Consider the following 53,893-nt stretch of genomic DNA (forward strand, 5'->3'; position numbering starts at 1 on the left):
CTGACGTGACATGTTAGGTATTACGTAACCACCAGCTCGCCAGAGGGCGTATTAACTGGGATGGTACAAAATGGCTGTGCCTGTTATATATAATATCCGTCACATTTAACCGTTTTATTAATTAACTATACGATTATACTTGTTGATATTAAGCAATAATGTGCATTATGTATCGTTGAATATGCATACCAGTCCAAAAGCCTTGCTTTAGCATTCCTTTAAAGCAGTCCTAAGAATTATAACCATAAATCCATTTCAGCGACTGAGCACCGTCTTGGACAGAATTATACAGCAAACGTCAACAAAAGAATTATGATGACAAAACATTATTTAAAAAATAATTTTAATACATTTATATAAATATATACATAAGAAATGTATTTCCTGAGTTCGTTATCGACTTATGCTTCTAGTTTATATATAGAAATACTACATGACTGGCCGCTAGATACTATTTATTTTACAACGAGTTGTTTAAAAATGTATCTGACGAGTGAAAGTGAATTCAATACTTTTTAATCAACGAGATAAATGGTATCTAATGGCCACTCATTAAATTACCTAGTAGTGCTCCCCGGATTAAAAGCAAAAGACACTATTTGCATATGACCTAAACATACAACAGTACAAAATAAATAATATTATATGAAAAAGTTAAAGTTTGTTTTGTTTAACAACACCACTAGAGCACACTGATTCTTTAATCATCGGCTATTGGATGTCAAACATTTGGTAAGTTTCACATATAGTCCTAGAGTGGAAACCCGCTAAATTTTTCCATTAGTAACAAGGTATCTTTTATATATATATATATATACAGGATAGCATATACCACGACCTTTGATGTACTTGTCCTGGTATACTGGCTGGAACGAGAAACAGCCCAATGGGCCCACCGTCGAGGATCGATCCTAGACCGACCGCGCATCAAGCGAGCGCGTTACCACTGGGCTATGTCACACACACACACACACACACACACACACACACACACACACACACACACACCATTATTTATTGTAGGCTAATACTTACAAATTAAATTACTCTCTTACACATTAACGACAAAACTGCGTGACATATTTTTGCTGTGTCCATTTTCTTAACTGCCAGAGTTGCTTATATGTTTTTATTATTAAAACAGTTTAACTGTTCCCTATACCGCGAGCTCTAAAACTGTCCACTTTGTAGTGCAACGAAAGGGTCATGTGACAGTTCCACGGCAGTGGGTCGATCGCTGTACTGTTTCTGAAAGGTTTTCTCCAGGAAAGACCTAACAGCAGCTAGTTCCCCTGCGTCTCCAGGTAACTGGTATTCTAGTGGTTCACCTCGACCTACTTTAAGTATAGCCTGCTGAGGTGTGTATTGGTGCAAGGGTGGTTTTTCGGTCAGCATCTCTACCACGGTACAACCGAGACTCCTGGAAAGAAATATTAAAAATAACAGAATAATATTAAAAATAAGGAAAATATCACAAAAAAAAGTTGAAAATTATGGTCAATTCCATGTGGGTTGCATAAAATAGTTTTGCGTCACTTGTTCAATGATTTGAATACTTAGTGTGTATAACTAGCCGCACTTTATGCCTGAGAATAAATGGGAGATAACTCGAAATATTTTCGTGCTTATATCCAATTAAGATTCAAGCACACTGTGCTGGGCACGCGGTTATCTGGGCTGTCTATCCATAACAATGGGTTAGTTGTTGGTTATTAGTAGTTAGTGAGAGAGAGAAGAGGGTGTAGTGGCCTTGCACCTGCCCATTGAGTCGTTAACACTCGCTCTGGGTGGAAGCCAGTACTGGGCTGCGAACCCAGTACCCATCAGCCTTATGACTGATGACTTAACCACGATACCACTGAGGCCGGTGATATAATAGTAATAAATAAAAATATTTATACAAATAATTAATTCCGTATATTACTACCAATATTTTTTCTGTTTCCTTTATTCTTTCTTCTTTCTCTATTTCAGTGATATTTATTTCTGTTCATATGTAAATTGCAAAAATATATTACTGTCGTAAAATGCAAGCATTATGGAGAAGGCCTAGTAAGTTGTGTAACTTATGCCTAATCCATTTGTTCTTTAAAAAGCAATAAAATATGTTTCAATCAGTCAATACTACCAATCAGAGCAGTAGATGCTTTTCATTAGTAGCAAGGGACTTTTCCATATGCACTATCCCACAGACAGGATAACACATACCATGGCCTTTGATATACCAGTCGTGGTGCACTGGATGGAGCGAGAAATAGCTCAATGGGTTCGCCGACTGGGATCGACTCTAAACACAAGCCCAAGATCTATTTTTATGAAGTATGAACTATAACTCACCAAATATCCACCTTCCTGCCATATTCCTCCGCCCTAATGACTTCCGGGGCCATCCAGTAATAGGTCCCGGCCTCAGTTCGAAGGTCAGACCGTAGCTCCTGCAACTCTTTGGAGATCCCGAAATCTGCCAACTTCACGTTCCCGTCACCATCCAGTAAAACATTGCCAGCTGAAGAACAAATTACTGGCGAAATAGTTATAACAAAATAGTTTTGTTTTTTTACATCATTTCTTTTAGCCTCAAACCGACCTAAGAAACATATGACTAAGTATTAAGTTTTAAACGTGCATCAAGTCGCACAACAATTGGTTTTTAGTCATTTGAAAAGTTTCTACCAAACCCTTTAGATTAAATATCCGTTTTGATACAGGAAGGAAGGAAATGTTTTATTTAACGACGCACTCAACACATTTAATTTACGGTTATATGATGTCGGACATATGGTGAAGGACTACACAGATATTGAGAGAGGAAACCTGATGTTGCCACTTCATGGGCTACTCTTCTCGATTTTCAGCAAGGGGTCTATTATATGCACCATCCCACAGACAGGATAGCACATACCATAATCTTTGATATACCAGTCGTGGTGCACTGGCTGGAACGAGAAATAGCCCAATGGGCCCACCGACGGGGATCGATTCGTTTTGACATGGGGTGAAGGCAACTACTAGAACAGCCAAGGCAAGCAACTATATGTGCAGCTTTGCCTTTGCATGTGTTCCCTATTGATTACTAGTAATAATTAATACAGGTGTATTTGTCACCTTGGCGCTCCATACATCTATTAACCAGTTTTGCACAATTAGTATGTTAGAGACTGTGATATGTGCTGTCCTGTCTACAAATAAGAAAGTGCTGGAGCCGGTACCGGGCTGCGAACCCTGTACCTACCAGCCTTTAGTCCGATTGCTTAACCACTGCGCCACCGAGGCCTGTTGTCGCAGTCACCGTGTGACGGGACATGCTCTTAAATTTGTTTTCGCCTGTGGCGATTTTAATTGTGTTAGAGGGCCGTGTGCAGTTTAATTGCACTGGGCAACTTGTTACGTAATGCTTCGCGCGATCGGGCATTCCAATATGCACTTAGTCCAGCTGTGGAGGCCATGTGGCGAGTAGTTACGTAATACCTCTGCGAGTGCGGTTTTTACAACCGTGATTTGGCGACGATGGCGTCAGTAAGTCTGACGATCAGAGAGAAATATACTGACGCTAGTAGAGGTGAAATATCAGATGATAGGGGGAGGTACCGCCTTGTACCCACAGGCCAATTCTGATTTTATAATAAATAGCTAGTTTTTAGAGATATCTAGGAGAACGGAAAAGGAAGCTTCCTGGGAACGTTAGTCCGTTTGGACTTTGGTAAATATCATTTCTGCTCTGTGTATAATCTTGATGTGATTGATGTGACTTTAAATATTTTAATACTGTATTATACCAATATTCTTTAGACAGTGTCTTCGGTCATCTGACGAAGTAAATCGTAGACTTTTTGTTCTAACATTATATGAGTATTTGGTAATATAAAGCTTAGCCAGTCATCCTAGCGGACCTAGGTAAACTGTAGGTTATTGTCTTTATTGTGATAGGTACCAGTATTAATTCTGTGTTACAAGGTTACTGAATGAGTAGTTAGGGTTAATTAAAAATTAACCCGTTAGGAATAGAGCTGTAATTCCTTTATTAATTAAGTTCCCCTGGAAGCGTTCCTAAATTATCACACATTACTGAACGAGTAGTAAGGGTTAATTAAAAATTAACCAGTTAGGAATAGAGTGGTAATTCCTTTATTAATTAACTTCCCCTAGAAGCGTTTCTCAATTATCACACGCGTGGGTGTGGTGTAACGGTGATTCGCATATTGTGTAACTAGACACCTAGAGATTAACTAATTAAGTGATCAGTTCTGGGTTGTTATTATTGCTGTTATTAATTAACTACTACGGCTGTACATTTGTCAGCGTAGGATAATACAGATTCCAAAGTGTATTGTGTTTTGTTGTGTTTCTAGTGAGCTAAACGTGCTATAATAATATATACTTTATATAAGATCGTATCTCTGATCATACCTAGAGACGAGCCATACTAGGGTTTAACAGCCTGTTACAGAGAGATCTAATAGATATACCGTTAGGAGAGATATTTTGATAATCGTGTTTTATTCAGTTACGGGAATTATAGAATCCCCGTGACACACCGTATGTTAGATACACAATTTCAGCTGATTACACAACAACATTTCTGTTCTTTCCATACCTTTTATATCTCTGTGAACAATGTGAATGTCATCCCCATGTAGGTAGGTGAGTCCGTCCAGCATCTGCCTGGTGTAGACAGAACAAGTAACGACATCCAGGGGACCAGTTGCTTCAATTCGTTCTTTGACTGAACCCTAATTAAAAAGGAAGATACGTGTTAAAGATACAGATACTAGTATTTCATTTTCATTTCATGTCAACTTATTTTCGTGCTTATATCCAATTGAGGTTCAGGCACGCTGTCATGGGCACACACCTCAGCTATCTGGGCTGTTTGTCCAGGACAGTGGATTGATTGTTAGTGAGAGAGAAGAGGGTGTAGTGGTCTTGCAGCTACCCATTAAGTTCATAAAACTCGCTCTGGGTGGGAGTCGGTACCGGGCTGCGAACCCTGTACCTACCAGCCTTATGTCTGATGGCTTAACCACGACGCCACCGAGGCCGGTGGTATTAGTATAATTTCTGCACCTAGACCCCTACTATTAATGATGTTTGTCCTGTTTAACGACACCTTTAGAGCATATTGATTTATTAGTCATCGGCTATTGGATGTCAAAGATTTGGTAATTTTTACATATATTCTTAGAGGGGAAACCCGATACATTTAAAAATTATAACAAGGGATCTTTTATATGTATTATCCCATAGACAGTATAGCACATACCACAGCCTTTCATATACCAGAAACGAGAAATAGCCCAATGGGCCCACCAATGGGGATCGATCTTAAACCGACCGCGCATCAGGCGAGCGCTTTACCACTGGGCTATGTCCACACCACATCCCCCTACTAGTATACATACATACATACATGCATACATACATACATACATTTTGTGTATGTGTATGTGTATGTGTCTCTGTATGTGTCTGTGTATGTTTATGTGTATGTATACAAACACAACATCAAGGATAAAATTCCCATCATTGTTAATATACGATTTAATCTACCCACAGATAAATACACCTTGATAATATTGTGAAAAGTATAATATTATACCGCAGAAATCAAATTAATGATACGATTACATTGAAGAACACAATTTATATTAGCAAATACTATTATAGACATACAACACCAAAAATCTTATGGAATTACATCCGCAGTTATAACTGCATATACAAAATAGGTAAACAAAAATTAATGTAGATAGTACTTTAATTAAATACCAGTACACCTTAAATAAACGAGTGAAATAATGAACAGAAGAGCTCACCCTTTCCATGTACTCCAAGAATATATGAAGTCGATTGTCGGTCACTATATGGCGGGTGTAGGACACAATCCGCTCGTGTGACAACTTGGACAATAAATCGACTTCTCGTATTACCTTGTCAAACTCCTGAAACGACGACAATATCATACAGTTAAAGTGGCAACTTCGCTTTTAATCATGAAATGTAAATAAAGTGTTATTGGCTGTTGTAAAATTAACTGGAAGGAACTCTGATATGATGTTTCTTGATTTTTATATTAAAGCTAATAATAAACTATGCTATGCTATGCTGTGCTATGCTGTGCTATGCTGTGCTATGCTGTGCTATGCTGTGCTATGCTGTGCTATGCTGTGCTATGCTAGGAGGACGCTAAACCTAATCTGCAGATCCCTCCTCCCCATAAAAAAAATTAATAACAATAAAATAAAAATTAAGATTATTAATATTAATTTATTAAAGCCGCACGCCCTAGTTCCATCCAGCGAAAATAAATTATAATTTTGGTTAATCTACAAACCTGTAACACACTTAGATCACGTTTTTATAAAATGGAGTGAAAAAGCAGGTTTTATATCGATAAATACCATGGGAATCCCCATGACCCAATTGCATTAAATAATTTTGAAAGTTAGTATTCTGATGTCACCGGTAGATGTCGCTCGAAGCACAACAATGCCTATGTCACGACAAATTTCACAGAGTGGCAGAGACTTGGGGTGCGTTCCTTTCACCTCTCCTGGACATGTTCCAAAGGTTGTATCCTCTCTCCAGATATCGTAAGACGTAGCAAAATTATTGGTTTTAAGGGTTTGTAACGTTTTGTATTGAGATACTTACTTGTATGAACTTTATTGTTAATGAAAATGTTCACGAACTGTGAAGAAAAACCTCACAAATGAACGATAAGCAAACGACAACAAATCGGATGTTGATTGCGCGAACCGTGCACGAGAAAACAAACCGAACCAAAATGATAACGGTCACGTGGTATACCAACGTCTGTGACATTGAAATGGGAATATCCCCTCTAAAAATAGATTAGACCTTGTCTGCTCAATGTTTTTTTCTCAGAGGCACGTGGCTTTTTAAGAAATACGAAAAATGCATTTTGTGGTATTACAAACACCAGGATTACCAGGATTACCAAAAAACACTTCAGGTGAATGGAAATGTATATTCTAAATAATAAACGGTAAGTAAAGTGCAATTTTATTTGTGAAAAAATGGGTTTAATAGCGAAAAACAACGGCGTAATGGTTAACAACTAGGGCGAGTCCCTTTAATTATTAATATTAATTAATAAATAAAATAAATAACCAAATAAATAAATACATAAATATTTACATACAATAATAAATAAATAAATAAATAAATAACGATTTTATTATTTACAACGACAATATTCGTACAATATATAACTCAGTTTGAGCAAACCCAAGGTATTTCTGATCGTCCTGATATTAAATTGTTTGTAACAGCTCCCAAATCATTTTATGCGAAACAAAGGTACGTACCTCAGGAATTATCTAGACAGACTGTAATAGAAGAAGCTTAATACATTTGTTTGATATTGTGCTTTTAAACATATATTCCTTTCCTTTTTACCTCAACGCTGGCTATGGGGGTAAAGAGCACTGTCTTAATGGCGTGTTTCTTCCCGTTCTGCTCTTCATACAGAAAAACAGACGCGAAACTTCCTCTTCCAAGTTGTTTAACTATTGTGAGTCCTTGTCGGCTAAGCACATCTGTGTTCAGAAGAAAAAAAAACATAATGACATTAAAGGAATATTCATACGGCATTTGACCTACTAAATGGTCCGACAAAATACTTGTATTGCCTAAAAATATATACTAGTATACTGACATCCAAAAGAAACTTTACAAGGCTTGACATTGTATTATAGATATCCATCCATCGGTTTGGTGGGATATGAATTCAACATTTAAACGTCACAATGTACTTAGTGATACATGTAAAGCCTTTGAAAGGTGGTTTCTAAATTGGTTATTTTTTATTAGCAACAGTATTTATCAAATTATTCACATTTTATGTATGTAAAGTTTCTTTTGGACGTCAGTATATTACATTTAATTTGCCTCGACAATTACTTTATTCATGTAGCCGCATACTCATCACATCCTACTTACCGATAGTTTGGTATGTAATTGAATATTTAAAGTTTACAGTTTGTTTTGTTTAACGACACCACTACAGCACAATGATTTATTAATCATCGCCTATTGAAGTCTTAAAAGAAACTTGCTTCGTTTTTGCATTAGCAGTGAAATATCTATTATGTATATGCACTTTCCCACAAACGGGATAGCACATACTACGGCCTTTGGTATACCAGTCGTGATGCAATGGTTAGGACGGGAAATAGCCAGTGGATACCTTGACGATCCTTCGATCCTCGCATCCCAGACGAGTGCTCTACCGACTGGGCTAGCTATCCCGTCGTCCCCCCCCCCCCCCCCCCCCCCCACCCCCCACCCCCCACCCCCCAATAGTTGAATTACTGCTTCGTAAGCATATTAAAGTGACATACCCTAGTTTTTAAACACTAACGCATATTTTTTACTATTATAACCGTTTTTGATAACTTAAATCATACTTTACTTAGATTTTATGGTTTAGATTATTAATTTCCGTACCTTCGAAGTGTTTTTGGTCATCTTGGTGTTTTTAATATCACAAAATGCATTTCTCGTATTTTTTAAAACGCACGTGCATCTGAGAAGTAACATTTATGGAGTCGAGGTTTAGTCTACTTTTAGAGGGTATTTCATCATTTCAAATTCACAGACTCATGTTTCACTCAACTGTAACTTTATCCATACGTGTTACAGGTTTGTAGATTAACTAAACTTAGTGTTAATTTTCACGGGTTAAAATTAGGGTGTGTCCCTTTAAATTAGCACAGCAATTGGTTTCTGATAAAAAAAAGATTCAGTATGGTGACTTGTAAATCAAGGGAGGGGTTTCTCCTTTTTTTGTTCTGGGTTGTTGTTTTTTTATGTGGGGTGGGTGGGTGGGGGGGGGGGGGGGGGGGGGTTTCAGTTTGTTTCCTTTTTAACAACCATTAACACTTACCGTTGCTGGCCATATGAACTTTCTATCTGAAAAACTTCAGGTAAATCCTTCAGTGGTTTCTTTCCGCTGTAAAATTTGAAAGTTAATGTTATATAAAATAAATACAGGTGAAAAAAAAGAAAGAAATGTTTTTATTTAACGACGCACTCAACACATTTTATTTACGGTTATATGGTGTCAGACATATGGTTACGGACCACACAGATTTTGAGAGGAAACCCGCTGTCACCACTACATGGGCTACTCTTTCCGATTAGCAGCAAGGGATCTTTTATTTGCGCTTCCCACAGACAGGATAGCACAAACCATGGCCTTTGTTGAACCAGTTATAGATCACTGGTCGGTGCAAGTGGTTTACACCTACCCATTGAGCCTTGCGGAGCACTCACTCAGGGTTTGGAGTCGGTATCTGGATTAAGAATCCCATGCCTCGACTGGGATCCGAACCCAGTACCTACCAGCCTGTAGACCGATGGCCTACCACGACGCCACCGAGGCCGGTCAAATACAGGTGAAATTACTTAAATATGTGCATGTACGTCAATAGTCATATTTTAGAGTTAAAGTTTGTTTTGTTTAACGACACCACTATAGCATATTGATTTATTAATCATTGGCTATTGGATGTCAAACATTTGATAATTTTGAACTATAGTCTTAAAAAGGAAACCCGCTACATTTTTCCATTAGTAGCAAGGGATCTTTTATATGCACCATCCCACAGACAGGATAGCACATACCACGGCATTTGATATACCAGTCTTTGTACACTGGCTGGAATGAGAAAATATAATATCCCCTAGAAAGAGATAATTTACAGAGGGAATGCATATTAATTATACCCGGCGGAAAGTATACATTATATGTGAAACGGGTTTATTCGGGTGCAGTGAACCTCGAATATCGATTATCAATTTTGTCTTTTCGGAACATTTCGGCCGATTACGAATTATACCGGAAACCGAAATGTCCCGAACACCTAGCTACGGTGTTAGCGGTCACAAAATAGGAACTAAACAAAATATGAGATATTGATTAACGTAACTAGCAAGGGCGAAATTAAAGTTACATTTTGCTGCCCCGTAAAGCAATTGCACACCCCATCCCTACCTCACCCTCTCCTATGGTTAATGAGAACTATCAGCTGATCACCACCCTCGTAAGTTTTTAAATCGGTAATCGAAACCGAAACGAATCCAGTATTAACAGACTAGCATTTTATTTACTTGTCTGTTAGTACTAATTAATTAAGATATTAAATTTTGACACTTAAATCTTACCTAAAGTTTGGGAAATGGCTGAAGTCATTTACTACAGTGTCACATCAGGCAGTGACTGATACCCATGTACTATATTACGCTTTACACACACGGGCATACAGTTATATATATAAAGGCACATAATCGATCGATAAACACGTGGGTTTTTGCTTAGTCATTTTTTCCGGGATTGATGTCTATGAATAAGGTAACTATTTCGTGGGTGTTTGTTCTGACAACCGTTATGCTTACGTCTAGTCAAATTCGTAATATTCTTGTGGGAAGGTAACGGCGAACATATCAAAAAAATAAATAATTAAAATACGGGAGTAAACGTTTTGTTTTGTTTAACGACACCACTAGAGCACATTGATTTATTAACCAACGGCTATTGGATGTCTGACATATGGTCATTTTGACAGTCATAGAGAGGAAAGCCGCTACATTTTTCCATTAGAAACAAGTGGCGATCTTTCATATGCACCATCTCACAGACAGGATAGCACATACCACGGTCTTTGATATATCAGTCGTGGTGCACTGGCTGGAACGAAAAATAGCCCAGTGGGCCCCACCGACGGGGATCGATCCCAATTCTTGTGGGAGGGCAATGACGAACATATAAATAAAATTATAAACTATGGGAGTAATGTAACAGACAAATCTTGGAATTGTTGAAGGGTATTTTTAGTTTTAAAAGGAAAGGAATATTTCTTTAATGAAACCTCAGCGCATTTTAAATAAAGGGCTGTTTGGTGACCCGAGGTCATTCAAAATGTTTTATGGTCGACACTGTCACGAGTACTCTGTCGTCGAGAGCTAGACGGACACTTGGATGGTTATGGTCGCTGTCTTAGCCAGAGATGATTCTATAGCAAAAACACGGAATTGCTGCCTGCCACCGGACAAAACGCTGGCAGGTACAGGGTTCGCAGTCCGGTACCGGCTCCCACCCAGAGCGAGTTTTAACGACTCAATGGGTAGGTATAAAACCCTCTTCTCTCTCAATAACCACTAACTAACCCACTGTCCTGGACAGACAGCCCAGATAGCCGAGGAGTGTGCCCAGGACAGCGTCCTTGAACCTTAATTGGATATAAGCACGAAAATAAATTGAAATAAATAACATACAACAATAACCCTATGTTTGACGTTAAATATCATTTCATTGGTTATTTTCGAGTTCGCCGATAACAAATATTCCATATAGTAACCACTAATGCACACACAACAGGAAGAAATCCGACAGCACACCCGTTCATTAATGTTCCGGTTAAATACGTAGGTGCCGACGGGTTTCTTCCTGTAGTGAGTGTATTAGTTACTAATATGTCAAATATTTGTTATCAGTGAGTTCGAAAATGATCAATGTAAAGTTATTTAACGTCAAATATAGGGTTATTGTTGTATTAGAGCGGGGAGGCGTGCTCTAATGTGCACGTAAAGCCCTATGACCTGAACAGAGCGGGGATTTTGGTGGTAGGCAGTATTTCCGTGTTTTCGCTAAAGAGTTATATTTGGAGGTTATACCCCGACCATTATAATGACTGATGCTATTCCATATTTTGAACTTGTGTATACCTCTTGCACATTTATTTTTTCATGGTTTTAGATGACGTGACGGATTTGACAGCTTTGGTGGCAGTACTTATAACGGGTGCCACCGGTGAGGCAGGATATGCTCAAATTTCGCGAACACTCGATATCATCACCGTTTTTGGCAGTGATTCATGAGCGCATGCCATTACAGCTGCACGTATTCCAATGAGCTCTGTCCTGTGCTAGGATTGATTTAGAAAACTAGTCTGGGAGTGGCAGCCCTCGTTTTGGTTGAGCAAGAGAGCTGCAATTTACAGCAAAAGAGAGAGAGATTTCAGTAATGACGATAACAGATATTTCATCACATAACTAAGTAAGATATGACAAATCTGGTGGTGGTGGTAGTGGTTGTGGTGCCTCCACCAGGTGTTCACCTTCACATCAAACTAAAACCACCACCACCACCGCCACACCACCACCACCACCATCACCACCAGATTTGTCATATCTTACTTAGTTATGTGATAAAACATCTGTGTTGTTATCGTCATTAAATGTACCTGTATTTAGAAATAGTATAATAGCATCATTGTGAATAAAAAGGATAGCGTCATCGAGTTGTTATCACAGAGAGCCAGACATTCAAAGAACCAGCATCGCTATGGTTAAGATGAAACACGACTCGTCACCAGACGGTTTTGCTTCTGATTTTCGTATCCGATTGAATCGATCTAGGTACATCAGTAAGGTTAACCATAAACACACCAAGAAGACGAAATTGAAAACAGAAAGGAATATAAGCAAGCAGGTGTCAAAATTAAAGACGAAATTGAAACCAACAATGAGTGACGAAAGAAACATTCAACGTATACCGTTTCCAAACATAAAAGCGACGTCGTCAGCCCAAGGTGTATTAGAACGTGCTATCGCTGAACAAAGAACACATATCATTAATCAGAATGCAGAAATCTAGTTTATTACCTACGAGGTACAGCATAACGAGGGTCATATTTATCGTACGATTTCCCTCGTATGTCATAACTAAATCGTATGTCCTCCTGACATTGTCGTTTAACGATTGGCTGTTGTAAGAGTACATTTCTTTCTGATTGGCTGACACGACATTCCACAGATACTACTATTCTTAAAACGGAAACGTACCCAATTTATAGTTATTGTAAGGAGATGCAAAGTGACGTCATTGGAATACTGACGTCATTCAAATTCAAAACTAATTATTTCAATTACTGTGTATTTGTTTGCTTTTTGGTATACACATGCTTTACAATTTACAGCTGTTGATGCATGTGTACTCTTTACTTATGGGCGTATAAATATCACGTAACTTTAGAACAGGTTGTGATTTGGTTTTCAAGACATCAATGAACAAACATTAATCCGCTGTTAAGGAAGGTTAGTTTGTAAACAATGACTGGGATGTTCATTTAGCAAGACAGTTCTACTGTAATAAACAGAATATTACATTCGTGTCCATGACAGACGATGTTTACAACACTCGTGCCTAAATTATCGCAATATGATGGTTTAGGCACTCGTGTCGTAAACATCGTCTGTCATGGACACTCATATAATATCCTCTATATAATACCACCTCAAAAATCGTACGCATGTAGTATGATGTGTGAACGGTCTGCTGACGCCTCCTGTATCCATGCATCATTTACTAAAACAGTGGGCGACTAGGATATAGACTGCTTTTTGTAAGGGTTTAATTCATGATTGATGGGGAATAATAAATATATTCTATACACATTTTTGTCTTAAGTTATATATTATTTTTACGTTTCTAGTACAAAAATACAGCAGCAAGTTATGAATATGTAAATGAATATAATATTTTGAGTATCTATTTGTTTGGCTGTAACTTGCCATGACTAGCAACATAAAATACATCACGTCTGTGAATAAGCCTGGCCATTGTATACATCACATCTTCATATGGTAGGCTATTGTTGCCGCTTGCATCACTGTTCGGTGATACCGTGTGTTTACTCAAATCAAGCAATTAATAGAAACAAAATTTAACTACTAGAGCACATTGATTTATTAATCATCGGCTATTGGATGTCAAACATTTGGTTCATTGTGACACATTCATCAATTGTTTTGCATTTACCATAGTTTGACACCCAATAGCCGATGTATTTTTCGTGCTGGGGTGTCGTTAAACATTCATTCATTCATTCATTCATTGTGACACATAGTCAGAGAAAACCTGCTACAGTTTTGCATTAATAGCAAATGATTTTTAATATGCACCCCCACCCCCACCCCACCCCCCATAAACAGGACAGTACTTACCACACAACCTTTGTTATACCAGTCGTGGGGTACTGGATAGAACGGGAAAAAATCCAATCAGAGACGTGGTCTACCGTGCGGATTCAATAATTCGACCGAAGAACCTCATTTGTCTTAAGTTATATATTGCGTTTATATTTCTAGTACAAAAATACTGCAGCTAGTTATGAATATAATATTTTGATTATTTATTTGTTTGACTGTACCTTGCCACGACTAGCAGCACAAAGTACATATCGTATGTGGAGCACGCCTGGTCATTGTATACTTCATAAGGTAGGCTATTTTTACCGCTCAAACCATAGCCAATAGACTGACCTAAATCAAAAGACAGCCGTGGTATAAATATATCGCGCATTATCCCAGGCGCAGACGGATGCGTCTCGTGTGCGCCTACCTGCGATGCGTTCCTGCGATTCACTGACGATTTCTTTTATTAAATAATTTATTTATACTTTACTCTAGGAAAAATAACAACGATTAAATGTAATTCATTAATACATTTTAAAACATAATAAACTTTATTTAAAACATTATGTACAATATACTATTACGATATAAATATTTCTTATTTCACAATTGTTTGTTTTAATTATTATTATTAGGTGACGCGCGATCTATTTATAGCGCGATTGGAACTGCCAGTATTGCGCCACACCCATGCAATATTCAGGCTAGAAGGACACGCGATGCAGTAAACAATAGAATATCTCGGGAACAATAGAATCACTCGGGGAACGATCCAAAACCGACCGTGCATCAAGCGAGCGCTTTATCACTGGGCTACGTCCCGAACACTTGCAGGGTGTCATATTTTACTTTATTAATAGTGTAAAATTAGTCATGTCTTAAATAATATCTCAATGTTTGGCTTTGGGGAAAACCCACACTGCACACGTTCTCAGAGAAATAACACGGTTACTTTGAGGACGAGTTCAGCTGATTAATAAGGAAATCGAAACAACTATTTTTATTTCCCCCAACACTATGTTGAGACTTTACTTTTGAACGTTAACGTTCAACGTTCGTGTACACACAAAATGGCTGAGGGAGGGTAAGTTTACTACCATAAGTGTACGAGGCGGAATTTAACAATAATTGCTTACTATAGCAACATTTTCAGTCTACCGAGTCTGTGTGAAAGGTTGTAAGGGAAGGATTTTTCTTTGGCACTGTCATTAACCCTAACCCTAATCTTAACTCTATTTATTATAAGTATTTATAATGGTCTTTATACGTGCCAAAGGAACGTCCTACCGTTGTAAGTCATTGTGTTAGATAGCAATGCCTTCTTTTCAGCTTAATCTTAGATATAGCAATTTGGTGTATTCAACGACGTGCGATTTCTCCAAATATCCGCCATCTTGCCTTTTTGTTCAACTGTAACAATGGCTATAACGTTAAACTAGGAATTAACCCATTATTTAGTTTTTTGTGGTAGTTCCAGTAATTTTGCTGTATTTGGTCAAACTTCACTGGCGTAGGAAACGGGGGGGGGGGGGGGGGGCAAGCGGGGCATGTGCCCCCCCCCCACACACACACACACCACTTTTCAAATAAAAGTGTGTAAATAATAATTCGACCGAAGAACCTAATTTGTCTTAAGTTATATATTGCGTTAAATGTTTCTAGTGCAAAAATATTGCACTTTTTGGCACCTTCCTACGCTCGTGAACTTATAATTAAATATAATAACCACAACTTGACCTTTGTTCAAAATGACAAAAGTCAGACTGCTTCCCCTAAAACCAAAACCACCCCACCCACGGTCAAAGTAAACAAAAACATAGCAAGAACTAGAAATATAACTGTCAGTGGTAACACCACCGGGGGCGACAATTTATTAATGACCTGGTGTTCAGACTATGACCCACAGGTAGATAAATACCCCCCCCCCCCAAAGTAACCCCTCCCCCCAGAAAACTGATAAACCCGTGGGGCTAAGTACTCACGACAAACTGTCAAGAAAATTAGAAAAAAGAACGATGCCATAGTAGACTCATTTGCTCATAATCTTTCTGAAGAGGCGGATGACGAAAATCTGTCTAGTAACTCCCTTGCATCCCTACTCCCCCCCCCCCCCCCCCCAAGTGGGGTCGAGATGGGGATAGGGTAAAATTAAACGATACCGGCAAAGAACCTACACCTGAATTGTCAAATTTCTCGGACAATTCAGAGTTGACGTGATTTTTATTGAAGACGAAGACATGACCCAAGAAGAAAATTCCTCCTCCCCCAAGTCAAATAAAGATTCACCCCCGGGCTTTGTTATTATTTTAAATGAGTCCGTACGTGCCCCAATTGATTTGGCTTAGACTACTGAAGCGGTGTCTCAGTGGTTGCCAGCTCCTCCACCAGATCTTCCACTACAGAACGTGATAGGCAAGACACAGAAGAGGAAAGCACCCCCCACTCACCCCCACCCCTGTTCCATCACCCACAGATGAATCTAGGGCTAGCATAGCTAATCGGTTTACTGCTTTAGAAATAATAGTTTCTCTGTCCCACAAGGTTCAGCAAAAACTAGCAAGATGTCAGTCACACACACACACACACACACACACACACACACACACACACACCTCCCACCCCCACCCCCCCCCCCCCCCCCCCCCCCCACACACACACTTTTCCACTAAACCCCCTCATCCCCGAGCTGAGACGGGCATTGTTTGCTGGGAAAAAACCTACCGTCTACGAAGCTGTTGTTCTAGCAGTCAGTATCTAGACTACTAGCCGACAACTTTGGCGAGCTAGTCTTTACCACTTTTTACCACACCCGTATGTCAGACGGTGCCACCTACATTAGGCCTGAGAATGGAATGGAATGAATTAATATTTAACGACACCCCAGCAAGACACCCACGCCCCTCCTCAAACTTGGTACTTATCTTGAACTTATGCCCGACCCCACTCACAACACAAAGGTGTATGTCCTACTAGAGGGCTATACGCCTGAACCTGTTGAAAAAGAGAGAAAAGAAACCACTCCCTCCATCCCTACCAACCCCTTCACCCCAACTCAACTAGGAGAGATACATTTTAACATGCCCCTATACCACTAAGGTGTCGGGCATATAAAAACTTTGACTGATACCACTAAGGTTTCGAACACGCCTGTCCCGGGCTTAACCTCTAACTTCGCCAGTGACTACGTCCAGGCCAGGAGTGGGGATGTAAGTTTGAGGTGGGCGGAATTTGGAATAAGAATTTAGTAGTTAGGTCGGAGACCTATGGCCAAAATGAGAGAGCTGATTCGATCCACCATGTCGAAAATTAAAATTAGAGTGCTCGACTGAAAAGGTTTTAAGGTGATTTGAGCAATTTAGACGGGTTGTTTACAAAAGAAGTAAATATAAAATTTTAACCATGGCCAAAAGATTTAAAGTCCGACTAAGCCCTAAATTACTTGGAGGTGGAGGTTCTAGGAGAGGTTACGCTGCGGAACTCATGGTGAGGTGAGGGGGTGATCGACTCGGAGCTTTCGGAGAGTCCTGGTCAGGTCGATGTAGCAGTCCAGAAGAATTGCTGGTTAATCCTCTGGAAGTATCATCTTCATAATACGGTGGATCGTTGTATTATCCATGTCATGACGCAGCAATCCTTGTCGATACACCCCGTTCCGCTCTCATGTTAAGTAGTACGTGTAACTGGATCCGTATAGCTGCAACTGGTACCGCCGCCCCTGACCTGATGGTAATGGTTGCAGCTTGTCTCCTTCTAGGGTCCAAGCTGAGAGAGGTGGGTATACTCCTCCCTCGCAGCTGGGCGGAACTTGTTAGCAGCTTGTCGGAGGCGGGTCCTTCTCCGACAATTTCCTCTTCTTGGTTTCAAGTGCTACGACAGCTCATGGAGTCACCGGTAATGGTGCTGCTTTAGAAGGGACCGCCACTGTCAGATGAGCTGATAGCTTTGCCCTCCCCTCCCCCATAGCCGCTCCTGGCGTGGGCTGCATCCGAGTGGGCGGGGGGGGGGGGCGACGAAGCAGAAGGGACCGCACCCGGCAGTTGAGCCGCCGGTTTTTGCCACTCCCCACCCCCACCCCCCCCCCTGAGTCGCCCCTGCCGGTTTTGTCTTCTTCCCCGAAGCAGAAGTTTGAGCCGCCGGGTTTGCTCCCCCCCCCCCCCCCCCCCCCCCCCCCCCCCCCGTGCTGCCTTGGGTCATCGTCTCCGCCTACTGTTGGATTGACGCGGACCTTTGTCACTGTTATATGGGTCATTCTACAGAAAGTGTCACTTTTATGTCCCTGCACAATTTCTTTTTTATTTATATATAGAAAACACACATGAGGATTCTCATTAGTATGCACGATAATTCATTAATATGCAAATGTATGCACGATGTAACAGATCAGCCGCTTAGAGGAAAGGTCGGCGGACTTTGTGCACTAATGCAATTGTTGACGAGTTCATTCATTAATCTAGAACAATGGATAGTAATCAATACCATATACGGCAAATGGCGCGAGTCACGTGGTCGTTGTACGAATGACACGAGCCAGGTGTTCGGGAAAATCAATACGACCACAACCGAGTGAATGCGAAGTCACGTAGTAACGCACTGTGTATACCCGACCACGGTTCGGTATTGAAGCAATATATTTCTTATATTTACCAAAAGTCAGCGCAACTTTCTTTTGTTCAATTCCTTTGTACCAATTCCAATGGAACGGCGAACACTTGGGTAGACCACTGTTGAAATATTGCATAGCCAGACAACCGCTTTAAAAGTAATAATCAATAATCAGTCTCTGTTCGAAAAGCATAGCCACGACGTGTTTGTTCAAGTTGAGAAAGTGTAATTCAGTTTTATAATTATAATCAATTACAGTGAAGCTTCCATCACTGTGAAATAAAATCTATATTAAATAAAAAAAACCCACTATAAATGACTAGTTTAAAACCAAATAATTCACGTTTCTTTTGGACAAAACGGTATAGCAAACACAATTTATTAATTTTAATGCATCTATCTGTAATGAATAGTCATTAACGAATGCAGAACAAATCCCATCTTTTAAAACCTTAAAATTTAAAATAAAATATGACTCTTTGATCTGACAAAAAAAAATCAATATGAACAGTTGTGAATAGTTTTCTTTAAATGTAGGTTTATTCACTGTCATTGGTGTTACGATCGTATTTATGTAATGGTTAGTAATTTTAAAAAACTTTTTGTATGTTATTATAGACATCGTATGTCTGCTACAACATGCACTTTTCAGTTTTCTCAACTGTTTCTTTAGAAAGCATGAATTAATTATGCACTTATTTGTCATTGGTGTTACCAGGTACTGAGCAACACCAATGACCATTAGTAACACCAATGACAATGCGTTTGTATAAGATGTCGTTTTCCTCGCTTTGCATATTTTTGAAGATGATTTGAAAATTAAAGGGACTTGTGCAGCATCATAGTTGCATAATGGCACTTTGAGTAAAATAAATGTTTTGCTGGACTAGTATATCCTCAACGTCCCTAACCGCGTTATGCTTGGTTCGCGCAATTAACATCCGATTTGTTGTCGTCTGCTTGTCATTCATTTGTGAGGTTTTTCTTCACAGTTAGTGAAGATTTCCATTCACAATAAAGTTCAGACAAGTAACTATCTAGCTACAAAACTTTACAAACCCCTAAAACCATTAAAGTTACAGTCTCTGGTTACCATATTATAACATCATGTACAAATATGAAATACATAAAATCTACAAATTCAAACAAATATTCTTTCGTTTGGAAAGGGTAAAGTTAGTTGGGGTTTTCTTTTTGTTTAACGACATCAATTGGATGTCAAACATTTGGTAATTTTGACATATAATCTTAGAGAGGAATCGGGTGCATGTGCAGGGGGAGGGTATTGGAGGTCGAAACCCTTACCTGCCCAAGCTTAAAAAAATTGAAATATATTTTCTGGGGGAGCATGACCCAATATAAACTTCGCTCAACAGTCTATAACCCCAACCCCGCTGAAATCCCCACACACGTGCCTTGGAAACTCGCTACATTATATATATATATATATATATATATATATATATATATATATATATATATATATATATATATATATATATATATATATATATTTAGCAAGGGATCGTTTATATGTACCATCCCACAGACAGGATATTATATACCATGGCCTTTTATATACCCGCCGATGGGGATCGATCCTAGACTGACCGCGCATTAAAACCCCCCACCTTTTTACGTCTAAGTAATGAATTGAAATAACATATAATCTTGAAAAATGTTACGTAAATCGAACACAACACCCTCTTCCTGTACTCCTAGAGCGTTACGTAATTATTAACACCCCCTTACATGTAACGCGTATGCTAACCGCTGGCCACTGTCAAAATCTCAAGGCAAATCCCCCACCGATCCCTGGAAAGGTGTTGTACCATACCTCTATGAATATAAATATGTTTTGGAGATATGAGACGACCCATCGATCAAGATAGTTAAATTTGTTCAAAATCACGTGAGAAGCTCAGCGCCTGCGCAAATCACGTAAAGTCCCAGTTTTACTGGCGTCCCGCTAAATGAAGAAAAACAAAGCTGGTCAATGCGTTTGTAGTTGACCTAGATAATGTAGATAAGCGAGCATTGCGAAACTATAGCGATGTGGTGGACCTTGTATGTACCAAACAGAACTGAATCATGTATTCTATATGCTTAAATAATAAAAAATATTCCAGGGACTGCAGCTTTAAGTTTACTATAGACCGTCCCATCCTTCTACAATTTAAGTGGGGTTTTTTCTTTCTTCTTTTTTTTCATTTTTTTTGTTTGTTTGTTAATAATTCCAGTTTGGTTTGACGTAAGAAGACAAGTAAAAGTGTTTTGAAATAAAAAATAAATACTATTTTTGTATCCGATTAATAAAACAATCGGCTCAGAAATAAATAGCATGTAGGAAACTTCATAGTATGAAAAAAGGCGTTCCCTGTGGAACCGTTGGTAAAACGCGGACCGGACCAGAACGCTGGACAAACTGATTTTTTCCTTTAAAACAAATAATTAAACAAAGTGTTCGTCCAAATGTGCATAGTTCAGAAATATATATTTTATCATCAGGGCCGTAGCTAGGATTTTTTGTTGGGGGGGGGGGGGGGCAACTGAGTAGTTAATAGTCTAAAACTCCTTTTCCTTAAGTTTCTATGCTTTCTGAATTATTTCGGGGGGGGGGGGGGGCAAATGCCCCCCTTGCCCCCCTGCTAGCTATGGCCCTGATCATGTAGTTGTTTTTTAAAATAGAAAATGTCGAACGGCGCATGCGCGAACATTTTATTTTTCTAAATGCTAAACGCAGTTGGAAACTACTAACCTTTCCTGTTTAAGAGGTTAATTTTATTATAAAGAAAAGTTAAAATCATACCGAAAATGTATTAACAAGTTGTAGTCAAATATTGGAAAATTACATTACGTATGTTTTCATTTCCAATAAACGCTATTTAAATTTTATTTTAGGAAATAGTTAACTCTTTTGAAGAATGACGCAGTTCTTATTATTTATTTCTTGAATAGTAACATAATTTGTTTGATTTGCTGTATAGTGTATGTACTGAAAACATTAGAATGACATGACGTATTTATACGGCGTCCTCGTTTTCTAAAAATATTTGGAACATTTAACGTAGAGTTTTGCAGCGCTTGCGTAAAAGCAAAAGTAGGATTACAACTTTTTACTCGTTATTGGGAATACAAGTATACAGTAAAATAGATTTTGAGTCTAAATATAAACAAGAAAATAACTACATAAATTAATGAATTAATAAATCTTTGATTTAATATTTAAACAAAATTAAAATTCTGTATCTTAATTTAGTATATTTTTTAAACTGTCTGACCCGGCCGTATCTTATCAATACAGAAACACACAATTATTCTAATAGGCCTTTAATAGTTGTAGGCTGAAGAAGAAAAAAAAAAGAGGAAAAAAAACATTTAACGAAATATGAATTACATAATTTTGCTAACAAGTAATGTATTGGTAGTCTCAAGAATAATAGTATTTCTAGGATACAGTCTTGAATGTCAATGGTGTTATACATTGTCATTGGTGTTACTTGTTTTGTCATTAGTGTTACGCAAGAATATTTTAGCTGTCATTTCTCAAGAAACTTTATTTTTGAAATTTAAATTGTTTATTTAGGAAAGCATACCTCTACCTTTATGACTTTGATGAAATTTATTTTGAAGGACTCCATATTTTTAAATAATTAAAACTGCCACAGTGTATAATTTAAGTCACATACAGAATATCCGTGTGGAAATGCACAATTACACCCTTGGATAGTTTTTAATTCTAAAGTTATTCCATATATGTTATTAGGGACACCCAAATAACACATCCATGTGCTCTTGATCACTATAAACCAATTGGATCACACTGCTGAACTACCGCACTTGTCCGGTAACACCAATGACATAATGAACTTGTTCATAGAGTAACATGGGTCTGCACGGGCAGGCCGATTACAGTTCTGCGTGGCCAGATATAATTTTATGTTCCTTTGTTCATTTAATTTCCAAAAGTTAACAATAAATATTTATATCTTTTAATTGTTTTATCCGGGCCAGGAGAGGGGAGGTAAGTTTGAGATGGGCGGAATTTGAAATAAGAATTTAGTAGTTAGGTCAGAGACCTAAGGTCAAAATGAGAGAGCTGATTCGATCTACCATGTCTGGCAAAAGTCCAAAAATAAAATTAAAGTGCTCGGCCGAAAATGTTTTAAGGTGATTTGAGCAATTTAGATGGGCTACCAAAATTAAGTGCGTCTGACTGTAAACATAAACATAAAATTTTGAACTATGGCCAAAACATTTGAAGTCCGACTAAGGCCGAAAAAGAGGTTACTTAGAGGCAAGGTTGACTACGGCGAGCCGATGAGTGGAGAACCGGCAAAGGCGGGGATGTAGTGCTTCCATTTCTGGTCTGTAGGAATGGTGATGACACTTCTGTAGTCAGCGCCGAGAAGGGCCTTGACGATCCTGAGGATGGTATGGCTATCCATATCTCGAACAAGGACCACTTGTCTGTAGACACCTTCTCTGCGCTGAATAAGTACTAGCCCCGTCCTGCCGGTTGCAGACTTAACGGTGTTGAGCTCGTAGGCCCTTCAATTTGGCAATTGTTTAATCTCCTTATCCAGGAATCCCCCTATCAGCTTTGCCGGGTGTCCCCCTGTACGCATTTCTAGAAGCTGGACCTGACCTTGCTGGTCTGTAGTTTCCAAACAGCTTCCGATTCGTCGTCGATGGGGAAGTTGCTGAATTTGGTGGAGGCGTTGCTGGTGTTGGTAGAGGCCTTGCCTTGTCGGGCTGGTCGCTCGGCTGATCGACGGCCTTCCGCTTCTCAACGGCTTCAATCCGGACCGATGCCAACTGCTGAACTGGCTGGACTGGTGACATCGGCCCGTTACGAACAGGCGGCAGAGATGTAGGTGATGGTGGGCCATCGCAGGGTGTCTCACACATCGCTGCATTGAGATCAGCCTTCAGAGCCACTCCGGCTGTGCTGGTTCGGTCGACTTAGGTCGGGTCGGGGGCGGCGACGCAGAAGGGACCGCCGCCAGTTTTGGTTCCCCCTGAGCCGCCTCTGGCGCGCTTTTCCCCTTCCTCCACCTCTACTTCTTCTGTACTACCGCGTCGCCTTACACCAAAGTCACGGTTGCCCATGACCCGGGGTAACCGACGCGGTATTCTAATAACGCTCCATAGCTTGTTATAACTCGAGAGCACATGAACAGACTTCTTGTCTCATCATTGCAAAATCGGAGAGTGGATCAAACTGGACGTTCTCGCAAACCAACTTCATCGTTCAGAAGCTTGTAGTTCCTGTCCCAAGTCAGACTCCTGATCTTATCGGAGGCAGGACTTGGGATGAGCTTGTTTGAAACACCAGTGGTATACGAGCACGTTAAACTAGTTACCTACCTATCAGAAGCTTGAGTAGGACTGACTGACTGAAATCTTTTTACGTGTCCATATACCATTAAGGTTTCGAACACGCCTGTTTCGGGCTTAACCTCTGACTTCGCCAGTGATTAAGTCCGGGCCAGGATTGGGGGAGGTAAATTTAAGGTGAGCGGAATTTGGAATAAGAATTTAGTTGTTAGGTCAAGGACCTAAGGCCAAAAGGAGCTGATTCAAACTACCATATCTAGCAAAAAAGTCCAAAAATAAAATCGAATCAGCTCTCTCATTTTGGCCTTAGATCTTTGACCTAACTACTAAATTATTATTCCAAATTCTGCCCACCTCCCCCCCCCCCCCCCCCCCACACACACACACTCCTGGCCTGGACTTAGTCACTGGTGAAGTCAGAGGTTAAGCCCGGGAAAGGCGTGTTCGAAACCTTAGTAGTATATCAACACGTTAAAAGATTTCAGTCAGTCAGTCAGTCAGCCTAAACTCGATCCTCGACGACCCCCGACTGTGACTAAGGCTGACAACAGCACGGAGATCGCCGAAGCGAAGTCGAACAACGATCGGAGTATATCGAACACTCCTGAGTCGGTTGACAATAGGACTCAAAAGGTCAAGATGATGATAACTAGTTTAACGTGCCCATATACCACTAGGGTTTCGAACACGCCCATCCTGAGTTCGACCTCCGATAAGATCGGTGACCTGACTTGGGATGGGGTGGGGTGGGTGGGGGTAGTGTTGAAAATGGGCAGAATTTTGAAAATAGCAATTAGTAAAAAAGTTAATAGAATAAATAAAAAAGTTTAAAAAGTTACAAGCCAAAAATAAAAAGAATTAACTGCTCGGTTGAATATTTATATAATTTGGAGTATTTTAGGTGGACAGTCCAAAAATAAATAAGAGAAAGAAGAGTGGATCAGACTGTTTAATAATATTTTTAAAAATGAAGTAATTTCGACATAAAATTTTAAACGAAGGTCTAAATGTTTAAAGTCCCATTAGGGTCGGCGAAGATGGTGATGACACTCCGGTAGTCGTTGCCGAAAAGGGCCTTGACGATCACGTGGATGGTGTGGCTATCCATCTCTCTAACCAGGACCGCTTGTCGGTAGACTCCTTCTCGGCGCTGAGTTAGTACCAGCCCCGTCTTGCCGGCTGTAGACTTAATGGTGTGTAGCTCGTAAGCGCTTCCATCAGCCAGTTCCACATCTGGTTCCACTAGTCCGCCCATCATGTCGGATCTGAGGTGTCCCTCTGCACGAACTTCAGGAAGCCGGACCTGATTTTCCCGATCTGAACTTTTCAGACGGTTTCCGAGTCGGAAGGGGATGGTGCTGGCGAAGACAAAATTTCGGGACAGCTGCATATTTTGGCCGTTCTAGCATTTTGTTCAGCCAGCAAACGTTTCAATAACGTTCTCTATTTTATTGGTTCCCGACTTGGCCCTTTGGTTTATCACGAAGCGCATAAACCAGTCTATCGGACGTTTTTCTGATCGGTCTGGCTGAACACAGCCCTGAAGTTCGGTGGTGTCGTGGTTACGCTATTGGACACTGGCTGGTAGGTACTTGGTTCGCATCCCCGTATCGGCTCCCACCCAGAGCGAGTTTTAACGACTCGATAGGTCCACTACACACACTTCTCTCTCGCTAACCATTAACAGCTAACAACTAGCGCACTGTCCTGGACAGATAGCTAAGGTGTGTGCCCAGGACAACGTGTTTGAACCTTAACTGAATATAAGCACGAAAATTGCTTGAAAAAAAGCACAAAGTAATTGATAATGCAGTACGCAAAGACTTTTGAACTGCGTGTACTTTACCATCACACCTGTATCAAAACAAAAATTTAATTGAATTGTTTTGGAATTTTGTTTTCATTATTTCAGTTGATATGGGTTGAAATTTTATATGTTTTTATATGCATTTCAACTTCATTCATTATAGAGTTATGTTACCAGGCGAGTTCGAATCCCCAAGTAGTCACTCTACACTAACTTGTATGTAAAAAGGAGCAGTGACGTGCGCGGTTGGTCTAGGGTCGATCCCCGTTGGTGGACCCATTGGGCTATTTCTTGTTCCAGCCAAGGCACCATGACTGGTATATCAAAAACCGTGGTAATAATGTGCTATCCTGTCTGTGGGATGGTGCATATAAAAGATTCCTTGCTACTAATGGAATAAAATGTAGCGGGTTTCTTCTCTAAGATTATATGTCAATATTACTAAATGTCTGACATCCAATAGCCTCTATTAGAAACATACTTATCTGCCCTTGATTTGCATGTGCGCTACGCTGTCCAAACATGCACTAAATTACTTCCGGCGCGTTCACGCTCCAGTCTCTTGTAACAAAGACTCTTTGTCACTACTGAATCGTGCAGTAGTCGTCGACTTGGGTTTTTGTTGTTGTTGTTGTTGTTGTTGTTGTTGTTGTTTTTTACGTTAATAAAGTTTCCTATTTCTATTATTGTTTGTCCAATATTTTTTGTGCTCAACAGAAATACCTACGACCACGTCTTGGGAAGACACCTCCCCCCCCCCCAAAAAAAAAAAGGGGGGGGGGGCTCATTGATCAACGATCGACTCATTAAAACGGCATTTAGTCCATTCTATTAAGGATTCAAAATGTCCAGTTTACAAATATTAACTCTAAATTCCCAGGGTTTGGGAGTATCTGAAACAAAGAAGAGATGTATTAAACTATTTCAAACAAGTATATATTGTCTGCAGGATACGCATTTTACAAGACAACTAGAGCCCTATATTCAAACTCAGTGGGGATATGAGTGTATATTCAATTCTTTTCTAGGAAATTCAAGAGGTGTAGCAATGCTGTGAATATAAATTACACAAAATGAAAATGGATATCTCTGATAGTAATATAGCATTAGATATAGCTATGGAAGGGGAGAGGATCACCATTGTCATTTTATATGGTCCTAATGAAAGCAATCCAAGTTTTATGAGAATATTTTTCAACTAGCTGAAGTATTTGAGAATGAAAAATATATTATATGTGGTGACTTAAATTTAGTACTCAAGACATTTTTATAGTAAATTAATTTCTAGAATAGAGCTTAACAGTGGCAAGATAATAGTCGATCAAAACTTTTTTTAGAAGAAACAAGAATTTAAAAAAAAAAAAATATATATTCCAAACCGGATAATAATAAATCAAAGATGGATGAATATTTTAGACATCTGAGAACTATCAATATATAATTAAACTGTCAGAGGAAGAAGCAGATGAATTAGAAGAAATAAGTATTCTGACGCATTAGCATTTCTTAAAAGTATGAAAAATGAGCTCAGGCTCAGATGGCTTATCTCCAGAATTTACTTCTTTTTTTTTCTGGCTAGACTTAGGACACTTTATTGTTAGATCCATTAATCACAGTTTGATATAAAAGAAATGTCAAATACCCAAAAAGCCAAATAAGCCAAAACAGTTCCTTAAATATTCCTTAAATTAAAACAATATTGGATAAATTAATTGCTAAAGACCAAACTGGCTTCATTAAAGGTAGATACATAGGCGAAAATATTAGACTCATATATGATATAATGCAATATACTGAAGTATATAAAATCTCTGGCCTCTTGATCCTAGTAGACTTTAAAAAAGCTTTCGATTCAACTTCTTGGGACTTTATTGTACAAGTTTTAGATCTTTTTAATTTCAAATCATCTATAAAACAATGGATACAATTATTTTATAACAACTCTGAATCTAGAATAATACAAAATGGATTCCTATCTGAAAGATTAAACTGCAAAGGGGCTGTAGACAATGTGACCCTCTCTCACCATATATCTTAATAGTAATAGTAATAGTTTCAAAAATTACTCATCTACTTATTTCATTACCAAATACCCCTGATACAATAACAAAACAAATTAATAAAATGTTTAAAAAATTTGTATGGCAGAATAAACTAGACAAAATTAAGAGAGGTATTGGTACAGGACTATAAAAATGGAGGTGTCAAAATGTTACATTTATTAAATTTTATGATGGCATTAAAATCAGTTTGGATAAGAAGACTTTTTCTTTCCAATTCGAAGTGGACGAATCTATTTGAAGCAGTAACAGGAATAAAGACAGGAAATATTTTTTAAATATGGAGATTATATTATTCAGGTTAAAACGAAAAATAAATAACAATCCATTTTTGGAAACATGTATTACAAAGTTGGCTAAATATTCAACAAAAACAAATCTAAAAATATATAGAAGAAATAATGAGTACAAATATCTGCTACAACAGTGATATAACTAAATATCATAAACCAATGTTTTACCAAAAATATATTGAAAGGGGAATTATCTTTGTACAATATCTACTAAATGACAGTGGGCAGTATATGAGTTACGAGGAGTGTAAAGCCAAATATAATGTAAAATCTATTTTTAGAATATGTTACTTTAATAAAAGCTATTTAAACTTTTACTGGTAAAGAAAAATGGAAAAACAATTATTAATACCGACTAATAACCCTATTCTATCTTTCAATCTAAGAATATTTTTAAAAGATCAAGGGGGAAGTAAAGAAATGTATAAACTATTAAATTATAGTACAGCTTTCCCTACTTCACAAAGAAAATATACAGAACTAGGTTATACTCTATCTTCACAAGAATGGAGACAGTATTATAGTTTACCATTTAAAATACTGAAAGATACATCTCTATTGTGGTTTCAGTTCAAAATTCTACATAGAATAATAGCAACAAATACTTTCTTACATAAAATAAAATACACTGATTTAAGTAGTTGCAATTTCTGCAAATCCCAGCCAGAACATTAGAAGATATATTTTATGAATGTTCAAAAGTTAATGAAATTTGGAAAATAATAGAACAATGGATACTAAAGAAAGGAGAACAAATTCAATTAGACAAAACTACAATTGCATTTGTGACCATGAAAAAAACTAAATTTTTAATGGTTCTGTAAACTGGTTAATTTTTAACATAAATATTACATATATAATATAATATATATATATATATATATATATATATATATATATATATATATATATATATATATAATATATATATATATATATATATATAATGAATGAAATGCAAAAGACTAATTTGAGTAAAGATGCAATTAAAAATTTCTTAAAGAATAAAATACAAACTGAAAAGTATATATTTTATAAACATTGTAATTTTAAAGTTTGTTTTTAATGTTTGAAAAACCCCAAACAACAATAACAACTAGTTTGGAAACCTCCCTTCCTTCCTCTCTCTCTCTCTCTCTCTCTCTCTCTCTCTCTCTCTCTCTCTCTCTCTCTCTCTCTCTCTCTCTCTCTCTCTCTCTCTCTCTCTCTCTCTATAAGCATGTGTTTGTGTATATATCAATGTATACGAACGGAAGTGTACATTAATTTGACACACAACACATACACACACGTGTGTGTGTGTGTGTGTGTGTGTGTGTGTGTATCAACTATCAGTATTAGAAAGCAATCAACATAAATACACATCACAAAGTCCAGTGTCATTGTCAGGCAATGTGTAATGGACACAATTTTACACGTGCATATATGATGCACTAATCGTTTTGTTCACATAGTTGCCAGGATGGATCCTTGAAATAGTCTGCGATGTAGGAACATGCTAATGATTTGAGAAATGTCAATTTTCATAGAACGATGAATATGCATAAAGGCTAGTCCGGCCAGTCTGTCGTCTCACATGGTGTATCGTAAATAGGTTTTCACACGCCGTAGTCAAAAGAAAGCTCTCAAAATTAATACAAATGTGATTAATGTTTGTCATTGTTACGGCACTGTATATTACTTTTCTTGATCCAGTAGCAGCAATGATGATTGATATACACACGCACACACACACATATATATATAGTTGTGCGTCTGTGCTCTCTCCCCCCCCCCCCCCCCTCCCCCTACCTCTCCCGTTTACCACCTTCCTACGCCACTGGAATATGTACATAGATAAAACGTTTTTTAACGTGCGTGTTCGTTTGGGTTGTATTTTTGGTTGTGCGTGTGGTGTGCGGGGGCTTGTTTTGTAGGCTATTGTTTATTTGGGGGGCAGATTTGTTTTTGTTACTGGGTTTTCTTGGGGGGGGGGTGGGGCGTAAAATTATTTTAATTTTAAAAATATTAGGGTTTTTTGTTTTGCCTGCCACTTATGCTTATAATCATCTACCTTAAATAATCAGCATGCAAGACTAACATAAATATGTTTATACAAATATTTTAATGTAAATAAAACAAGTACTGTTACTAAAGTACTAATCAAAATTATACCATGTGATTTTCCAGTCTGATATATTAGTTATTAAAATCTCTGGAATGAAAACCATAAAAATGTGTCAGTATTATCGTGACCTGTTATGGTATTCAGACAACCGGTAGAAAAAATTACAATAAATGACCTATTATAGATAGAAATATGAGATTTATTTACAATTTTACTGCAAAACATATGTATTTGGAACACACACTAAACACCCAGATGATTACACTTGACAGGTGACAAGTACTAAGCCTAGGCAGAGAGATGGTTAGGCGTGTTTATCAAAATTGGTGTTATGCATAACACATGTTTTGTAAAATTGTAAATAGATAACATACAACTACCCAGGTCATTTATTTTATAACCGGTTTGATACCGTAACAGTCATGCTAATTTGGACAGGTGAATTATCTTTAGGTCGTTAAAATAATTTGCGTTTTAAGAGGCTAAGGGATAAGCCTATTTTTTCTCGCTAATTTCTAATAAGAGGCTATAGCCGATTATTAATAAATCATTGTTCTCAAATAAGTGGTGTCATTAAACAAAACAAACTTTAACTTTAACATGTTAACATAAACATTCTTAAATATCAATGCATTTGTTAATACAACTTTCATTAAATTTCAATCAAATACAAGGACGTTCTTGATATTATCCATGTCCATCGTATATTACTCAGCCTGGTAGACATATTTCCTTTAATAAGTTTTGGGTGGTCGGATTGTTTTTGGGTTGGGGTTGTTGGGTTGTTGTTGTTTGTTTTTGTTGTGGGTTTTTTTTTTGTTTTTTTTGGGGGGGGGTTGGGGGGGGTTTATTTTGGGGGTTGTTGCTTTATTTTGGTTGGGTGGGGGGGGGGGTTGGGGGTTCGTTTTTTGATGTGTGTGTTGGGATTTGGGTGGGGGTATTTAGTTTAGGTTTAGGTTTTGTTGTTGGTTTGGTTTTTGTGTGTATATTTGTATTGAGTTAATGTTTTATTTGGGGGAGGGGTTTAGGTTTCTTGGTTGTTGTTGTTGTGTTGTTGTTGTTGTTGTTGTTGTTTTCAACATTGATTTAAATGACACTTTGGAAACTTCTTCATATTTTGTTTTACCACCTTGGTGTCTTACACCACCTAAAATTGTGTTTGATCTGGCGCATCTGAAGAAAGATCGTACAGATGCTGTTGTTTATAAACAGTTTTTCATGGAAATGCAAGACAAGTACCGTGATTACATTCCTGTGTATACAGATGGATCACGGGATGGAAATTCTGTGGCTTGTGCTACAGTTTTTCCATCAGACACAATACTTTTCATGAGACTGCCTGACTCGGCATCTATCTTTAGTGCTGAAGTTTGGGCAGTCATTAAAGCCTTAGAAGAAATTAAAGATTCAATAGCATCCAAATTTATTATTTTTACTGACTCACGTTCGTGTCTCCAAGCTATACGTAATATGAAGCTGGACCATCCCTTAATTGGGATGGTGATACGAAAGTGTGTCTTTTTATCTATTGCCAATAAAGACATTGTATTTTGTTGGGTACCCAGCCATGTTGGCATCAGGGGTAATGAAAAGGCAGATTTTGTTGCCAAGTCTGCTTTGGATTTGCCTCATGCCAGGGTTGGTGTACCTTATACTGATTTTAAATATTGTATCAACCAATTTATCTTTTTGACTTGGCAACGTGATTGGGACGGTGAGGTTGCGAACAAGCTTCATGCTATTAAGCCAGTCTTGGGAGAGTGGCAGTCCTCCTATAGACAGTGCAGGAAGGATGAAATAGTCTTGTGTCGTGCCCGCATCGGTCATACTCACTTGACCCATTCATTTATCTTAAAGAAAGATCCTCCACCTCAGAGTGACACTGCCAGTGTACTCTGATGTGCGCCACGTTTTGATGGAGTGTATCCATTTGAAAGAAATTCGAAAAGATATATTTGGACCACGAACTGTGATGGAATCCTTTCGATTCCATCCAGAACTTTTATTGCAATTTTTACGTGATACTGAGTTTTATTCTAAATTTTAATTATATCTATCTGTGATATTTTTATTTTTACACAGTCCTTTATACTGTGTTTTTATTTACCTGTTGAATTTTTATATTGATGTTGATCATCACTGTTTGCATTTACCATAGTTTGAAACCCAATAGCCGGTGTATTTTTCGTGCTGGGGTGTCGTTAAACATTCATTCATTCATTCATTCATTCATTCATTCATTCATTCATTCATTCATTCATTCATTCATTCATTGTTGTTGTTGTTGTTGTTATTTTTGTTTTGGGTTGTTTGTTTGTTTTATTTGTTTTCTTTATATTTTTTTTAGAAAAAAAGAAGGACTTGACGCAATTGTTGACTCTGTTAAAGCACTTCTTGATGATTTTGGTATGAGCTACATAAAAGACATCGCGAAGCTCTGTGAAAGTGAAGAGGCTTTGAATAACACTGGTAAATACATAATTTAATTTTTTTATTACATTTAACCTACAATCTCGACTACCCCATCGTATATTATCACTTACTAAATATACGTCACAGTGAAAAACCAACTTTTACAATACATGTTTTATTGAATAAACAAGCCGAAAACGAAATTAAGGTGACGTATCGCTGCTGACGTGGCTCCTAATTGAAATATACAAACACATATATTATATCCTATATATATATAATATATATAACATATATATATATATATATATATATATATATATACTAGTATTCAATTCAATTCAATTCAATTTTTTTATTGTATGTAAGGCCATAAGCCCATATATACCAGAACTGAATATATTGATATATTTTGGGACCAGTTGTTCAAATGATTAGCCACCTGTTTTAGAAAAACAAAATGGAAACATTTATTTTTATACATGTTTAAAAACAAAAAAACCCACACAACCCACCAACATATCTTGCAACATATCATTGATTATCTTACTACGACATTCCATGAACGCCAACCAAACAAGATGAGTGATACAAATTGAGATCAATTATGAGTAATGAATATGATATTAAACTCGCCATCACCTCGCACCATGTCTATGTCCCTCGTGAAACAATTCTCATTGTCACTCCCTAAAGCCCGAAACTACTGAGGACTATTTCATTCGGGACACAAACACCATACAAAATGGAAGTTCGTCCAATATCCCATAAATATTGCATTTCACAAAAATTATAAAAACCTATATTTATAAATGCCCGTGGTCAGCAAAACCATTCTTTGAACAATTGGCCCCTGGTGCAGGTAACAGCATTGTCAAGTATATTGCACATAGTGGATTATACATACATGATATATGTCGTTATACATCAAGTATAGTAGCACACACTGGATTATGCATACATGATACACGTCGTTATACATCAAGCATAGTAGCACACACTGGATTATACATACATGATACATGTCGTTATATATCAAGTATCTACCTAAACACATGATGGTTCAGTTTAAGGTAATGCAATTTCATCTTCTCTACACTTTAATGCTTTTATAATATAGATTCCTAAATTTTTAAAAACATATTTATTCCTTGTTGCCATTAAGTTAGTAAACATAATATAAAAGGATCTCGTAATGTAATACTTTCTAAGAATATACATATAGTTCTTAAAGGCGCTCAATAACGGATGGTTGACCTAATTATTGACCCAACAAAGTATTATATGACAATATATACATTTGATTTGTACCTAAAAGTACTTCATTGAACCATCTACATAACTAGCATATTCCACTTATTATTGATATTTTATTTTAAAAATAATTGAATTGTGTCGACGGTCCATAATTCAGAGAAAAATAACGGCTATTTGTAGAGCAGAGGTGTGACGTATTATTTTGAGTCACGTGACGGGTATCCCCCCAAATAACCGCAGTGTCAAAATGATTTACCAAGCTCGTGTAACGAGAACATTTGACCGTCCTCTGCGACGTAGGGTAAATAGAATTTTTTTTAAAAATAAGTTATTAAAATTAATAAAAACATGTACTGAATGATAATAAGCTAATACATTAATTTATTTTAGTAAAAGAAGCATGTTAAACGTCGACAATTTCGACTAGTTAGGCCTTTGCATCTATAGGTAAATTTATCGTTAGTCGTACGCAAAAAAACCCTCTAAACATCTGGATCACAAACACCTTCATTTTCCACCTTGTCAAATTCAGTTTATGCAAAATATGCCCTGACAGCTGACTTGGGATTGGAATTGTTACATTTTAAAAGAATACTCTAACTAGACGGTGTTTATATACGATGTGACTATATATACGACGGCCGTGTATATAGCCTCCGGTAACGAGAGCTGGCTATATTCACAGTCAAAATGTATATAGGCGATAAACAAGTATTTGACTGATCCATATTACCGAACCATCTGGATCAGGAGGAATACATAGAAAGTACTGTACGAACAGTGCATTTTCTGAACAGGGGAGACGGGGGAGGGGGTGGGGTGAGTATATGAATCTAGCGGACCTTTTGTGTACGTTTTCCATAGACATATAAATGGCGTAATATTGCCCTTACAGTATTAACAAAAAATTAATAATAATAAATAAATAAATAAATAAAAATTACAAATTATAAGCTGCTGAGGTAGTTTATCTGAAAGAGAAACTAACTTCGGAGAGTACACAAACTAACAACAGGGCTTGAACTTGATAATTTTTCACCGATTACAATTTTGAGGCTGCTTACGTAAAAAAAATTAAAAGTTAATTTTACCGCAAATAAATATGATTAAAAGGTTATTTTGCTGTGTTTAGTCATATTTCAAATGCTCAAAATTGCAAGGGGCAATAAAATTCAAAATACATATTTTTTATACCAGTAACGCTGAGACCACTCCCGGGCCCCCCTCTAAATTTATGTAATGTTTCTGTAACAACCGCCCATACCCACTCCACCGCGACGTGATTTTGCCAACATTATAATACATATAATAGTATATTATTATTATAATTATTATTAGCCTACTACTAACTTTTTGGGGTGGAGGGGGCGGTGTGTTATCGGGGGCGGGGGGGCGGGGGTGGTGGCTTGCAAGATTAACGTGCCTGCACATACGCACAAACGGCAGGCTGAACTTGTCCCTGCGCGTAGAACTGGATTCAACTCGGTTAAGTAATAATTAAGCCAACCTTTGGACGGCAAAACATGCAACAGTAGGCGCCTATACTGTTTGTTGTTGTTGTTTTGTTTTTTGGGGGTTTTTTGTTTTTTTTTTGTTTTTGTTTTTTTTGTTTTTGTTTTTTGGGGGGGGTCTTTTAGACGCTGTACATTAAACCGAATGACCACTTTGTGAATCAGTCAAAATAATTTGCAAACGTTTAACGAAAAACGACTGGCTGGTCGTATGCCACATTTGTGACGCTGGAAAACATGTTATCCGTTTTCGAACCAAGCACTATAACGTTGTAACCGTCTAGTCTCTCTTCCCTACTAAATTTCATGCATACGCGCCTGATAATAATAATAATAATAATAATAATAATAATAATAATAATAATAATAAAGGGTGAGTTCGTGTTCCGACTGTTTATTATTTTATTTCAGCGTATTCGCAGTTATTTTCGTCATATTTGTTTTTTTTATTATTATTATTTTATTATATAAACGGCCCTCATTTTTCAAGTCTCTATACACGGCGGTCGTTTATATAAAATTCTAAAATACATTATACGGTTGTAGTATATACAGCCTCATCACTACGAGCCTGTTTTGCCATATTTTTATGACTTTTCACAAGAAGATTTCCAAATTTGAAAAATGAAGGGTGTCATGGAATTCCCTCCATCGTAGTTCAATTAAAATGTTTAAGATCATACATAACTAGGTTTGGTATTCCAGATGAATGTAATTTCTATTTATAATCCATATTTAGAGAAATAAGGCCCACTAAATCCGTAATTGAGCGCCTTTAATGTCTCATTGTACAGTGAACAATTTATAATAAAATAAAATTCATTTTCTATTTCTTTTCTATTACATAATGAACAAATTCCTACCGTTTTAGTTAAACCAATATATCTCCCTGCATCCAGTGCTAAACCAGCTCCACCCATTCTGATACGTGCTATAACTCTCTTATACAAATCAAGTTCAGGACATGTAAGATATAATTCTGGCTCTAAAGTTACTTTATATTTACAATATATTTCATATCTGCTACTAGTTTTAATTTTTGCAATCCACTCTTGATTTTGTATATCTTTAATTCTTTGTTTAAATTACGATAAAAATAATGGCACATCTCCCACACCCTGAGCAATCCACACATATCCAAATCCTAGAGAAAATAAAGTTTTCTTAATAGCAGTAGCCCGTGTATATCTTCCTGCACTATCTAAAGAATATAGCATATTGTATGCTTTATGTGGATATCTAAAGTTGGGCATTTGTACCAATTTTATCCAATATTGAATACATTTAATTTGAGAATTGCGATATGTCAAATATCTTCCAAATTCCCCTAATACCATGGCATTAGGGGCACATTTACTTACATTTAAGAAACGTTTACAAGCCATGTATTGTATTCTTTCTATACATTCAAACTGTTAAAAACCCCATAGATCAGACCCATACAACAAAATAGGCAAAATCTGTGTATCAAATATTTTAAAGAAAATATGAAATGGAAATTTTCTGTAATATAACATGGTTTTCAATACTTCTATTAATGCCCTTTTACCTTTGATTGCTTAGTGTCTAGTTATTTGTGCTAAACTGGCTTGACTGTCGAAACATATACCGAGATAAATATACTGTGGAACTACATTTAATTTTTCATTACCATAAAACCATTTTTCATTAGAACCTATTTTTCCACCTCTTCTAAATACTACCACCTTAGTTTTTTGCAGGTTTACAATAAGCTTCAATTTTTGACAATAATTATATAAAATATTAGTTGCTTTTGCAGGTCTATTATTGTGTCTGAAAGCAAAACAATGTCATCTGCAAATAACTACATCATAATTTCAGTAAGATCAGGTGTTATCTGTATTCCTCTATTGTATATATATAAAATATTTTTTTTATGAAATGAGTTTCATAAACATGTAAGACAGGTAAGCTAGTTTAGTATTTTATTTATTACAAACCACTGCAAACAAACAGCAACGCAGAAGTAAGCAGATGTCGAGACCTACTACACGTTATTTTTCGACGAATTGGGTCAGCAAGTGATCTACGTCACGCTCACTCAAAGACTATGAAAACGCACCACTTAGAAAATGTTTCCTAATTTCTTGTCAAGGAAATTAAAATCGCTGAATATTTCAAATTTTATTTTATTTAATAATAATTAAATTTTCTTTGCGTCTATGCACTCTACGGCAATCTGATTGGTCCAGAGGTGCTTACTTTTTTCGTTCATATCTCGATGAACTGAAAAAATTTACCAAATGGCGTCATTTACCAAAATCACCTGATTCAATAATAGTGAATGAACGTTTGCATTCTTACGCGACATAAGTATCAATGAAGTTTACACAAACAATACTACAGGCGTAATTAAAGGTAAACAAAATAAATTCAGTTATGTATTGTTAAAGTATGCATATAAATTTAATTATAAGATTTGACCGCAATTATTTTTTTGGTTCATGCAAGTATTAACCGAAAAAACGATGTGCACACTTTTGTATGACCCTCTACGCGGGATCATACAGTGTACACATCGTTTTTTCGGTTCATACTTGCATGAACCAAGAAATAAATGCGGTCAATTCTTAAATATTTCAAATTTGTGGTATGAACAAAATAAATCATGTGATCGTTCTCACACCAGTTTGCGGATGATGTTTTTTGTTCATACCCAAATGAACGTAAAACAAATAACTGACAATACTTATAATTAAATTCCAAACATACTTACAAATAGTAACACTAAACATTCATAATTTACTTTGAATTATTTTTTGGTTAAAAACAATAACGCTCAATAAGACAAATTACCAATGTAAAATGACGTCATCATTTTACGTTCCCTGACGACGTAATTTTTACATTCATCGAGAATTGATCAAACTCCTGTTGCTACGTCTGGACCAATGGGGTGACGTTATTTAAGAATTGAACGTTATATTTTTGACGTTCATGCGATGATAAACACCAAAACCGTTTTACACAATGTGTGAATGGCAATTAGTTTTTGGTTCATGCAAGTATGAACAGAAAAACCCCGGTGTGCACACTGTATGACTCCGCATAATATGCATTCTTTAACAATACATAACTGAATTTATTTTGTTTAGCTTTAAATACGTAGTATTGTTTGTGTAAACTTCATTGATACTTATGTCGCGTAAGAATGCAAACGTTCATTCACTATTCTTTGAATCAGGTGGTTTTTGAAGTGACGTTATTTGGTAAATGGCGTAATTTTGTTCCATTTCCTCTAGCTGCTCGGTGCATTTTTTCGGATAATTTAGTTATATTGGAAGGAATTGTCCCATTCGTGCTTAGTTTATATTTTATGAAACTTAATGAAGGGAACGCGTCTAACTTGTATGCTGTCGGGGGAACAGTTTCATGTTTGGGGGTGGGACGTAGCCCAGTGTTAAAGCGCTCGCTCGATGTGCGGTCGGTCTGAACTCGACCCCCGTCGGTTGGCTCATTGGGCTATTTCTTGTTTCAGCCAGTGCACCACGACTGGTATATCAAAGGCTGTGGTATGTACTACCCTGCCTGTAGGATGGTGCATATAAAATATCCATTGCAGCTAATCGAAAAGAGTAGCCCATGAAGTGGTCACAGCGGGTTTCCTCTTTCAATATCTGTGTGGTCCTTAACCATATGTCTGACGCCATATAACCGTAAATAAAATGTGTTGAGTGCGTCGTTAAATAAAACATTTCCTTCCTTCCTTCAGTTTAATTTTCGCCAACAGCTGTAGATCAACGCTTACAAGTACAAGTAAGTTACAGGCTTGACGTTTCCTACATTTCTTTGGCCAACTGACCGAGTCTCATGTCATGATTAGCTATTTTTTTTTTTTTTTAATTTCAATCAATGCTATACATGTCTACTCTGCTATAGCATTTACCATTAATTTATCGTATACATTTTTAAAATTATTATTATTGCTTTTGTATCTTTCACGTGTGTTTTCTTCAAAAGATCTAACTATGCTTGCCTGAATAATCCGGCACAAAAGTAGTGCGAGTAAGTGTGTGTGTGTGGGGGGGGGGGGGGGGGGTGTGTAGTAGGCGTGACTTAATGTATTTCGGTTCATCTATATATGAACGAAAAGAAGTAAGCGTCTCTGGACCAATCAGATTGCCGTAAAGTGCATAGACGCAAAGACAATTTAATTTTATATACATTATTTATAGTATTACTGTATATAAAAATACATATAGACAGATAGATAGATAGATAGATAGATATAGACAGACGGACGGACGGACGGACGGACGGACGGACAGACAGAGAGACAAGATAGATATTGAGGTATTAAACAAACTTCCCCTTCCTTTTCTGTCCTTTCAGTTATTTATTTATTTAATGTTTATAATAGGATATTGGTCTCGTAAGTTGATAAGTTGTGCCTAATACTTTTATTATATATATATATATATATATATATATATATATATATATATATATATATATATATATATATATATATATATGTTTTCAATCAATCAACCCCCTCATTTCCCTTCCTGATTCAGGTAAGCAGGTTGCGCGGATTGCTCGCAACTGCGATATGGATAGCCTTAAACTGACTGAGTTGGAGAACAATTTTCAGGACTTAAACTGATTCTCGAAATCTTCAAACTGGGATGGACTCAAAACAAAACATTCCAGTATGGCGTGAAACAGCTAATAAAAATCGGTAAGAATGTTTCTCAAAATAAAATATGTACAAACTATTATGGTTTATCATCCCATTCGCGACAAATCATTGACGGGGTATAATGTTTTTCTCGTACTCACGACTTCTCATCCGATTTTCATAAAAACGTATGCTAGTATCAAACTACCAACTGCCAACAAAGTTTGCCAACTTGATACTGTCACGACTTCTACGACTCTCCAGTTGCTAGTCTGATCGCTCTTAAAACTTGATTCTCGTCGTGTAACCCATTAGTTGTTAATCTGAGTGCACTCGTCGTAAGTCAGGAATCGGGGAAATTACAACACAACCCGTCTAGTTGGCCAACTTCGTCGTGACAGTTGACATTTTAATTCTAGTATTATATGAATAGAACCATGACATCTTGAGTGGGTTTGCATTTCACCTTTACGCGTAAAAGGTCATGGTCACTTTAAAAAATAAAGATATGATATGATATAGTATTTATAATAAAAAGGACGAGACGTAGCCCAGTGAGATTGCGCTCGTTTAATGCGCGGTCGGTCTAGGATCGATCCCCGTCTGTGGGACCATTGGGTTATTTCTCGTTCAAGCCAGTACACCACAACTAGTATATTAAAGGCTGTGGTATGTGCTTTCTTGTCTGTGGGATGGTGCATATAAAAGATCCCTTACTACTAATGTAAACACTATAGCGGGTTTCCTCTCTAAGAATATTTGTCAAAACTACCAAATGTTTGACACCCAATAGCCAATGATTAATAAATCAATCTGCTCCAGTGATCATAAACGGCTCTAATAGTGAAAAATATGCTGTAGTGTTTAAAAACTTGCGTTTGTCCATTTAAGTAATATGCGGACTGGTGCAGTAAGTTTGATACCTATCAGCAGGCACTGTGCTTTTATTTTGTAGTCAGACAGACTGTATCTACATGTGATGTGACAAATCACTTTTAATATAATTAGACATAGGTGTCAGTTATATATTAATTTCAACTAAAGTGTATTACATTATATATCTTCGCAGTTACGTGGCTAATTTCCCTTGTGCCGCGCCTCCCCTTACAGATTTCAACCCCAACGTTATAGTACAGAAAAAAAAACTATTTTGGTTCCTGATGCACGACTTAATAAGGTGTTTTAAAAAGGTTATTATAGTCATGTTCAGTTGTTTAGACCTTAAGGTTTTTTTTGCAAATGTTACGTTTAATTCCTATTCAATCCTTCTTTTCTTTACATTTGCATGAAAACAAACAAAACCTCGACAGGTTTTACATACAATTCATCATCTAAAATGCACGAAGTTGACTTATTTTCATTGTACAAAAATGTATATATAGTAATTCGGTGAATTGGACCAAGACATCTGTTTCAGTTAAGCAAATAAAATAATTGTGAAAAAAGAAGACTTTTTAAAGAAATGTATGTACATATAATTGATTTACGAATGAGCTTTTTGTCAATTTAATAATGAAATATACTCGTGAAATTCAACTACAAATTGGCATTTTGCGATTCTGCTTAAATCTCGCCGAATTGCGTCATTATCTTATTCCAAAGTCTTTATTTCTTCCAATATACTCTAGGTTGTAATAACTTTGGCAACCCGACTGACGAAAAAACTTTGGGTCGAGGAAGTTACGGAGTTGTCTACCTTCGTAAAAACAAGACAACAGGAGACACGTATGCAGTTAAAGAATTTACTTGCTTACCGGGCGACACTGAGGTACAATTATACATAAAATTATACCAACGTATTTTAAAGATCAAAATACATTTGCATATTTTCAATGGGATCTGACTAAAATTAAATCACCAGTTGACAAATAGTACATCTCAAAACATTTGCATGAATTTTTGTCCACGTGATTTTTCATCTGTAAATAGTAGTTATGACACTTCACCTTTCATAACGCAATTCGGATCCATACAGATTATATCTAAAATATTGATCTATGCTATACTAGTTTTTGATTTAGTAATCAGTCCGGTACTGGCAGTCCTCTTTGTGGCTGTGCAAGAGGAATGGAATATCTAGTGAAGGATTTCTTTGGGAATGGCTGTCCTCTAGCAGACGAGATACTAGATAGAGCTTCATGGAATCAACCAGTGTTTTGCCAAATGCTCATTCGACTCTTTATTGGGCACAGATATGGCCCTGACCATGTATTACGGTTTTGATGTTCAGATTCTATCACTTTGTTTTTGGATAATCTCCGTTATCGGTTTTCAATTCCAGATTAGGAGAAGCTTCGATAAAGAAATTCAGATTCTGCAACGAGCAAATCACAAACGGGTTGTACGATACCGTGGGTATCACGAAGATCACAACAAGCTCTTCATCTTCATGGACTACATGTCAGGGGTAGGAAAATTAAAGCGACGGACACTAATTTTTAAACACTACGAAGTACTGCTCACTATTAAAGCTGGATTTTTTAATTTAAATTAGAAGTACTTATATTTTATTATTCAGAATATTCATTTTCGTACATCTGAAGTGGTTCTGGTCATCCAGGTTTTTGTAATATCCATAAATGCATTTTTTATAATTCTACAAACGCACGTTCGTCTGAGAAGACAAGCTCTAATTATGTTTATACAGTATTTGCAAACATCACTGATTTTAATTTCTCTGTTATCATCTTATGTTGGTGTGTTGTAGGTTTGTAGATTAACAAAACTTACGTCGTAGTGTCCATTTTCACATGCTGAAACTAGGACCGGCCCCTTTAAAGGATTGTCTGTTTACGGCGAGAAAACAAGGCATTCAAAATGTCTGTAGCCCAGACATAGTTAACATACTTGAACCATGTGAAACATGTCATCAGCTTTATGTTTTTTTAGAGGTATCCAATTTAGAGAGGTTAATTTCTTTACTGCTTTTTTAAAAAGAATTGTGTAAAATGTCTGCTTTTGGGGGAATTTCGGTTTACAGAGGGTCCGACTCTGAGAGGTTTCACTGTATTTTAATAATTATGTTTTTAACGCAGGGATCTCTAGATGTCCACCTGAAGATGAATGATTTCCGACTTAGAGGATATAAAATCCGTCTTTACACGAGACAGATTCTCGAGGGGTTGGCTTATCTACACGATATGGATCCAAGAATTCTACACAGAGATGTGAAATGTAAGACACTTTAATATAAGGGAGAAAACATTTAGATCGAGAGTGATACCGACAATGAATAATAATATACAGAGATGTGAAATGTAGGACACTTTAATATAAGGAAGAAAACATTTAGATTGAGAGTAATACCGACAATGAATAATAATATGTAGAGAATATTTCATGTTTTTTTGTCAAATATGATTAATAACTCATCGAGTGAAGTTTGCAATCATATTTCACGAGTCACGCTTGTGCGACGAGTGTCTTATGATTGCAAACTTCACGAAATGAGATATAAATCATATTTGACAAAAAACATGAAATTTCTACTTATTATATAAATTTTTGGCAATTTACCTTTATTTTTAAAATGCCAGTAGCAAAATAGTTCCGGCTTTCTTACAGTGAAAATAAGACTTTCTACAGTGACGATAACACATTTTAGAGAGAAATAGTGAAATGTTCACTCTAAAATGTGTTATCATCACTGATATTTTAAGATATTTCACTAAATGTTATATAATAAACAGAGATATGAAATGTAGAACACTTTAGTATAAGGGAGAAAACATTTAGATTGAATGTGACACCGACAATGAATGATAATATACAGAGATATGAAATGTAGAACACTTTTAGTATAAGGGAGAAAACATTTAGATTGAAAGTGACACCGACAATGAATAATAATATACAGAGATATGAAATGTAGGACACTTTAAAGGGACACGCCCTAGTTGTTAACCATTACGCCGTTGTTTTTCGCTATTAAACCCATTTTTTCACAAATAAAATTGCACTTTACTTACCGTTTATTATTTAGAATATACATTTCCATTCACCTGAAGTGTTTTTTGGTAATCCTGGTAATCCTGGTGTTTGTAATACCACAAAATGCATTTTTCGTATTTCTTAAAAAGCCACGTGCCTCTGAGAAAAAACCGTTGAGCAGACAAGGTCTAATCTATTTTTAGAGGGGATATTCCCATTTCAATGTCACAGACGTTGGTATACCACGTGACCGTTATCATTTTGGTTCGGTTTGTTTTCTCGTGCACGGTTCGCGCAATCAACATCCGATTTGTTATAATTTGCAGAGATGTCATTTGTGAGGTTTTTCTTCACAGTTCGTGAACATTTCAATTGACAATGAAAGTTCAGACAAATAAGTATTTCAATGTGAAACGTACAACACTTTTAAAAACCAATAATTTTGCTAAGTCTTACGATATCTGGAGAGGGGATAATAATATGGAGATGTGGTAGAACACTTTAATAAAAGGAAGAAAACATGTAGATTGAGAGTGATTCTTACATTTTCGTCCTGGGGAGGGGAAGTGCCTCTCCACCCCTGACGACGGAAGAAAACATTTCTACTACTAGTGATATGACAATGAATAATAAAAACAGAAATGTGAAACAAAACCCACACAAAAATACCAAAGGACCAAAACCACTACCACTGAGACCCATACCCACACCACCACCATAATAAACGGTGCATCTGAAATGCTAATACACAATAGGTTAGGCACTAGTACCCATTTCGAATTGAGAGTGATACCGACATTGAATAATAATATACAGAAATGTGAAAAATTTATTATTTTAAAAAAGGTAGTATAGTCAACATGGAGAGTGTCGTCTTATTGAATTCAAGTATCATGATTGCTGCAGCAGAACACTTCCTAAAACAGAAGCACCCATTTCGTGAAAGTAATTCCTGTTCAATAACTCATTCCGTTAATGTCAGAGACAGAACAGTTGGAACATGTCCAGGAAGGTGAAGGAAACGCACCCCAAGTCTGTGCGTGATACCGACATTGTCGTGACGTAATATTTTTGTGATTCGAGAAATCTAACGGGACACTTTAATACTAAGGAAGAAAATTATTTCAAGCAATTGGGACATGGATACCGACATTGTATTTATCGATATACAAAGATGTGCTTTTTCACTCCATTTTAATAAACGTGAAGAAAACATTACAGGTTGAGAGTGTTAACCGAAATTGAATAATAATATACGCTGGATGTGAACTATGTAGGACGACTTTAATATAAGGAAGAAAACATTTAGATCGAGAGTGTTACCGACATTGAATAATAATATACAATGTTTCTTGTCCATATCTATTGTAAAATAAGTATTACCATAACAACCGCATAATGACGATTGTCTTAAAGGGGTTTGGATATAATTATGACGTCAAGCGTCGCCTATGGGAATGCATCTCGATAGCATGTTCGAATTCGAGTCACTGAATGGGAGGTTTATGTTTAGACAGGTGGCTGATTATTTGTACAATATTAGACGGTATCACAGAATACAGCTTTTAACAATAGGTGGCCCATTTGAGCATGTCCGACTGTATTTACAACAGCACTGAATAGTACAACATCCTATTTGGATCAATTGCAGCCAGTTTGCCAAATCACCAAGATACGAAGTTATCTCATTGTTAGTTCGCCAAAATAGGTTAATTTGATTTTTAAATATATAATTTCAGTCTTACTTTTGTTAACTTTGATTTGACTGGCTGAAACATGAATTTGGCTAAAAATGTTTTGACCAAATTCGCCAAATTGCTAGTTATAGGGGTACATTTGCTTTTTATATCATATTGTAAACGACGTACCAGTTAATTGTGTATTCAAAAATCTATCTTAATTCAAATTTAATACTTTTTTTCTTTCTTTTTTCCCTTCTAATTACAGCAGCAAATATCTTGTTAGACGATCGTGGCGACGTTAAGCTTGCAGACTTCGGTATATCGAGAGAAATGAAAGACAAGACTTCGTCTATGCCAAGTATCACCAAAGGATGTGGAACGTGGCACTACATGGCACCCGAGGTGTCCAAAGGAGAAAGATATGGTCGCTCGAGCGATATGTGGTAAAATATTAACAATCAAGAGTTTAATTATTTAATGTCATAGTCAGAAGCATAATGGTATAGTTAATTGTTATATATTGTTTGCCTATTTTATGAAGCAGTAAAACAACGATGTAACTTAACTATAAAATAATGGAATACTTTTTAAAAACCCCAGCTGCTTTTAAAATATTGAGTGCCCAATTTACAACGCCTGTTTATGTAACTACATACATTTACAATGCCTGTTTATGTAACTACATACATTTACAACGCCTGTTTATGTAACTACCTACATTTACAACGCCTGTTTATGTAACTACATACATTTACAAAGCCTGTTTATGTAACTACATACATTTACAAAGCCTGTTTATGTAACTACCTACATTTACAAAGCCTGTTTATGTAACTACCTACATTTACAAAGCCTGTTTATGTAACTACCTACATTTACAATGCCTGTTTATGTAACTACCTACATTTACAATGCATGTTTATGTAACTACCTACATTTACAATGCCTGTTTATGTAACTACATACATTTACAATGCTTATACACCTGCTTTTAAGGAAAACAGGATTCGTAAATTTGGCCCTGAATGATGTTAGAGAGGTACTGGTTAAACTTAATTTAACATTTTATAATTCGGTAGCGTACAGCTGTCAGGTTGCCTTGTACGAACACAAGTTCACTTCTGCCGGTGTATGAGATGGCTCCCCACATCATGACACTCCCTCCACCAAATATGTCAACTTGGGCGACGCAGTTGTCAAAATGTTCATTGCGGCGTCTGAAAACACGTTGTCGTCCATCGCGTCGCTTTAAAAGGAAACGTGACTCGTCGCTGAACCATATTTGCCGCCAGTTTCCCAAGTTCCACTCCTGTACATTCTCCAAACCAGGTATGCGTCCAGCAGTGTTCGTTGCTGTGGCAGTTCGGTGACGCAAGTACAGAACCCGGATGTAGCGATCTTGTGCTGCAGTTGTTATGCAAGGTATTCCACTTCTGGGCCGGTCTTCAGCTGATTGAAACTGCTGGTACCTGTCACAGAGACGTGAAATGGTGCTCTGATGGACGTTCATGTGGCGTGCGACTGCTGACTGCCATTCACCTAACTGGAGACGGCCTATTGCAATGTTTCGATTTGGCAGGCTTAGTCTTGGCATCTTGTAACTCGTCTACGTCAAAATGGAAATGAGGCATCATTGCGAGGATTGCAGCTTTAAATACCCATCACTACCCCAATCTTTTCCCCGAGTTTCACGTGCATTCGCCAAAATCTGACCATTTCACACCGATTTTCTGCAATTGTCGCACAACATGCCACAACGTGCGTTAAATTTGTTTTAGGGTGCATTTGAGCATGCTGTCCCATTCCAGGAACATTAACAGACATGGTCATTCAGCAACATTGTACAAAAAAACAACCCACAATATTTTGTAAAATCAAACACTTTTCTTCTTTGCCTATCACCTATGCGTTTCTTTCTTGACAGAGTATATTTACTATATCTAATTCATACACATTTATTAAATTTACCCCTTAATACACATACTGATGGAAAGAAAGAAAGGAACACGTGGTGTTTCAGACCAAATTTAATTCATTACTAGAATAGTTATGTCTGTATAAAATTCAAAGATGTGACGTGGAACTGAATGTCAGTACTGTGGTATTGACTGTCAGTAACAGTCCTGATACTGAGGATGAGGGTTCTGGTTACAGTTCTGATACTGTGGATGAGGGTTTTGGTTACAGTTCTGATACTGAGGATGAGGGTTCTGGTTACAGTTCTGATACTGTGGATGAGGGTTTTGTTACAGTTCTGATACTGTGAATGAGGGTTTTGGTTGCAGTTCTGATACTGTGTATGAGGGTTTTGTTACAGTTCCGATACTGTGGATGAGGGTTCTAGTTACAGTTCTGATACTGTGGATGAGGGTTTTGTTACAGTTCTGATACTGTGGATGAGGGTTTTGGTTACAGTTCTAATACTGTGGATGAGGGTTTTGTTACAGTTCTGATACTGTGGATGAGGGTTTTGTTACAGTTCTGATACTGTGGATGAGGGTTTTGGGTGATACAGTTCTCACACTGTGGATGGATGAGGGTTTTGGATACAGTTCTGATACTGTGGATGAGGGTTTTGGTTACAGGTCTGATACTGTGGATGAGGGTTACTAGTGTACAGTTCTGATACTGTGGATGAGTTTCGGGTTTGGTGGAGCTGTCGAGTTATTGATACTGTGGAGTTTCGGCTGGGTTGTGGTGGATCGACGGGTCACCCTTCTTATTCATTATCTATGCAGGATGAGGCTGTGTTTGTATACACCTCCTCCTTATTATTCATTATCTCTATATTTGTAGCAGATTCGGGTTTGGTGGAGCTGTCGACGGGATATCCTCCTCCTTAATATTCATTATCTCTGTTTTACAGGAGTTTCGGCTGTGTTGTGGTGGCTGTCGAATATTTGCTGTTGACTGTGTTGTGGTGTCGACGCGACACCCTCCTTATTATTCATTTCCCTATTTTCAGGAGTTTTGGCCATGGAGCTGTCGACGCGACACCCTCCTTATTATTCATTATCTCTATATTTGCAGGAGTTTTGGCTGTGTTGTGGTGGAGCTGTCGACGCGACACCCTCCTTATTATTCATTATCTCTATATTTGCAGGAGTTTCGGCTGTGTTGTGGTGGAGCTGTCGACGGGATAACCTCCTCCTTATTATTCATTATCTCTATATTTGTAGCAGTTTCGGCTGTTGTGGTGGAGCTGTCGACGGGATATCCTCCTCCTTAATATTCATTATCTCTAGTTTTACAGGAGTTTCGGCTGTGTTGTGGTGGAACTGTCGACGGGTCACCCTCCTCCTTATTATTCATTATCTCTATTTTACAGGAGTTTTGGCTGTGTTGTGGTGGAGCTGTCGACGCGACACCCTCCTTATTATTCATTATCTCTATATTTGCAGGAGTTTTGGCTGTGTTGTGGTGGAGCTGTCGACGCGACACCCTCCTTATTATTCATTATCTCTATATTTGCAGGAGTTTCGGCTGTGTTGTGGTGGAGCTGTCGACGGGACATCCCCCTTACCATGATATGGAGGGTCCTCAGGCCACGTTCAAGGTGGCTGAAGAGAAAGCGATCCACCAGGGCTACTCTCTAAGTGAGCGAGCTCCTGAAGATCTCCAAATGCTTCTCCTCAAGATCTTCCAGTACGACAGAAAGCAGAGGCCGACAGCTCGACAACTGCTGGAAGAAGACTCGTATGTCAACGATCTGGCGAAATATCACTAGTTGTGGGTCTATCTGCAGAGTATATTTCAAAATACTCGTTTGGTGTCAGTTAGAATATTATTACTTGTACATCATGTGTTTCTGGTATTCCTATTGTTTATAGTACTGTTACAACTATATTCAAATGTGCTTTATATATATGCTAGCAATCAGACCAATTATTGTGAAACTAAATTTTAGCATCAAGAAAACTACGGATGTTGTAATGGTGGCCCGCAGCTGATACCCGGTCTGCCAACAAGCATAGCTATTAATTATGTCAGTAGTTAGCGATCACAATTTATCATGTGACATTGAGATAAATTCCCAAGGAACATGAAGACGTAATCATTGGAGCCGGATCCTATAAAAAGAGAGACCCAGAGATGGACCGAGGAGGTGAGAGCTAGGGGCAGACCCTTGGGGTTCTCAGTCGCAGTGTCAACTCTATCGTTCACCTGAAAGCTTAGACATATATATTTGATATGTACCACCATGTTGTTAACTGATTTAATCATGTTTTATGCTTGAAAGTAAAATACAAGAACCTATATCACCAACTTGCGACTTCTGTTCATTCATTAACATTCCTAAGAAAAATTACGCTGTGTTAGTACATTAAACAGGATTTTAGTTTACATGTACAGAATTATTGAAAGCAAAATCTAGCTTGAGCTCCTAATTTGAATTTTTGGGTCTGGTGTTGACCACTTTTGAAATATGCCCCGTATGAAAGTTTTTTGGAAGTCGGGCAAAGGAAGGTGGTTGTGATGTCGTACATAGATGGAGGAATAATCTATCATGTTGGGGAGCGGTATAGTCATTATATGAACTAAGAACCTGACAGTTATTTAAGAGAGCAGCACCTGACAGTTATTTAAGAAAGTAGCACCTGACAGTTATTTAAGGGAGCAGTTACAACTTTGTCAAAACTACCCGTTTGACTGTAAGAGATACGATTTTAAATGTGATAATCGCTTTGTAATTTAGATTTGGTCCATCTAAAATTGGCTATTGCAGCTGGTCTCAAATACATTTTATTGATTAGTAATAACATGTTTTATTCCTAGATATCGAGGGGCGTCCCAGTGGTAAAGCGTTCGCTTGATGTGCTGTCAGTCTAGGATCGATCCCCGTTGGTGGATCTATTGGGCTATTTCTCGTTCCAGCCAGTGCACCACAACTGGTGTAACAAAGGCCGTGATATGTACTATCCTGTCTGTGGGATGGTGCATATAAAAGAGTAGCCCATTAATTGGAAACAGCGGGTTTCCTCTCTCAATATCTGTGTGGTCCTTAACCATATGTCTGATGCCATATGACCGTAAATAAAATGTGTTGAGTGTGTCGTTAAATAAAACATTTCCTTCCTTCCTTCCTAGATATCGGAAGCTTGTATTTTTATTTACTTTCAATCATTTCAAGAGTGTATATTGCCAGTGCGGTGTTGCGCTATAGTATGATATTAACAGAGTAGAATATAAATGAAGGAACAAACGTCACAAGTTGCTTTGTAGGTTGTTATTTTCAACTCCAACATGTAATAATAAGTTATGATTTTGACACAAAACTGTCACTGTAAATACTACAAAAGCAAAAGTATTAATTTTTAATGGAAATTCTAAAGATTATAAATATACTTTTAAGATTGGAAAAACTATTCTCGAAAATGTCAAAGAATACAAATATTTAGGTGCCACTTTTACTAAACCAAATAACTTTTAAAATACTAAGATTAAACTTAAACAGCAGGTGACAAAGGCCATGTATTTCGTTCAGGCAAAAGCAAACGATAGTCATCTATCAATCGAGTGTGAACTCAAAATGTTTGACTCGATGGTTCTGCCATTATTACTATATGGCTGTGAAATATGGGGATTCGAAAACAACGACATCTATAACTCTGTTCAAATCAATTTTACTAGACATATTCTTCCTGTTAAAAAGCGACCTGATTTTTCATGTTATATGGTGAACTTGGTAGAATACCAGTCGAGTTGACTATCCACAAAAGATTAATTTGTTATTGGGCACGAGTCATCTCGGGGAAACAGTCTACACTATCTCTATTATTATACAAATCAATGATGAGAGACCATATTAGCAATGGAACTAACTATAACTGGATTGCTGCTGTTAAAAATATATTAGATCATCTAGGAATGAGTAATATATGGTTGTCAGAAACCTTTCTATCTTTAAAATGGCTATCACAACAGCATAAGACAAAACGACCAATATTTACAAACATGAAAAAATTATATTTCAGAGTCATCGAGAGGTAAAACCTACGAACATTTCAAAGAGCAACTAAATTTTGAAAATTATCTTAATATTATTCCTGAAAAAGTATGGTCCGTTATGATAAAATTTAGGACTTCTAACCATTATTTACCTGTTGAGACTGGACACTGGAATACAGTTCTACTAGAATATAGACTTTGTACTATATGTGATGAAAACGATATAGGAGACGAATTTCATTATTTGTTTGTATATAGTTTTTTTCAATAATACCCGGAAAGAATGTTTACGTCCATATTATTATATCCGACCAAATATATACATTTATATAAATTTAGAGAAGTTATGAGCAGTAAAAGAATAAGCACACTAAAAACATTTGCTAAATGAATTCATGAATATAATTTTTCAAGTATTTAAACGACCATAATAAAAACAATACCCAACAACAACCAAAATTACCGGACTTTAACCAGTTAATGAAACTAAAGGTCAACATACAACTATACTTGATATATTTTAAATCGTATTACATTATTTTACATCTTTAGTGTCAATTTATGAAACTTTTTTTTTTTTTTCTTTTTTTTTTTTTTTTTTTTTTACATCAAGTTATACACGTTTATAAAAATTTAAAGCACTACATATTTATATCTATATATTGTAATATCAAGAAATGTAAAGTACACAGTTGTAACTGAAATATTCTGAATAATTATAGTTTACAATATATCTCTACTCTGTTATACCACAGAATGTATCTATATTGTTAAAACACATATCTCTATAATGTAATATCATGTATTTATATTGTTAATACACATATCTCTATAATGTAATATCATGTATTTATATTGTTAGTATACATATCTTTTTAATGTAATACCATGTACTGTATTTGTATTTGTATTCATATGTGTATCAAGCTTAGACTTAGGGTTTTACGTGCTCATATACCTCTATGGTTTCGAACACGCCTATCCCGAGTCCGGCCTCCGATATGATCGGGGGCCTGATTCGGGGCAGGAAAGTGTAATCAAGCAATGTATTCCTATTATTATTATTACAACAGCCTGAGTCTAATAAAGTTCTGGTCTGTTCTGTGTACTCGTTCAGACGCCTGCCATACCCGTGACAATAATTAAACTACACCGTGTCTGTGATTGCTCGTTACATATTTAATTAGTGCTTTGCACTCATTAGTTTGATTGGCAACTCGCTACCTAAGGGGATACCACGGCAGTCGTCAGATTACCAGATAACTAGTTCTAATTAACACTTGTAAATATACAGATATAATCCATATTGTTATAAAGTTGAAATTTAGCATTGTGACAATATATCTAGACAACAAACTAACACACAGGGTTGTGTGGTGGGGTTTTTTGGACAGTAGACTAGCACGGAGGGTTAAGAGTCTCGCACCTAGTCAGGTACTGAGGGCATGATTCAACTATTAGAGGTGTGAATTCTTGTGTACGAATATATTTGGAAAGTGGTTCCAACCAACAATCTATTGTCACACATGGCCAATTAAAGCGTAGCGGCAATTGATTTTTAAGGCGCTTACACGATGACAGACATACTCGTACAGGACAGGAGGCAGGATCGGGGAGGGCAACTGCCCTCCTAGTGCTGAGGCAAATCCTCAAATTAGGGCCAAAAAATATAGAGATATTCGGGCAAAATATGCGCCTTTTCACCATGTATTTCTATTATTCTACCCACGATATTAGTAAGAATGCGTAGTGATTCGTATGCAACCCTATATAGTTATTTGGCAGTAATTTTAATATGAATAAATGTTGTTATCCAGATTCGGGCATTTTTGTTTAATTCGGACAAAAAATCAGGCTGCCCCATTACAAACATGGGAGCCCGTACGCCTATGATGACAAAGCGCTTATTTTCACAAATTAAAGACATAGCTACGCCATTTGCCTCTATGGGGGGGTGGGGTGGGGGTGGGGGGTGGAGGTGGGGGGAAACACTGGTTAACGTTGTGTATATATAGACAATAAACTGATTTACACTGGTAATACCTGATAGATTAACGACTTTCTAGACGATCCGTCCACTTTAGTGTTTTTTGTCCACTCATTCTGGTCCCACTAATAATAATGAGTTACAGTAATATGTATGTGTGTGTGTGTGTGTGTGCGTATGTATATATATATAATATATATATATATATATATATATATATATATATATATATATATATATATATATATATAATATCATGGCTGTCCAACAATTTTGCTGTATGCTGTGACCTGGACTTTTCTCAAGTAGTTTTAAT

At 37.1% G+C, this 53,893-nt stretch overlaps 2 protein-coding genes across 2 annotated transcripts; one reads left to right on the plus strand and one right to left on the minus strand.

The window, feature by feature from the left end:
- Positions 1 to 970: 970 nt before the first annotated feature.
- Positions 971 to 10,246, minus strand: LOC121387951 (mitogen-activated protein kinase kinase kinase 3-like). Its single transcript, XM_041519135.1, has 7 exons — positions 10,189 to 10,246; positions 8,909 to 8,974; positions 7,420 to 7,559; positions 5,814 to 5,939; positions 4,595 to 4,730; positions 2,338 to 2,506; positions 971 to 1,420 (listed from the first exon to the last, which is right to left on the minus strand). The coding sequence occupies exons 2-7, from the start codon at positions 8,919 to 8,921 to the stop codon at positions 1,171 to 1,173; spliced, it is 834 nt and encodes a 277-aa protein (XP_041375069.1). The 5' UTR covers positions 8,922 to 8,974; positions 10,189 to 10,246; the 3' UTR covers positions 971 to 1,170.
- Positions 10,247 to 14,985: 4,739 nt separating this feature from the next.
- Positions 14,986 to 50,487, plus strand: LOC121389410 (mitogen-activated protein kinase kinase kinase 3-like). The gene is made up of 8 exons (XM_041521027.1): positions 14,986 to 15,082; positions 32,555 to 32,676; positions 39,926 to 40,089; positions 41,658 to 41,797; positions 42,311 to 42,436; positions 43,065 to 43,203; positions 45,907 to 46,084; positions 49,116 to 50,487. The coding sequence occupies exons 5-8, from the start codon at positions 42,419 to 42,421 to the stop codon at positions 49,366 to 49,368; spliced, it is 588 nt and encodes a 195-aa protein (XP_041376961.1). The 5' UTR covers positions 14,986 to 15,082; positions 32,555 to 32,676; positions 39,926 to 40,089; positions 41,658 to 41,797; positions 42,311 to 42,418; the 3' UTR covers positions 49,369 to 50,487.
- Positions 50,488 to 53,893: the final 3,406 nt, after the last annotated feature.

The sequence above is a fragment of the Gigantopelta aegis genome, chromosome 14 (assembly GCF_016097555.1).
Source record: "Gigantopelta aegis isolate Gae_Host chromosome 14, Gae_host_genome, whole genome shotgun sequence".
NCBI classification, from domain to species: Eukaryota; Metazoa; Mollusca; class Gastropoda; order Neomphalida; family Peltospiridae; genus Gigantopelta; species Gigantopelta aegis.

Excerpts from the sequence above, each read along its gene's own strand:
- LOC121387951 (XM_041519135.1), bottom strand. Across the intron at positions 4,731-5,813 it reads TCTTGGAGTACATGGAAAGG|GGTTCAGTCAAAGAACGAAT; the intron begins GTGAGCTCTTCT and ends CTTTTTAATTAG. Across the intron at positions 1,421-2,337 it reads GGCAGGAAGGTGGATATTTG|GAGTCTCGGTTGTACCGTGG; the intron begins GTGAGTTATAGT and ends ATTTCTTTCCAG.
- LOC121389410 (XM_041521027.1), top strand. Across the intron at positions 43,204-45,906 it reads TCTACACAGAGATGTGAAAT|CAGCAAATATCTTGTTAGAC; the intron begins GTAAGACACTTT and ends TTCTAATTACAG. Across the intron at positions 46,085-49,115 it reads GGTCGCTCGAGCGATATGTG|GAGTTTCGGCTGTGTTGTGG; the intron begins GTAAAATATTAA and ends CTATATTTGCAG.